This window comes from Carassius gibelio, chromosome B16 (genome assembly GCF_023724105.1).
Source record: "Carassius gibelio isolate Cgi1373 ecotype wild population from Czech Republic chromosome B16, carGib1.2-hapl.c, whole genome shotgun sequence".
NCBI classification, from domain to species: Eukaryota; Metazoa; Chordata; class Actinopteri; order Cypriniformes; family Cyprinidae; genus Carassius; species Carassius gibelio.
In genome coordinates, this window is record NC_068411.1 from 29,167,330 (window position 1) to 29,239,418 (window position 72,089).

Below are 72,089 nucleotides of genomic sequence, written 5' to 3' on the forward strand. Positions count from 1 at the left end.
CCTCCCGAGTCCACCTGAATCTGATTACACTCCTCGGCTGCGTTCAGAATGGAACGCTAGTGCACTGCCTACTCTCTTCTGTACACTGCATACTTTATACTGTCTAGTAATTTTTAATAGTGGCATGTTAAACGATATGCAACATCTTTGTGTTTCACGGAGGAAAGAAAAACGAGGTCGGAACAACCCGGGGGTAAATAAAAGATGACAAATAGCAGTATTGGTTGCACATTTTGACAAACGCAGTATGTCATCTGAACTCTTCATGCATGAAAAAATGTTTGCACAGTACATATAACACTGAAAAAAGCAGTTTGCATCTCATTTGCAGTTTTGGAGTATGTAACTCATGGCAGGTGAGCTGACAGATTCTGGCTACTGAGTAAGGTTTTGAGTCCAGCCTGCCTTTGCCCTCTTGCCTCTTCAGATGTCTGCTCAGAGGAGCTGCGCTAGCTTTGAATCTATCAGGCTGTTTGGACTGGATGGCTCTTCTGGTTTTATCAGGCCATCCAGCTGTGCTGAGAGCCACTGCTGTTCACTTGTTCAACACATCTCTCCTATTTACAACAGCAACACGTACAAACCAGGGCAGCTTTCTCTGAGGAGGCAAGAGATGTATTGCCTTCTCCAAAAAAAAAATATATATATATATATACCATACTGGCTGAAAAAATGGTGATTAGTGACAAAATGTTTCTCTTTTGATTTTTATCCACCATCTCTGTCTTTAGCTTAGCTAACATCCGTCCTGTGCACTTGACGCTCTCCACATCATGAGTAGACACGCCCCTTTCTATTGATTAGCTACAAGTTTGTTATGCTACTAGGCCCCAATCAGTTTTCTAAAGGGTTTTGGAAAATCACCTACCCCACCTCTAACAACTGATACTAAAAGATGGCAATTTCAGGTATTAAATAAATCCAACTATTAGTGATCATAACATGAAAAACATATAGATGTTTTTACGTGAATTTACATTCGAATTCAGATTCTGTTTTGACTAATCCAAAAGATCTTGGAAACATACAGCTTCAACATGGAAATAATTAAAAATCACAGAAAGTTTTTGATCAAATGAAATACTATACTAATTTTGGTAAAGTCAGGCATTGAATAGCTTGTTTTATTAGTCATAAAATGAAACACATAGAGATGTTTCAATTATTATAAGAGATATGTTTTTTTTTCCAGTGCTATCTTTGGTAAAGTCAAGAAATAATTCCAAAACGTCGCTAAAATTAGTTTAACAACGATGTTTCATGTAACTTTAACTAGCATAAGAGAGAACTCAGTAGACTTTAAATATAAGGGTAAACAAAAATACACATTATCCATAAGGTTGTTTCAAGAAGCCCTACATAAGGCAGTTTGCTGATTTCAGACTCTCTCAATGTCCCAGATTTTGAAAAAGAAAATGGAGCAATTTATAATAACTGTACATCATTTGAAGCATTACATCAATAACCCCTGAACATACAGCTGAATATGACAGGATGCATTTCTATCTGTCTTTTGAGATGTACTCTGGTCAGCTTGACATTCAGATGAAGCAATCACTGGATTTCATCTAGAAGTTTACAAGGTTAATGACATGAAATAAAACTCTGAATACATTTCAAAGATTTGTAGACAATCATGCAAGTATATTATAATGAATTCATTTTTGCCAGGCTATTATGGTAAACACTTATAGATCTCAGTAACACCAACAACGAATGATAATGACAAACGTCACCTATGCAGACACTTCTTTATACGAAAGAAAGAAAGAAAGAAAGAAAGAAAGAAAGAAAGAAAGAAAGAAAGCTGATCTATTTTTTTTTCTTGCTTCAGCCAATGCATGCTGTCACTCATGTCAGAAATGACTGCCTTATCACTGTAAATACAGTATGAACACTTCTTTAAGAGGTATCATAATCCCAGAATGCATTCAAGTCCTTATCAGATGGCTTAAAAGTGTAAATAGTTCTTCTTGTTTTCTCTCTAGCCTATCAGTTTGTAATATTGAAATAATTTGCATGAGTTTCCTGTGCATTTGAGTCATTTGTAGAATATGTCATATGTCTAATTTCACTTGATGCACTGAAATTCTTTAAAAAAAGACCAAAAACGTTCGTTAAGAAAGTACATGGGCAGCATGATCTCAATATTGAGCCCATATCACACCTAATGTGGCCTCTGTTTATAAAGAAAACCAACAGCTGGGAAGCTTGAGTTAGTGAAAGGAGACAGAGAACTTATTTTCACAGAGCAGTTCCATAAAGATCACATCATAATACCTTTATTAGTGTTTCTGCTGCATTTCCTGTTTGATTTACTGTGCAGTCCCAAAGGGCTGGTGGGGGAATGTTGCATACTCCCACTATGAGGCAAAACCTGCCATTATCATGTCAACCTGTTGAGTCTTCATTTATTCTCCAGGTAAAATACTGAGAAAAGAAAAGCATACTAATATATGTCTTTCTGCAGTATGTAGCATGTTTACTGTAGGCTACATATGCTAAATTCCTGCATGTGAATTCCAAGATGTCATCCACCACGTTAAACATCTGGATTGTCTAATTCAGGTGTTTTTTGTTGTTGTTGTTTTTTTTTTTTTTACATAATTGGAAAAATGGTTTGTGTGTCTTTTTTTATAATGTAATAATGATACAATAATAACAAACAGAGTATATTTTGTGTTGCATTCACACTTGTGACAGAAAATAAATATCACAATTATCTGAAAATAAAAATAATTAACTTAATAAATATATTATGGGTGTGAAACCCTATAAAAGAGAGTTTTTGTTAAGGTTTCTGAAATGAATTGTATTATGCAAATTTTTCTCTTTTTTTTTCAATATGCCCATATCAATTATATATATATATATATATATATATATATATATATATATATATATATATATATATATATATATATATTCATTTTATTTAATTTAGTACTTCAATTTGAACTAAATGAAAATGAGAAAATATACCTTGGCAATTAGCTTTATATATATATATATATAATTGTTTGATATAGTAGGAAATAGTAGTTTGTTTCAAAGATAATTATGCAGATTTGTTTTTGCTATTAATAAACATCTTAATGTGGTGTAATGTTCTGAAATCATAATTAATTTTTAGGGGTTGTAGTGAAAAGTGAGAAAAAAAATGGTCTATTAAGAACATTCAAGTGATCTCATCAGATTCATTTCACTGTGATGAAATTTTACGATCTACAATACAAACAGGAGAAGCTTGTCAGTCACTGGAACACATTTCAGTCAAGGGCCTCTATGGTGTAAGGAATTTTATTTAACATTTTCATGAAATTTGTTACCTGCTAGTGTACAGTACACATTGAAATATTTAACTTCACATACTTTAAAAGAAAAAAAAAGTTATTTCCCCCACTTGAAATAATAATGAACCGCTGTGAGTTCGACAACAAACGGTTGTGCTCAGTTTAGCAAACAACTCGCACAACTGCAAAATTGTGTATTTACCGTGTTTCATATATTACAGTTATGTACACACTCTCCTGACACATGTATATGCATATACAGAGTTTCTAAGAAAAGGAAAACAAAGTCATTTACTGTGCAGTACGTTGAATTGTTTTTAGAGCTATTTCCATTTAAACTTACCCTCCTCCTGGAGTCAAAAAAAAAACAAAGGAGGATATTTCTGCTTCCATAATTTCTAAAAATGCCTGCAAACACCACAGTGATGTTTTCAGACAACCCGTGATCACAGAGGTCACCGATGATTTACCTCCATATGGGCGAGCCAGATTTCCATACTGTCTCAGAGCTTCACCTGGAGTTCATAGGGACTCACAGCTTTACACCTTCAATCCCTGCAGATCAGCTCATTAACAGGGCCTTAACACCTGCCTCTATTTACCCTTAAACACGCTTCTAATATGACTTCATCCCGCCTTCCGCCCAGGAGTTTCCTCACAGTAGAAGCACTCGTCTGACTGGAATATTCTCGAAATGCACATTAACGCAAAGATTCGGAGTACAATACAAACAGTTTAATTGTGTCATTAACAATCAGTAACCACTCCTAGTTAGAACATTTCTGCATAAAGAAACCGAGAAACACTTATAAAACAGTCAGTCGTAACAAAATAACTGGTGTTCTCATTGCAATAAACTCATAAAAAAAAGAACAACTTTTTTATACATCATATTTATACAGGAATAGCTTTGAATTGGATCGTTAACCAAAGGAAGACACATTGCAAACATCGATTTCACACAAATTGCATATGTTTTTCTCTCTAAGGTGTTCTCTATAGGTTACCTAAGCTTATTTGCATGATAGTAAAAATTGCATACAAGATGAATCGTGAAGCTCGTAGCATGAGTTGCTTGACATACAGCACTTTTTTTTAGGCAACCGTTAAAGCACATTTTCCATTTAAAACGTTAAGACACTTCTGATTTTACTGCCCGTCAAAATTACAATTATAAATAGAAAAAGATAAGTAAAACAAAAAGCGCCGGGTAACGCAAACGTTCCCCAAACGTAATAACATCAGAACGCAAAATAGACAATGCAAGACGATGCTTGTGATTCACATTTGAAACTGTGGGAATCCAGGATTTTACAGTGACCAAAGTTTGCAAAATAATCTAACATCGGCAGTGCCATATAGTACAAGGCATTTGTTGGCATAGTTTCTTTAAGACTGTATACCTTTTTACAATTAATATATGTCTATATATATATATTTATATGTCTTCAAACCAAATAAGATTGAGCCGTTTTCCCTCGGTTTACCTGCAGGTCGTAGGGATCCAGAGACGGAGACATCTTTCTCTCTCTGTCTCTCAAAGAGAACTCATTAGCCAGCAGTGCTCGACTCAGTACCTCATCATTAAGGCCTTTGTCTACCTCTCTTCTCCAATGTCATGCATTAAAAAAATCCAGTTAACATCACATACGTAAACATCAAAGTCTATCAAACTCCATCGACTTTCCTTTTTTTTAAATCAGTAGCTCAAAATCAGTGTAAAAACAACAGACAACAAGTGCAGTCAGCAAATATCCACAGCAACATACTGTTTGCTTGAAGGAATGGTTCACACAAACAAGAAAATTCTGTCAGAAAGTGACTTCCGAAGAACAGCCTGGCCGCTCTTTTCTGTATAATGCAAGTGAATGAGAACTGGGGCCATCAACGCAGTTTGGATCACCAACTTGTGATATTTATACTCTTAACGTGGTAATAAAATTACTCATACCATGGTGTATTTGTTATGAATAGAAAATAATAATTTAAAATAAATAATAAAAAAGAAATAAGTGGAGAAAAAAAACAATGGAGAGAAGTGTGAGAAATAAAATACATATTTATAGTTGTATTTACTGCGAAAATAACCATTCATAAAAAGTTTAAGAAAATAAAATTAAATATTTAAGTTACAGAGATGAAAAATGATTTTCATCAAACTCATTTTATGATGTCTTTGTGCATTTCGGAGCTTGACAGCCCAAGTCGCCATTCACTTGAAAGGAAATAACATTTTCATTTAGGAGTCACCTACTCCTTTCATTTTTTTTTTCTTTTTACATTTTGTTTGGTTGTGCAGATTATTGAAACGCTGCACGAGTCTTTACGGTGAAATAATCCACGCTTTACAAAACTGTGAAAGTCAATCATCTCTGTATTATTCAGTCTCGTGTAAAAAGTCTTACAGTTTCGCTCATGGAAAACAGACAAGAGTGAACGAGATTAAAACCAGAAGCAAAAGAAAGCCGTCGGTTACTCTTTCGCCTCTTGCTCAGTTTGGGCCTGTCCCATGGCGTGTGTTTCGGGCGCCAGGTGCTCTTCCATTTTAATGGAGAACATGGTGCTGTTGGTCTGCACGCTCTCGTCCAGCTCGGTCAGCAGCTCGCCCTCCTTGAAGTCCGTCATACCCTCGTCCTTGTTGTTGTGGTTGGAGGGGAAGCCCAGGGGCGGCTCCTTCAGCTTGCCGGCGTGGTTGATGTAGAAGCGCTGGTTCTGGAAGAACTTGATGATGGTGTGTTTGGGCAGGTCCAGCTGTGCCGAGAGCGTGTGGATGGCCTCCTCGTCCGGATACAGGCCCACGTCCTGAATGAAGCTCTGGAGGATGCCCAGCGCCTCCATGGAGATGCGGTTGCCTTGGCGGCTCTTGCAGCGGCTCTCGTCCTCGGTCTCGGCGGGTGAAGCCGTGGAGGGCTGCCGTGGGGGCAGCCGTGGTCCCGTCTGATGCTGCTGATGCTGCAGGGGCTGCTGGGATAGAGGAGGCTGTGAGGGGTGCAGCAGGGGGAGTGGTGCTTGGAGCTGAGAGGAAGGTTGTTGATGAGTCTGAGAGGGGCGAGAGACAAAGACGCTACATGTCAAATACTTTCTCAATATCTAATCTAATCACAAATTACAAAAGTTCTGCATGTATCTGAACTCAAGCATCCATTAACAATATTTTTTGGAATGATGTGCATTTATTTATTTGTTTGGAATAATTTGATCTATTGTTTTAAGTCTATTATTTTAATTAAATAAATAAAATATTTTTTAGTGTCCAACCATATAACTTCTGAATGAATCTAACTTTAAAAACATTTTTAAGTTGTTTTTAGTTTTTAAGTGTTTAGACTTAATACTTTTTTTAGGCTTTATTTGTTATATTGGTTTGAGAAAAATAATTGAATAAACCTGCTACATGTCAAACTCAAGTTGTGCTTTTCATGAGTCTACTGAAAAAATAAAATTAATAAAATAAAATAAAATAAAACAAAAATAAGAAACATGCTAAATGTTAAACATTGGTTTTCCGTTTTAAAATTCGTTCACATTTCCAATTATAATGTTAGTTTTATTGTTGTCTTTTGTTATAAACTTTAATAATTGGAAGTTTTGGCAATAATATCAGGATTACTAATTTGTTAGTAATAAATTGATTAATTTTTTATATCTAATAATGTATTAGTCTTAATTCATTACAATTGTAAAATTAAATAGCTACAAGTTGTTTTTCCATCTTAAAATTATTTAATATCCATTTAAATAGCTAGCTGATTTACAAAAGTTTTAAACGAGTCTTACTCTTTCTGAATCAAAGTTGCACGCATCTAATGTTTTGAACTTGTGTTTCATCATTTGACAAGTTCCTGAAATAATAAATGAAATGAAATAAATTTCTAGCAAAAATAAATATATTGTGAAACATACCATTACCGTGCTATAAAATGACTCATTTTATGATATATGATTTTGGTTACGTCGTCCCCCTCTAGCAATCAGATGTGCGGATTTTATAGCTTTACCTGTTCATGTTAATGCTCGGCTGTTAACACGAATGCGAACTCTTTCATCAGAATATTCGCATAAAAAGTGCCGGTCTGTTGATTGCTTATCAAGCCCTATTCAAAAGCTGTTGCTTAACGTGGTAAATACAGCCTCAATATGTGGCAAGATCTCGTCGCGAGAGATGTGTGGTGTGCGAGCGCTATCAGTGTCTGTGTTTAGGCCACTTTCACGTCGGTGTAAACATATGACACATTTGCTCTGAAATGCGCCATTGTTCGCGAGTTTAGGCCATTGTAGCCGGCAGCTGCTGGTTTCCATTCACCATACAGACTGCTTTTCCTGGGACATTCCCAAGAGGAACGGGAACGCTTGATAACACTTTTTGTAAATATGCAAGTCTCCTGATAACATATCAATAACACTGGAATGCAATGAGCAGAAATAAATGGTACAGAAGGATTTCTGCACACCTGACATGCGTTAACTTGAAGGATTTCGTACTGATGCAGAAGTTTACCATAATGCTAAGGTGTTCCTTTGATATTGAGTTTCCTCATTCAATGAAAGTCTAAGGAATTAGCTAAATCAGTACTGTACGTAATATCATGTTTTATGGATTTATTATGCATGCATTTATTTAAATGCTTGATGTCACTCCAGTAAGGTCTTCTTGACATTAGTCAATTTATTAGTTAACACTAACCATATGTGCATATTAAAATTATTTTTCAGAGTTGCGTAACTAACAAAAAATATTATTGGCGTATAATTGACAAGAAAATACTACTTTAGTGTTTCAAGGTCAAAATGTAATGTTTAATTTAAAGTTTTTTTCCATACAGTGAAATTTATTTAGTGCTTTTTTTTGTTCTACATTAATTCTTTCAATGTACGTAGTAGTAAATGCTGAAATGAACATGAACTAACATGCTGTGGAAGTATGTTCATTTTTAACTACTGTAGTAAACTAATGCTAATTAATGTTACCGTTTTGTCAAGTGTAAGCACATGTTTTAGTAGAAATCTGATTTGCAAATCTGTAAACCTCCAGCAGCCACGCATGCATCTCGTCGCCTTAAGTGGTGAAAATGCAAGTGAATAAATGTTTTTCTTCGCCACATGCTATTTTCTTGGAATGACCATATGCTTGCGAGTAAACAAAATAATATCTGATCAAACACGCAGCTGTAACCACAAGAACTGTGGGATTTTTGTGATTAAATATGGATTCGGAATAGTGATGAATATATTAAAATAGCTAGCTGTCCTTAATATCTAAATGCACACAAATGATGTTGCTAATGACTGTTTTGCTTACACAGCAGCGGAGCGCAAAATTACCAGCGTTTGAAAAAGTTCTCCAGCACCTCCAAACTTCAAATGATCAAAACAGACTTAATTACACATGTTTTGGTAAAAATTACCATATGGTTACCATATGTAAACCATTTCAAGTTGAAATGGCAGGAAAAATAACTTGAATACTACACTCTAAGGAAAGAAAAGGGGTAAAAGCTGTCACATTTAGTAACTAATATGTACACCTGAGGTACTAACGTGTACATTTAAGGTACTATAATGCACTTTTTAGGTGTAAATAATGGACAAAGGTGTAGCTTTTGTGACACTGACCTGTAATGGGTCTGTGGGCATGTGCAGCAGGTGAGGAGGTCTGTCCGCATGGTGCTGCTGTCCTCCATTGCTCTCCTGCTCGTATATAGCATCACGCTCCACTTGAGACAAACTGAGGAACCGGCGGATCATGGACAGGTTCTCCCAGAGCGTGCGGTTCTCCGGAGATGGATCCTCTTTCCAACGCAGCAGTTCACAGAGCCAGCCCTGCAAGAGAACATGAACTCGAAATGAAACAAATTGAAGACAATTAATGTGTCATGTCATGTATTCTAGGTTGATAAGAAGTCTAATATCCTTACCAAAGCAGCATTTATTTGATTAAAAATGTTATGAAAATTATGAAATATTATTATGATTTAAAATAACTATAGTCTATGTGAATATATTTCAAAATTTAATTTATTCCTGTGATACAAAGCTGAATTTTCAGCATCAGTATCACATGATCCTTCAGAAATCATTCTGATGTGCAGCTCACGAAACATTTGCTGCATTCAGGATTCTTTCATGTTCAAAAAAAGTTAAAAAAAACAGCAAGTATTTAAAATAGAAATCTTTATTTGGTCTTAACTGTCACTTTTAATAAATGTAATGCTTCCTTGCTAAATAAAAGTATTAAAAGTCTTACTGGACCCAAACCTTTGAACTATTTTGTCCCAATTTTGTATTCACTGAATATTTTAATTTTTTCTTATATATCACCTAGCGTGGAAAAGTACATAACACACAAGAGTATAGTAACCATTTTAACATTACACCTTCCCTACCCTGCTGTTTAGGGGATAATATTACATTTTGAGTTTTACTAAGCATGGTTGCAATGCAAATACAAAACATTTACTGTAAACATAATCGCATTATTAATATTCATGAGTCAAACATACAAGTTTAATAACTTCCCACACAATACTTTCAGAACTAATGCAGTAAACAAACAAAAATATGTACTGTATATATGCTAAATATTGATTTTGTTTAGTTTGAGAGAGGAGTTTATGCCTGTAAAGTACTGGAAGAAACATTAATGGATTGGTTAAGGAACTGGAACCATTAACTTCCTTAAAATTCCCATTCCTAATATAAAGCGTGGTCAAATCCTACTTTTAGGAAAAGAAAAGAGGAAAAGGGAGCTCTAGTGTGTGTTCCAGCAGTCGAATCCTGGCACACTTACAAACGTGATGCCATAATCTCCAGGCCAGTGTGTGGCAGCACCTTTCATTTCCACAGGATTACCCAGCACACACACACACACACACACACACACGGAGCAGGAGCCAGAGCCACACCAGAGCACTGCATGGCACAGATAACTCAGCATTTCTGTTGTCCCATGTTCCTGCTCCTCCCAAAAGCCGTGTAAACCCCAGAGAGCGAGCGAGAGAGGCTCATCACAGCTCACCTTGTTCCTCTGCCACATTTATTGTCGCATTTTGTTTTATTTGCACGCGTGGGGATTTGAGTCTTGTTCCTGCTGTGATGCCTGTAGCCCGACGTGCTTCAAACACACACACACCTTATCGCAGCCATTAAGCGCACTATCGTAAAATAATCCTCAATCAAACATCTGCGGATAAAATGGCAAACAAATCCCACTGAGCCAAAGAACGAGCCACCAAAAAAAAAAACATGCAACCAAACCACAAGGTATTAGCATTAATGCTGTTGCATTATAGAACAAAAACACAACAATAAACACTTTGCATTGGGCAGCCACACTGACAGTGTTATGCTCTCTGTGCCTCGAAGACCTGAAAAACTGCTTGTATTTGTCCAATTGCATTGCTTCCACTGTCTTACCATAAACAGTGAGCGCTCGCACAGAGGAGAGCCAGCCTGGATACGGGAACGTTACTGGGATTTGGTTGGTCAAATCTGACAAACACTATAAAGATAATGTTTATTTTTGGAGAATATGGAGAACTAAAAACTAACATGGATTATAGCTTGGCTAGTGATGTAAAAATTGTTCAGAGGTTGCGCTTCATTAGTTCCCAGTTGCTTCATTAGGCACCAACTTTGTTTTAATGTTCCTTCTAAAATCATCATGAGAAATAAAAATGACTAATCAGTAAGAGTAAGGAGCTAAGGAAATGTGAAGTCAATTTAATGAGAAATGTCTGAGCTCATATTGAGATCTTCTGATTTTGGTACCTTGACAAAACTGAGCACAAATTGAGAAATACTTACAATCACCTTTAAAGCTTTTAGATGAGAAATATATAAGAAAATTGTTTGTTTTAATCCTATTTTTATAAGTACTGTGTGAATCTCCAATAAATAAATACATTTTTATTATAAAATCTTATATCTAAAATAAAATAGAAAATGTACGCCTAATTAAATTTAAGACAAATGTAGTCACATTAAAAAAAAAAAAAGTTATCATTTATAAAATAGTATATTTAAAATCTAATTAATTAACCAACATTTAAGGACAAGCTTCATAAAAAATATGTTTTATTTATTTATTTTAAATAAAATATTTGTAAACTTAATTACATAAGACAAATCTGATTTCTTTTTTCTTTTTCGTCATTATTATTTTCAGGTGAAACACGACCTTTTGTCTCTTTGATAGATTTTGTGTGAGCTTCACCCATTTACAGCTCAACTTTAAGATTATGTTACCCAAACGTCCATAAAGGCCGTGGACGGGTGGACAGGTCAAGTGGTACGTGAAGAGAGGGTCCAGGCAGCCCATTAGAGCCTCCATTGTGTTCGGGGTATAAATAGCAGTGGTACATTCTGATAAAAATATTTCTCTTCCGCACAATGGCTGAATTCATGCGTAAGATTCACTCAACTAAGCAGGATACGGTGTGTCTATGCGTGTGAGGGCTGAGCGGTCACAAGCTGCCAATGAGACAAGCACAGGACACTACTGTGAGAGAACAGCGTGGTGTTTATGCCCCTCGCCTGGACCCAGATGCCAGCGAACACATTAATAACCTTGGGATTGAGTTCAGGAGCCCCAGACAGTTGCGGTTTTCCACATCAGTCACATGGCACCATCAACACCTTTTTATTATCTCATTTGCTCCTTATCGTCCCCTCCGCTCACCCTGTTCTGCCAGGCCTCAGACTCCTGAGATGATACCCATCTCAAATCACTTGGATCTCGATGTCCCGAATCGGCCAACAGCTCCCCAGCATCAATGGGCCTCATCCCAGTTTGTATACTTCTACTATGCACTAAAAGTGTGTACTTGGTTACGCATTAAAACCATGTACTTGGTTAGCAATGATCGTCAAGCAAATACCTTAGAGAAAATTGTATTTGAGATAATTATTGGGCAATGTTAACCACTCTTAATGAAAAGTAGGAAGCTACTTTAAAGTTACAAACTAAAACAAAATTGAAGCGATTTAAGAGAATCACATTTTATCTGGTGCCAAAAATAATTTTGTACCTCTTGGTGAGGGTAATAGCATTAAACAGTACTGAAGCAGATCAGTTTACACTAAATTTACACTAAATACCACCAATAAAAATATAATTTATATATATATATATATATATATATATATATATATATATATATATATAAATAACATAAAATTTGTAAGTTATATTTTTAAACAAATAAATATATATAAATTTTGATATTTTATATAATTTATAAAAATATAAATAACATAACATTTTTAAGTTATTTTTTTAAACAAAAAATAATAATACAAAAAACTATATAAGTAATTAAGACGTATTTCATTTAAATGATTTAATTTACATTTTTCTTAAATAAGATTTTTATTTTATTTTTTATTTTAATTGTATAAATTTAAAACACACACAGTGCACACAGCTGACAATTTTTGTTGTTTTGATATTCTAATTACATTTAAATAAATAATTAAATTATTTATATGTAATTTTAGATTTTATACTTCCTGTATATGGCAAATATACAGTATACAAGTGTCCACAGCTGACGAACAGTACACCTCCAGTCACCAATTCTAATTTCGCTTACTATAAAGTACAGAACTATATGAATTATGATGTCAGATCAGCTGGTCATGGTTCGCTTATCAGTCATCACATCGTTGGCTGACGTTCTCAAACATGTCAGCAAGTTTCGGTGGCGATACGGCCCCTATAGACCTGAGGGCGTACCCAGGCTCCTCTATTAAACAAACACACAAACTCACGCGGATGTCTGTCAAAAACTGCAATCTGGGGGCAGATGTTAAAGAACTATTCTAGCTTTTTCGCTCTTTTCCATTGTTTTTAAATAAAGATGCTAATCCATTGTTATGGCTTCAGTCTCGAGCGCGTTGAAGCTAAAACAAAAGCGAGAAACAAACATCTTGATGTCAGGCAGAGGGCTGCAGTGTTCAGCAGACAAAGCATTATTGTTTCCTGCTCTACCGCCCCTCCTGAATCTGGCACCGACTCAGCTTTGGCAGACAGTGTCATGCAGATCAATTCAAAAGATAATACAGTATGTTCAAACCTGTTTTCTAAGAGCGAATGTGTGTGGGGTTTGCGGATGTATGAGCGAAGGAATCGGACCCGCCGCATGCGCGTCAAGTCCATCTGTTGGCTGAAATATATAAATGCGCTCGCGAAGCATATGTGAATCTTCTGCAACAATAAGCAAAAAAAAAAAAAAACGGGCCAAAAATAGGCAGAGGACGGACTGCCTTTTTGGATATCTTACTATGCAAATAGATCTGCTCCCAGTATTTATTCAAATGGTCTTGGCATGGAGGAAAAGAAAATGAGGCCAGTGCCCCAGATGAACCCTAAACACACAGAAACACATCCGTTCTCCACAGATATGGTCAAGCAAACACACTACGGCCTTCATCCTTGGGCTACAAATATATTTAAGAAGGGAATGCATTGCAAACACTGACACACCTCCGAACTCAAGGGGGCGATAGAGAGAGTTTCCTTTTAAGCAATAAACAGCAAATATTCTCTTCAAACTGGTGCCATTGCCGTATTTAACCAAAACGAATTGAAGATCAAACCTTCTCAAGTAAGATGCTATTCAGGGTATTTACTGTGTAGCACGTTCATATTTCTCACCACGTATTTAATGCTATAGAGCGACGTGTTCTGTCTTGTCTTGTTTGATTGCAACATGTAAATGTATAGCGCCGTTTTTATGACAAATTCCCCTCAGGGATCAATAATGCCTGTCTGTTTGTCTATCTATCTATCTATCTGAGATCTCTAAGCAGAGACAAAAGGGTTGTTACAGTTTGTGCTGAAAACCTGCTTAACGACATCCATGACGCCGTTAATACGTTTCTTGTGAGCTTTCTAGACGTTATGATACACTTTGGCCCAAAAAAGTATTTGGATGCTTGAGCAGAATTTCAGAAGTAAAACATTAGAAATGCTTTTTAGCAGATGATTATAAGATAGTGAACAAAAAAATAACTAAAAAGATTTAGCTGTATTTGATAGCAAATAAATAAAAAAAATAACAGAAGGTCTGGAATTCATGGCAGCTTTCATTGTCCAAGGCCCGCCCATGAGGCCGTTTTACCGACATGTCAAACAACCAATCACAGTTCGATCCGTTCAGCGTCACGTTTTGGTGTGTGGAAATGTCGCCACATTGACAGACCATTGAGTAAAACTCTCGGACGTATTTTAAAGATTCTATGCTGCAAACTTTAAATATTTCAAATACATTTGAAAACGCAGTGTTTAGTTGATCCTGATAAACTCACGTCATCACAGATGTAAACACTACGGCTTTCTTCTTTCACGACGGTGTTCGGCGGGGCGTCATCTTTGTTTACAGGAGTTATGTTAAAGAACGCGACACACATGTCTCCCGGAAATCCTGTATAATTCAACAAATCTGATGACTACTTCGACACTCCTGAAGTGTTTCCACTTTTGTGTCCTATATGCATCAGATGTTTAGCAAACGGTCCGTGGGCATGACGTCTGAGGCTGAGACTAACGTAAGCTTAACTCATAAAACAACTGCCTAAAAACAACTATAAATACTTGCACCTTAATACAATGTCAACAACTTTTTCTTCAAAATTCTGCGAGGATAAAGCAGATCTGGTGGCCTGTAACTAGGTTAACTTTTTCAAGAGGCCTGGAGGAAAACAAAAAACAACCCCAACACAAAGTGTAAGTAGGTTGATCGCAACATAATTCAAACAAAGAGCCTGCAAGGAGCCCTCGACACACAAGCAACCTATGAGAAAACGCTAGTCCATCAATTATAAGCGTGTGATTGAGATTTAATTCAAAGCTGGAGTTTAATTGCTAATATCAGAGAGTAATTAAGCAGATAAATCATGCCTGATCTTATTGAATTATAGATTAAAACGGCATAAAACCTGCAAATTGTACATGTCAGCTCCAACAGCACTCTTAATTAACACAAGTTTGCTTTAAAACGACAAAAATATATCAAGTCGTTAACTTTTATAACAGAGGCTTTTGCAGCGTTTGAGGATGTTTGATTAATTGTTTTATTGCGTGGGGCCAGAGTGTAATTTTTTGGTAGTATACAATATTGATTATGCAAGTATATCTATAAATATATCTTTAATATAATATATATGAACTTTTTAAAAAGAAAACAAAATAGAATACTCTACTTCAGAATATTCTGAAGTACAACTTCTGATAATTTCATTATATTTATTTTTTTACTTTTTCTAATATATACAAAAGAAAGGCCTGTATGTCCTTCAAAACTACACCTTTTGTTTTGCATGCTTGCACGAAAGTCATGCAGAACGACGTGAGGGTGAGTAAAAGAAACAAAGTGTTCAGAAGCATTGGTCAAAAATGGAACTAATGGATAGATATGAACCAATTTATCTGGTCACTAATGTCCAAAAAGTTGCCAAAAAACAGAAGGAAGAGAGGAAAGAAGGCAAAGTGCAGAGTAGGTCCGGTCCACATCCGTACGCCGTGGGCGTCTGCCACAGCCATTGGCTGCAGTTAAATTGAAATATTTCGCAGCGTGTGTCAGAAGCATGCAGAATGGTAATTATGACAGATCTGATTAAGCGGGCGAGTCGGGGGCCGGGCGAGGCGGCTCCGGGCTGCAGGTGCGACCTTGTGCATTCCTGCGTGTGTAAATAAAATTAATTACAAGCATGGGGGCGAGCGGCGCGTGACATCGCTACGTGCGGGGAGTCCCACGGGGGGGACCCTAATGGAATATTTTCCCGGAGTCTAATAATACAGTTGGTATTGACTTGAGGTAATTAGGGGGATCATTAAAGCCGCTTTTCCCGGCGTATTTGCCTGCCTGATCAGATTAGCGAGAATGGGCCTCAGAACAAGCCCTGTGTGGTCTGACAGAGGAGAGCGCGAGAAACCGGGCCACCTCTAACACTACCTTGCATGCAGTGAAGAGAGAGAGAGTGCAGACAGATGGAGAACAAGCCGGAGAACCAGAAGACGGTCAACAAACGCATTAAACGACAAGGAAAAAGCTTCGTTTGGAGGCGCGTGCTGCGATAAATCATACGCGGAATTAATTTCCCAGACATCTGGGTCTCTGGTTCACGAATATTGTGTCTTTAATAATACAGGGGAACTGCAGCTGTTTCCCAGGCAACCTAATAACCAGGCAGCCAGATAAATAAATAAATCAATTAATAAACAGTCATGGCCCTATTTCCGCTCTCACAGGCCCGCCGCTCCCATCTGCCTCGCACACGCCCCTGGGAGGCAGCGAATTCATAACTGGAAACAAACAACTCTTCAAAATGAAGCATGATAATGAAAAATATATATTCTCTGTGAAATTATAGGGGCCGTCGGAACTACCATATAGAAGCGTAATTTCATTTGCATCCGGCTTTGGCTTCTCGTGCTTTAATGAAAGTAAATGCAGACACACGGCTGCAGACGATGCGTCTAGACCTGCCCTGGAAATACAGGCCACATAAATGTGACTTAGGCCCCGCCCACAGGAACAGCTCAAACATAACCGATGAAATGAATAGCCACTAGACTGAAGTTTATATCACAGCCTACTTGCTAGTCAGATGCATGTGTTATCAGGGCAAGGGAAGGACTCAATCTCCATTTTACTAAACAAAAATCTGCACGACACCCCTAAGTGCAAGGTGATGTCATCAGTACTGCTGGTCTGTTTTCCTGGAAGAGAAAGACTGACACTGTTGTTCAGACTGCAGGTGCTGCAAAATGCATTATACAAATAAGCAATTAAAAAATACGTATTTTACACTATATTTGAAAACGGAAAATTGTAAAACATTACCTGTGTGAATGATAGACTAGGTCAATGTATAGTGGTTAATTACAAGTGTAAATGTTTGAATGAACAAAAATGTAATTACATTTTTCCGGAAAGTTTGATTTTTTTACATTTCCGGAAAAACTGCATAAAACAAAACAAAAAAACAACAACAAAAATCTCAATCAATTAAAATTTCTTAAAATATTTGAAGAAAATATAGGAAATGCTATGATTAGAATGTTTACTAAATGCTGGGTTTATTATGTTGACAAGGCAATGAAAGACAAACCAAAACTGTTAAATCAACCACAAAACCACTCACAAGAAGCAATTTGTTTTTAACTTGAGATTTATACATCATCTGAAAAATGAATAAATACGCTTTCAATTGAAGTATAGTTTGTTAGGATAGGACAATATTTGTCTGAGATACAACTATTTTTGATTGATTTGCAGTAGGAAATTTACTAAATATTTTCACGGAACATGATCTTTACTTAATATCCTAATGATTTTGGCATAAAAAACTTTATCGGTCAACCACCAGTTTTGTATTGATGTACAGTCTATCCTGCACAGTTTTAAATATCTCTCTCTCTCTCTCTCACTCACTTTTTGCCGACCCACTGTTCCCCCCTAGAGAGCAGCGAGCCAGGCGCTCAGTGACAGATGGCACAGCCTCCTCTACCCCCCTTCATACACACACCGGCCTATCGCCTGCCCCCCTGTACTGCGGCAGATCACTGACATTCTGTCTCATTAGAGCCCTGCTAATTACCACAGTCTCTTCCAGGAGCGAGAGAGAGACATACAGACACACAGAGAGAGAGAGAGAGAGAGAGAGACAGGTCACTCTGAGGGAATGGCTCTGGGTTCTAAAGGGCTTGTCTTCTGACAACAGGAGCCATGATTGTATTCACCATCAGAGGGTGTCAGCACAACTCCCATAATGCCCCTCTTCTCTCTATTCTCCCAGCCCCGGCAGAGCTCTGTGAATGCCAGTTCGGCGCTGTCATGTCTGTATTAGTGGTGTTTGCTCAGTCATACGTCACTTTCACTATTGCTCATATTCAAAATAAGGGAATTTAACAAACCTCTAAATCTACTCAACATGAAATCAAAACTGAATCTTTTTATGTAATATTACATGTTCCTGTATTATTGTGAATGATTCATCAGTGAATGTTATTCCAAAATATTTGTATGCATTTGATCATTTTTAATCTTTAGATTACACTGTAAAACTATAAACATTCTCTATTTCATCCTTTATTTATTTTTTCACTGTTCCCTCCGTATCCCCGTTTCTATTCTTTTATTATTAAAATTCCTAATTTATTTACTAACAATTATATACAAACATCTTTAATTCTAATATATTATTAGAATTGAAAATGATCTATTTAACATTTCACTTGATAAACATTAATATTCCAAAGTTTGCAGTCAGTAAGATATTTTTTAAATCAGAATTATTAGTTTTATTCAGCAGTGACACAGTAATTTAAATCAAAAGTGACAGTAAAGCCATTTATTATGTTACCAAATTTTTCAAATGTTTATATTCATCAATAAATCCTAAAAAAATTATAATAAATGGTTTCAACAAAAATATTAAGCTGATTTCAACATTGGTAATAATAATTATAATAATAATAATAGGAAGAAATGTTTCTCGAGCAGCAAATCAGCATATTAGAATGATTTCTGAAGGATCATGTGACACTGAAGACTGGAGTAATGATGCTGAAAATTCAGTAAATAAATTATATTTTAAAACATATTCTAATAGAAAGCAGCTATTTTAAACTGAAATATTATTTCACAATATTAGTGTATTTTTTAGGTAAAGGAATGCAATCTTATCTTCACTCCTTAATAAATCACTAGATTATGTAAGAAAATCAGTTGTGAATAGCACTTCACGTTAACCTTAAATAGTACCATATGACAGATACTTCGAAATAAAACAAAACAAAAATATAATGCACTGAAGGAGAGAAGGAAGGCAATTCACCACTAAGAACCTCGACAGCTTGCGTTTCACCTCCAAAATGTCACGATTTCACGAACTCTGCTCTGGACGGCAATGAGAGTGTACAAATAAACATTTTATATGTTTCTTTTTCAGTTAACAAGCTGCAGAAACGCTGGTTTTTCTGTGGTGCAGGAGGAGAAATTAATTGAAATGCTACTCGGAATATGAAAGTGCCACCAAATAGATAAAGCCTGGCACTCACGTCCTGTATGGATGTGTGCCCAGAGAGGGGGACGGCATGGCTCCGATCCAGTGCCCATCCCCCAATAAACAGCACACACACACACTCATTTACACCACAGCCGTACACACAGCCACATGAGTAAGCAGGTACACACGCTCACACACACACATGCAACGGTTCTCTTTAACCCCCTCGAACTAGTGTTTATGGCTTTGAAAGCCCAGGGGGCGAGCGCTGCGCCTCCCATCTCCATGGCTCTTGTTGAGGGCAGAGCTGGGCCGAGCCTGGAGCCCTGTGGCTGCGGAAGCCAAACCCGTGGCCTGTGCCAGATCTCTAGCTTGTGCTGCAGCCAGTGCTTCTGCAGTCTACCTCGGCTACTGACGAGGATTCCTGCACTGATGGACGCGCCAATTAATCCGACACGCCACGGAAGATAACCATACGGCAAAACGCCTCCCACCACACGCCGTCTAGGACCCCGAGGTCCTTCAGTCAGGCAGGGGGCAAGAGGGACAGACACAAACACAGCTTGTGGGTACATTTTGCAAAAAGAGTCCATTTGCGAACATTAGTTAACTATATTTAACTATAAAATAATTTAAAAGCTTTTATCAATCTTAAAATCAAAAGTTGTCTCTGTAAATATTATTTAATGTGCATAAGCTAACATTAGGGTCCTATAAAATCTATTCAGTTTTGTTTGTTTATTTATTTACTATTATATTATATTATATTATATTATATTATATTATATTATATTATATTATATTATATTATATTATATTATATTATATTATTGTCTTTAAACATGTAAACCAAATGCAATTATCATTCAAATGAAATTATGATTTTTTTTTCCTAAACTCTTTGTTTTCGGTTTACATTTTTGATCTGATTTAATACATATTTATTATTTAAAACTGTAATAATTAAATGCATACAACTTTAAAAATTGAAGTGATATTTTAAACGTTATCAAGTGACGTTATGAAAAGTTTTTTCCCGCAAATTCAATTGTATTTTTTCCCAAATTCTGTTTTCAGTTTTATTTATTTTTTTCTGAATTCTGTTATATGATTTAATACAAATTCAAATAAAACAAAAACGGTGATAATCACATGAATTTATAAACCTTACAAATCAAATAACATTTTCTATGATTATGTGATATTCTTCAACAAATCATGCTTTAATAGCTATATTATTGTTGTTTTTAATTTTAGAAGTAAGTTCTACAGTACAATACATCTCTGTCATAATTTCTTCAAATTAAGCCAAACTTTTATTTTGGCATATTGTAGTAAAACTTTGAATTTTAGTTAACAGGAACTTACTGTAAAGTGCTACACAGTTTGTAATTCAACTTAGGTCAGAAATCATAAATTGTACTTCATTTTATGATTTGAATTTAATTAGGATAATGAATTTCCTAATTTTTTTCTTTGCCATTTTACATTCTTAAAAGACAAGTGTTAAGAACCTGTTATAAACTACATATAAAAATAGTATCATTATTAAAAAGTTTTACAAGAAATTAATTAAACAATGATGCTAATGCTACAAAAATGTATTATTTCAAATAAATGCCATTCTTTAGAATTTTCTATTCATCAAGGAATTAAAAGATTGTGTTATGGTGTCCACAAAAATTTAAAACTGTTTTCAACAGAAATGTTGCTTCTAGAATGACTAACTGTGTATATTCAGAAAAGAATGATCACTATTCTTCGTTCTGAGCACCCAAAATGTGACCAAACTGAACGATCACAGTCTAAACGTACAGTAATCGCCAGTTGACTTCCCTCTAAGAATCTTCAATCGTAACGCCTCAACTGGAAAAGAGTTTCCCCACCACTAATTACGACACCGCAGCGGCCGTTTCGTAACTACGATCTCTCTGCGGCGGCACCAGCTCCACCAGGCGCTCGGCACCGGCCGGACATTCAGCCAGCGGCCCCGTGGGCCCCGCGGGCCCCGCGGAGGGGGCTGGAAACGGGAAGGAGGGGGTACCAGCTGCCCGGGGAGCACACATTACGAGATGGAGCTGGAGATAAGTGCTCTCCCAGGCCCCTTTTTCAGCTGCGTAATTAGCACAGTTCTTATCTGCTGCTCAATTCACATTCACACCAGCCATGAATGGAGCACACGGGCTCAGGCAGAGAGGGGCTCTTTTCTCTCAAACCGTCATTTTATACGAGAATCTTAACGTGAATAAATGCCCCGGTTTGTCTTTTCTCTCCTCCACCCTTCTCGGCTTTGAACTCCCTTCGACAAAAACAGTGGTTTGTGCATCAAACTGTAATTTGGTGAAACAAAAGTATCTGGCACCGTAATCAGTGCAATCAGCAAAAACCTACTGATATTTCTAGATAATTTAGGGCTTTTATTCGCGTCCCCCCCCCCCCCATCAGATGTAATTGTGAAAATCTTTAAGTGTGCACATAGATATGTGAAACCTTTAATAATGGGGCTCGCCTTGCGTTTCTTTAATTAGTTTTAATAGGCTAAAACAGACGGTAATGTCTCTCACAGAGGCCTGTATTCAGCAGAAGGCTGTTCGCTATGTGAGATAACGGTGTGAATTATATAAACACATTTGTTTTATGTTGCAACACTGTCTGCTGTTCGCAAACCCACAATAAAGTGGCGCAAGTCATTACGGCGCTGCGCTACCTGTGAAGCTTAACAGAGCTCTCCTTTCACACTTTTATCTCAGCTTTCTGTAGACTGTACACAGAAATGTTTGACAATGTTTTGTCAACCGGATGAGCGCTTTGAGTGTGACAGGCTAGTGAAAGTCGAAGTCGGAGCGGGCCGTACCTGGCTCTTTGAGGCGGCGACCTTGGCGAACATGGCCTGGGACACTTTGGCCCTCTTCATCTCCTGCTGGATCTCGTCGTAGATGGAGGAGTTGATGTTTAACACACAGTTCTCCGATTTCCCGTTCCACTCTGAGGACAGAGGGCTGGGCTTCACCTGAGCAAAGAGAAAGAAAAAAGTTAGGCAGATGGATATACTTTTACATTTTTAATGCACACTTCAAACAACTGAATAAATAAACATATTTTTTAAATAATTATATTATTATTTCATATACTTTTGTTCAGAAACTTGGAGGCAGTAAGATAGATTTATTAATTCATGAATGAATGAAAGAAATGAATATGTTTTTTTCAGCAAGGATGCATTAAAAGGATCAAAAGTGAAAGTAAAGATCTTTATTTAGTCACAAAGATTTCCGTTTCAAATAAACGCTTCAATGACTCATCAAAGAATCCCCCCAAAATATTTATTGCAGTTCCCATAAAAATATGAAGCAACACAACTGTTTTCAACACTGATAAGAAATAATCAGAAATGTTTCTTGAGCAGCAAATCAGCATTTTAGAATGATTTCTGAAGATCATGTGACACTGAAGACTGCAGTAATGATGCTGAAAATACAGCTTTGATCACAGGAATAAATTACATAAAAGTTATTTTATATAAAAATCAGCCTTAGTGAGCAAAATAGACTGCATTGAAAAACTTTTGAACAACACATACTGTATATGAGATGATAATAATAAAACAACAACTATAATTTTTATATTAAGTTATTCATATTATTATTACTATTATTATGCATTCCCATTAATTGTATTATTATTTTAGATCATTTTAAAATAATAGATATGTACATAGGTATATAATCAAGGACAAAATCATGCATCACTTTCTGCATAAACAATGTACCATATGTGCACTCACAGGAGAGATGCCCACTGGAATTCTGGGATTCCAGTCTTCTGGTCTCACATTGTTACACTCCTCTCTTCTGGGCTGTGAACACAAATATGTAAAACAACTGGTTAAAATAACATTTCATCAAATCTGATCAGAATACTCCAGTAACACATGATCAGATTTCTATTCTATTTCTGCAGCAAAACGACTTGCAAACATGGCTATAACTTTTTTTTTTATAACATGAAGGGGCTCCAAACTGCCAGTGCAGGACCGTTGAAGAGGCTGTCTACAGCAGTCATTTACATGTGAAGCATCAGTGTCTAGGCTGAGTTATTTTGCGACCGTATCTAATTATAAAGGGATGAGCGTGCACAAACTTGCACACACTGTCTGACGATCCATTAACGTATGTGGGAAACATACCTTCGCATCTGTTTTTATGGGCGTCATAAAAGCCTTGCAGCGCTGCAAGACGTGCCACCCTGCTGATTTACAGCAGAAAATATCCTGCAAACATCTCACTCATATCTGTCAGCATCAAGCTGACATGCATCCAAAGACTTCCCTCTACCTGAAACTGCTTTATCGCATTTATTTTTATGCAAAAAGGCCATTGACGGACAAAGCATTATCTTTGTTAAGCTAATCTAAACCTACATATAAACGCAAATAAGTATTTGTAACAATATATATATGTAGAATGTTCCAAAGCAGTAACTCCATCTCAGTTAGGATGCAGCAAGGAAGCACACTATGTTTTGGACCACAGCCATTATATGTGTCAAGCAGTGCATCGATATGCCCTTTGATTCAAAATTTCATCAATTTATACAAATATCATCAGATAATGGAGACTTTTGCAGAGCTCTGTACGAGACTGATGAATTAGGTGCAGTTGCTGAATAATCAGGTTACAGAACCATCTGATAATGGGATCTGAACAGGAAAGCAGCATCTGGTTTGCACACACACACACACACACACACACTAGCACATGATGCACGCAAGCGCACACACAAATGCGTGCACACTTGAGTGAACACTGATGACATTTCGGTCTTTACACATTCTGTGTGTGAGGGAGTTTTTCTCCTGTATAAAAGAGCCTCCTCAGTCCATCACACACAGGAAGGCTTTGTGTCCGAGCCACTAAGACACACTCAACTACATTTGAAGGAGGCTCTGCATACCTTTCCGGCCCTGCTTCAAGAGTTCGGAGTGAAAGAAACGCTTCCTGGGATCTTTCCTGCACTAAACGTTTCCTCCAAAGTACAGATGCATTGATGTACCGACACTCTTGCACTAGTAATCGACAATAACTGTACAGAATTTTAATAATAACGACGGTGCATGTAATATTTGAGTAAAAGCACCTGCTAAATGCATAACATTTACAATGCATAAATGTATTACTTCAAGCTACTGCTAAAACTACTATTGATAACAAACCATTCACATATTTGTATAACAAGTCTTCTTAAATGTAAATATGCAAAAGAGGCATTATATAATAAAATATGCATTCATTGGCATAAGATTATATAACAGAAATCTGAACATTAGATAAAGCCAGTTTAAATTTTTTTATTTAATTTGTTGACATAAAGGGGACATGAGAGTTAAAGATTTATGCAGATGGGATTTTTGATATTTAATTTTATCACTAAAAATATTGCAACAAAATACCAAAAAAAATACTGGCAACATCCAGAAAAAAAAAAAAAAGAATAATAATAATGATTTTCACCCTGTTTCTAAGCATACAGTTTTATATGTGTAAATTTTATGCTTATAAATATAAATAAGAATATAACTGTAAAGTGGAGATTTCTGGCTCATTTTGAGAAAACAGCCTTTAAAGACATGTCACTAAAATTTACAGCCACAAATAGTTTCAATTTAATAAATAAAAACATTTAAAAAGTATATTTTTTTTTATGTCTTCTTTTAACAAACATAGACAAATAAACAAATCTCAAAATTGACTAGTGCCTGAAAACAGACATAAAAAGGTCTTGGCAGTAGTGTTTACCTCTGGATCAATGCATCTGTACCTGACTGCATGTCAGTCATGATTTGTAAACACACAGTTCAAGTTGTGAGGTTGTAATGTTGTCCTTGTGGTTGTGTGTTTGTATGAATCATCATGTGAGCTCCTGACAAACACATTACTATAATGCACTCTCATTTAAAGCCACAGAACATCATTTCTGAATATAATGTAAAATAGAAAAAATTGATAATGGCCTTTACCGAACAGGTTTCCTCAGTCTTCCATTGTTAGTACAATCTTAAACTCTTTTCTTGTGAGTAAAGCTGCTGTGAGTACTTACTGAGGATAAATTATAAAGTTATTCCCCCCCAAAAAATGTAATCAGTATTTTTGCTTTGCCTTCCAGAAAAAAATAAACATCCTTAAATCAACACACATTTTCTTGAGAAAATTTGACAAATTTAAAGAAGACAGAAATAAGAGAGATCCTATTTAAGTCTGTCAGATTGATGCATAAAGTAGGGTTGTGATGGAGAGAAAATGTTTCCACTGGTTAATCGACGTGTGACAACACCAGTAATACCGGTATCACAGCAGGGGCGAGGGCGTTCCCTCTTTTCCTCGCATTTTACTTTCACTTTCAAATAGCGGCAATTAGGCATAAAGCAATTGTTCGTTTTTAGTTTGTTTGAATTCTCCCTCTTTCCCTCGCTTTACTTCACTTTACGGTGAACAGCTTAAAAGTGCCGTGCACATTTTACTTTCACTGTTGAATTAGCAGCAGTTCAGCGTCAATTGCTTGAATGCAGCAACAAAATACAACGTCAAACTCACTTACTCTAACAAACTCATGTTATAGGGCAGACTATGCCTGATATAAAATAACAAATAACTTACATAAGGTTTAAATAGGTACAAAACTGGAAATAGACTAAAGTAAACATGTATAATATATAACCAAATAAATAAGAACGTAGAACGTTTATTAGCAAAACGAGCAAGAAAGCTTTGAGGGACGGCATACACCTTGATGTCAAATTAAATAAATAAAAGACACAAAGTAAATAAATCTGATTAATTCAAGATATATTCTCTCTGTCTTTTATTACTGTAGTAAAATGTATCCCAATACATTTATTTTATTTTAAGGATGTATTTTATATTTATTTTTAGTATATTTTACATTTTCATATTTTAAATTAGACTTTATTTTAATATTTTCTGTTTTAATTGGAGTTTTACATTTTTTGTGTGTGTCAAAAAAAATTTTATATATAAAAAAATAATTTTGCAGAAAAAAAAAAAAAAAAATATATATATATATATATATTTTTATTTTTAACCCTAAAGCACACATTTTACTCTACAAAGTACAAAAAAGTTGATCTTTCAGCGCCCATTCAGGTGTGATTGTGAGCGTGTTACCTGCACGGGACGTGTGGGAGGGGTGCTGATGAGGGGCGCGGGGCCCATAGCAGAGGCCGCGGTCAAGCTGCGCTCCCTCTCATCCTGGTAGATGCGATCGCGCTCCGCTTCCGGTAACTGCAGGAAATTCTGCATGGCTCGCAGGTTGACCAGGAGCGACTGAGACGCTGTCTTGGGGTCTTCCTCTTTTCTGAGGATCTCAGACAGAAGTCCCTGTGAGAGACACAAAAATACATGCATCTTCCTCTTAGCAAAGAGCAATCAGTACAAGTGCAACAATTAAAACATTATCTCCACTCCATCTGTGACCTGAACATCCCATAGGAATTATCTGGATATTTCTGTTAAAAGTGCTTTCGGGAAAATATGCTCATGTAGTGCTAATAATGTAATGGATATCATAAAATTACAAAGCCTTTCTTTAAAAAGAAGTTCAATTATACTGCAGTGTCATTAAAACATTATTTGTGGTAAAATCAGAAATGCTTCTTAAAGCAGGCAGATGTCTACTGTAGGGCCCAATGATTTCCGCGATGCAGAAAACGCGGAGGGAATTGCGGAATCCAGTCATAAAAACGGAATTTACAGTTTAACGCGGAATGTCACGGAATTTGTCAAATTTTGAATTAATTAATCAAAAGTAAGTCTTCGTTTATTACACACACTGAAGCGCGCGTGACGCTCGCGGTGATTTCAGCGTCTTTCCTCTCACTAAATAAAGACGTGAACACATGAGGAACATCTCCAGAACTGCTCTGAGAGTCACTTCATGAGCATCTGACCGTTTGATTTGAGTAAAACTAGCGTCATATCACATCATAGACTGTAGTATCACATACACAGAACTGTAAAGGTAAACCCGTCAAAATAAAAGTATTTGCTAGAAAATCTATTTCTATTGTTCAGCAGAATGTACGTAGCCTATTACTACTACTACTACTAAAGTGAAACGAACATAATTTAAGGAATAATCACACAACATTTCTTCCATGTTTTATTTTTAATAGTAAATCCCCTTTGTTTACCAAAAAATTAAGTTTGCTTAATTTTCAATAATTAAAAGATAAATTAAATGAATGTTTTATGCCTTCATTTGATAACCAGAAAAATGTAAATACACAGAATTTCAGAAGGGGAAAAAACATTTCACATAAGGCTATTTTAAGAATTAAATTCAACAAATTAAGTTGTTTTATGCATTTTAATAATTACACATGCTAAAACACAGAATTAGGTAACAATAAAACATATGGTGAAAAAAAAAATGTCATAGGGCCCTAAACATGTTTTTGCAGTAGTTTTGGGGGGTTATTTTTCCTGTAAAGATATCGAGATATATATCGTATATAGAGATATAGCAAAATATATTGAGATATAATTTTTTGCTCCATATTGCCCAGCCCTATTACAGATCCAAACCTTTGATCAGTAGTGTAGTTGGCAACAGTTGCTAAGCTAGAATGAGTCAGTTACACTTTCAGTCATATACTATCAAACACCATCAATGGTTGATGCACTTTGCATTATAAACTCTAAAAATGGGCCACCAAACCCATAAACGGCATGCCATCACAAGCAGCCATCATTCCACTTGTGGGGAAGTATGTACAATAAATATTTAAGAGTTCTGTGGAAACAAACAAATGCAGGTTGCAAATTCCCAGTGCAACTAAATGCCAATTTGTGCAAACACGCATGTCATGACGCGGTCCCTGATTCCTATAGATTCCTATCACTCTAACACAACATCATAGTCACTTCCTGCCAAGCGGGGGTTTTCTGCAGAACGTCGCGAGACATAATGTTCCTGCTATCTCCAGCAACAGTCGCTCATGCGTCCGCGGCCGAGCCAGCCCCCACCCCCCGCCGCTGGCACACGGCCAGGTACGTCTCTCTTTGTCTCACCTGATGATGGCAGACAGTTGTCAAGGCGGGACTGTACTAATAACAACTAGTGAAAAATCCCCACAGCTTTCCCTGTATTTTCTAGGGTTTTTGGATGCTCTCATGAATTGATACAGGGAAAGAGTATTGTGATATTTTACTTAATTTTTCTGTTTATTTTACATTTTATTTTATCATTTTATGTAGTTTTTTTTTCAGATTTTTCTGTTTTAATATTAAATTTAATTTACTTTTTTGTGTATTTTTTTTCATTTTCATTTATTTTTAATAGCATTTTTAAGTTTTAAGCTTTAGTCTTAGTTATTTTAGTATTTTAATTTTAATTAAATGAAAATGAGAAATGCTGCCTCGGCAACTAGCCAAAATAAAATAAGTAATGAAATCTTTCTATCTAGGGTTTTGGTTTTAGGTAACAATAATAATAACCCTAGTTTGTGCAATAAAATTGTGAGGAAAAAGTACAGTGACAGTAAACGCATTTACATTGTAGAAAAAAAGTTATATTTCAAATAAGCACTGCTTTTAACTTTCTATTCATGAAAGAATAAATGCATAAATAGAAAACAGTAATTTTAAATTGTAATTTCCATAGTATTTTTGCTAAAAAAATAAAAGCATGAATATTAGAGAGGTCTTTCCAATAATAAAAAAAGAAAAAAATCTGACCCTAATTGTATGACATTTTTTTTTAGAACTAAAAAGTAACTAAACAAGAAAAGCATCGTAATATTAACCTATCATGAAACAGATATTGATAAATTATCTCTGACGATTTCCACTAGCAGTAGTACACTCATATATTCATCAGGCAATAATTCTGCACTCATTTTACCTAGCATCAGTTTTCAAATAATATATAGTGAATACTCAAATAGTTTCAAAAGCGTATTTTGTCTCTTGAGTGAAGAAATGTGCACACCTCACTCAAATGTGCACAATTTGCTGTATCATCCATGCACAATAACAGGAAAGGCAGTGAGAAATGAGTTTTTGGTTGGAAAATGTAATAATTTGAATGAGCAATAATAATAGTGATGTCTGCCTTATCTCACACCACTAATAAGTGTCCTGTCCCAGCTCAACGCTGACAACAGATTGCGTGCAGTGACTAAACAAGGTCAAAACCATGGGTGTACAAACTCAAAGACGGGAGTCACTGATCAGTTACTCCAGCCGGGACGTTTCTGATTGAACATCTGTGATAAAAGTGCTCACTCATCTTTGTCCTGACATTTACAGGCCGATTGGGTTCTTTGTGTTGATCCCTAAATAAAAGCAGATAAAGCATCTTACTGTGAGTGTTCTGTTGTCACTATATTAGCGAGGCATGGTTGAATTTTAATGATGTACAGAGCGTGTAGTGGCAAGCATCACACAGACATGTCACAGCTGATGCATGGGGCTGGGGTGGTGGAGCTGGGGATATGATTCAGCATTTATAATCGACAACAAAATAATCTACAAAAACAATATTCTTAATGGCTCTGCTCCAAAACCAAGCAAGCTGCCTTACTGGACACCACCTACATAGACAGCTGAACCAAACATCAAATATGGCCTATGATAACTTAAGTGTAAAGACTATGGGCCCAATTTTAGCGATCTAAGTGCATGGTCTAAAGCACATGGCGCAGGTGCACTCAGGGCGTCTCTGAATCCACTTTTGCTAGTTTAACGATGGGAAGACGGTCAGCGCGCCCAGGCACATGGTCTAAATGGGTAGTCCCTATTCTCTTAATGAGTAATGGGTGTTTTTCTTCGTAACGTTCAATAAACCAATCAGAGTCTCATCTCCCATTCCCTTTACAAGCCAGTTGCACTTGCGCAATGGCGAGTTCGTTATTTATAAGGCGGAATGTAATTTTTCACTATTAAAAATGTTTGTGTGCTGCAGTGCATCCCTGTGTGTGTAATAAGCAAAGTGTACATGCGTTGTGCACCAGCCTATAGGCGAATATTACTAACGCGCTCTTTGAATAACAAAGAAAAAATTCCAGACTTAAGACCAGGTTTGAGTTGGTCTATTTTCAGTTTCCCAAAATAGCAACACACCAGCAAATGCGCCTTAACACACCTCTTTTTTTGCATTTGGTATTTAAACGATGTGGCGCAGTACAGAAAACATGAGAGCTGCATGGGGCTGAAACTAGCAAAAACAATTGCGCTCCAACTCTTTTAACTCTTTAACTACACACTTTAACTATACATCTGACACATTTGATTCGGTTGTTAAAATACACGTTCACGTGCTTTTTCAAAATTCTTCAGGTTGGTTTTCTCTCGAAAATCTATTTTTAAAAATATTATTGCAATCAGTTCTTCTTATTTCAGACTAGAATGGATTATTTTTTTAATCAATATTTGACAGTATTTAAGACTTTTGTCCAGCATTTTGGATTGATATCTTCGACTCTGCTTATTGCAGTGAATTATGGGATTGTCCAAGAGATGATATCTTAGAAATCAGCATGACCTATGTATAAGACTTTTTCATATATATACATGCAAATATTTGTACCTGAGTCCTGTTGAAGGCCACACGGGCGAACACGGCCTGGGAGATTCCCGCCCTCTTCAGCTCGTCTCTGACCCACTGGTAGATCTCTGATGAGACTTCGGCGTTGGTGGACACCTGTGCGTCCAGCGGTTTGTTGAGCGCGCGGCTGACGGGCGGGTGGTTGAGGTACTGCTGGCTCAGGGACTGCTGGGCCAGGAGACGGTTGACAGCGTACTGCTGGTTGAGGATCTGAGCCATGACGATCTGCTGATTCACCAGCTGAGGGCTGATGGGAGTGGACACCAGGCCGGGGTGCAGGCTGGGGAGCTGGGCACGGCTGGGGGCCTGACTGCTGTGGGACAGGGGCACCGGGGACGGGGACTGCTCGGCCGTGCTGCCCGGGATGGGCTGCTGGCTGAAGCTGAGGTGGTTGGTTCCGGGTGGAGAAAGATCAGACAGACTGTCCATCTCAGCTTCAGGTGGACACAAAGAAGACGAAGCATGTCAATAAACACGGTTTGGCTTGGCTAGACTCAGTAAAAGCTGCTGATGATGTTAGTCTAATAAAGACCTCAGTTTTCAATATATACAGTATATATAGATAAAATAAGTAACTGATCACAAATCTATCTATTTGTATCTATTAATATCTGTGGTATTTCATGATTTTACATGCTAATTTCAGTACCACAGCATCTAATATGCTACTGAATCCACCCCTTCAATACAGAAAGTGAAATGTTAATATAAATATGAACAAATTAAATTAGTGGCATGTAGTGCAAGCATTTCTCAATTAAGTAAATATTGTTTCAAGTAGTTATTCAAGTAAACAGTCATTAATAGAGAACACGGTGAGTGCTTTTCTCTTTTTCTTGTCAATATTGTGTTGTCATAAAGCGACAAAATAGACAGTGGTAGGTCTATTAAGTCTAATGCGGAGAGACTTAATGTTTTTTATCTTTCCTGTTTACACTGACTTTAAGATGAAGTGACAGAGTTTACATTACAATCCAATGCAATTCAAAATTGTATTACGTGTTAACATTTTTTTTTTTTTTTTATGTAAGTATCAATTGGGTAACAAAAATACTTTTGCCATTACTAAATCATAAAAAGGTTAGAATTGAATTAGAAAGCAAATAAGAAAATAAATATATACCTAACTGGACAAATGTGCATGTTAATATTCTCCAAATGAGCGATTAATTGCCACTATTGTGTCACTTAACTTGTCACTATTCTATGATGAAAAGAAGTCATCCCAAAACGCATCAATATCAAAAAGCAAATACTAACAAGCTGGACATGACCTGAAGTCAAAAAGCAAAAGATTTAAGCTAAAAACACTAAATCAAGCCCGTTCCAGCCTGCCATTACTACAGTAACCCAGTACAACCTCTCTAATATAATGGGTCACATTGTGTGACCTGTATCTGCATAAATTGGCAGCACCAGAAATTAGTTTATAATGTCCATGGCCAAATCATGTGAGCAATAACAACACGGCAGTGTGGGCTCTGTGCTAAAGCAGCGAGCAGGACGTCTTCACATGGACCGAGCCAGAGAGCCCTACACTTGAATCGTCCTTTATGCTCTTAATTATAAAACAAGGTACACAAGCTGGCTAATATGAAATTTTGGGAAAGTCTAAATATAACCGTGTTGCGCTTGAAGCCCAAAGCACGGCCTTTAAAACAGGCCAGACTGAGTGTATTGAAAATATGGCAATTATTTGATGCCATTTGAGGCTATAAATGATTTAGATTCTTTTAAATCCATGAGTTTAGTGTTTAGCGGCTAACAGTTTGAAAATCTGAAAATTAAAATGTTTTTATGACTGCATTAAATAATTCTAATCCCATAATCTGTCACTTTTCTGCAAGATGGGCTACTTTTAGTGTGCTTTTTTCATAGCTTCTTGACAGATGTGGTCACTGTGAATATCGAATAGTGCTGGATGAAGATTTATTAAAATTACTATTTTTGTGTTGCATGTAACAAATAACAGCATACGGATTTGGAACAACGTAAAGGTGAGTAAATATAGCAAACCAATCCTTAAAAGGACTAAAGTGTTGTGCTTTCTTGAAACGCAGTTATTCAGTTGAAAGATATTACATTAAAAAAAGAGAGAAATACAATGCCCATCACCTACTAGCGAACCCGCTGTATAACTCCATCACAATCTTACGGATTTTATGGAGCGCAAGAAAAGCATTATGGCAAATCATCAAAATATAAATATTTCAACAAGAAGATAAAAACCAGATTAAGAGCATGGAAACTCTCCAGAGATACGCACAATAAGCACAAGGACGCAAACATGTGTCTTAACTGACAGCGAGCACAAAGCCGCGGCTGTTCTTTTCAATATCAGCAGAAAGTCAGAGGGAAAGAAAAAAACAAACACAAAAATTGGGTAATAATCAAAGCTCTCCCATAATCCCCCTCATTCCTGTGCTCTGATGTTACGGTGTGCCTCTCAGTTGTCTTTTTGGTGTTGAAAATTGCTGGGGGGCACACGCTTTTCCATGCAAATTGAAAAGGTTGGAAGAAAGTGTTCACAGGCCCTGTTTGCAGCGGCAGCGGCGGCGACACAGACAGAGAACCCGAGTCCCTCCTGTGGAATTCACCACAAAGCAGGCTGGGATTAGGAGCACAATGGGAGAGAGAATGTGGGCTGAGGGGAGGGAGGTAAAACCCCACGGCATGGCGGGCGCTCGCTCTCCAGCCCGGCTGCGTTTCAATAGGAGCGCTGCTGCGCTAGAGACGGCTCGCCACACTCCGCAAGATGTTGCGAGACCGGCCTCTCACTGACCACTTGTGAAACGCAACTCATTGCGCACCAGTTACAATAGGGAGTGCATTCAAGACATGCACTATATCATTCACAGCATTCTCTGGGAGTTAAACCCATAACCCTGGCATAACTACACCGTAGCTCTGCATTCCTGCAGTTTAGACAATAATGCAATGCCAAGGTCATGGGTTCAATTCCCAGGGAATGCATGAACTGATTAAACGTATAACCTGAATGCAATATAAGTCGCTTCGGAGAAAAGTCAAGTCACATTTATTTATGTAGCGATTCATACAGTACACACTGTTTCAAAACAGCATCACAGTAATAAACAGGGATAGTTCACCCCCCAAAAAAATAATTAACTCACCCTCATGTTGTGTTTTTCTGTTGAGCACAAAATATGATATTTTAAATAATATTAGCAACCAAACAGTTACAAGTAGCCATTAACTTCCATAGTAGTCAGTGGCTACCAGCAACTGTTTGGTTACCAACATTCTTCAGAATGTTTTCTTTTGTGTTCAACAGAAAAAGGAAACTCGTACAGGTTTGGAACAACATGTTTTCCTTTTTGGGTGAACTATGGATTCTTTAATAATGCAAAATTCCTCAATTTCAGTTATGAAGCCGTGTAATTACACATAATAATCTCATTTGTTTAAAATACTGCTGCGCATCATTTTATATTAAACATCAAATATGTTCTGATTGGCTGAGATTTTAAAAAAAGAATTATTTGCATTCAGTGTGGACAGATATATTTCTTATAGCTAGAAACTTGCTTGCTTGTTTAAAAAACAAAAAAAATTTAGGCAATTTGCAATTGCAAGTATATATGAAAAACGTGCAGTTTTATGCACCTGGACACATACAGTACAGACACTTAAAGAGTTCTATCACTATATAACAAAAGCTTGTTCATCACACAGCGTTATATAAAAGCTTGCATATGTACTAAATTTCGGCTGTATGATTGTTTATATAATCACAAAATTAACTATATTATTGCCTATATATATGTAAATACATAAAGTTATCAAAGTAGCAGATGTATGTCAAAATAAGTCTCAGCTGCTTATATCATTCCAAAATGTAAACTATGTTATCGCCCCGCTCAAATCTGCTAAAGCGACTATAAAGCATGAAGCCATTTAGATATTCTAAACATTCATGTGATTTTCTGTAAAAGCTGCTTTGAACAATGTGTATTGTAAAAAGTGCTATACAAACAATTTGACTTGACTTGGCAGACGTTTAGTGTTATAACAAAAGACCGAATTGTTTGTTGGTTTTGTGCATTGTGTGTATGTTTTTATCGTGGCAGACTGCATCATCTGACGCTAATCATCTCACTCATGCGGCTCTCGGCCTGCCATGAGTTTTTAACACAGTCGCTGGCATCAGAATGTGAGCACATTCGCTCGTGAATAACAAGGTGGGGAGGGTTGCGGTGCGTCACGTGACCTACCTAACGTGGTGGCACGTGGACTGTCATGGAGGACACACGTCCCCAGGTAGCCCTCCAGCTGGGAGGGCTGGCGCACGACTGCGCAGACCAACACACAAACACGCAACACACGCATTCACAGGTGTGGAGAGAGAAAGAGAGAGTGTTAGTTGGGGTAAAAGTGAACGTGTGAACAGGAAACAAGAGGCAGATGTCAAGAGCTGCAGTATAACAACCTGATTGACTGACAGGTGCGTGTCTGAACACTAGAAAAGCTCAAAATCACAGTGCTGTTGATTATTACTCGCATGGCAAAGACGCAATCAAGTCAAAAAGGCTATTTGTCTTAAACATACAGTAGATCTATATTTGACAGGTTTTGTTAGATTTGCAATTTAACTCAATCTAAAGAATAAACAGATGAGGCACTTTAAAAATAAGAAGACACTGAAAAGACTAGATAGACAGTAAAGAGGATATACTCAGACATATAAAGAGAGTTAGACAGGCAAACAAAATGTCAATAGATACAGAGAAATAGAATGGACAGACAGATCGATCAACAGAGAGATAAATAGTCAAATTAACAGTCAGTGAAGCAAAAATAGGTAGACAAAGACATAGACAGACAGGGAGCTACAGATGGATAGATAGATAGACAGACAGACAGACAGACAGACAGATAGATAGATAGATAGATAGATAGATAGATAGATAGATAGATAGAGCATTTAGTATTCTGCTTACCTATCATGTCTTTTGTCTTCTTGAAATGTTTATACCAGCGTCCGAATTCTTGACACTTCGCCGCAGACACATTTGCATAGTAAGTGCTGTTAACAATCGAAGAAATCATACTCTGCAAGACAAAATTGTATGCGCTTTTTTTAAATGTATGTTTACTCACAGTAAAGTAACAGTGAAGAAATCCTGTACTACGCACAACTCAGCATTATATGTATCAGTGTCATATCTTGATCCAAAACAATTTTCATGCACATTCTTTTCTGCAGTAATATCAACTTTAAAAAAGACATGTCCCTTTAACAAATGCCACAGAGTATGAAAGCGGATGCATCCAGGAGGCACTGTGAGGCAGACAGCAAAGCAGATGATGCTTTGGGGATTTCTGCCCTATATGAATGCAACTCATATTGGCAATCTGTTTTCACAGCCGGAGTTGCATGTTGAGACCACACAATGAGTTCACGTCTCCTCGCTGCCCTAACAGCAAGCTTCCTACTCATCTCCTCTGCTTTTTTTCTTCTTCTATTTTAATACATTCCACTCCAAAAAAAAAAAAAAGAAAAAAAGAAGCTGAGATTCTTTTTCATTAAACCTAACACTTAACACCTAAATAGCCCTGGGCTACATAACGCAGAAATTGTTTTGATTGTTATAAATATTCAAAAGATGAAACCATCTGTTTTTAAATTACAGGTACGGCAGCTTTATCATATTTATAACATGAGCACTTGGGGACTCGGAGGTGGGGAGGAGGGGGGCTTTGCGCCTTACAATAGAGTTTGAGTTTATGGATAACTTCAGCATTCCTGTTTCCAAATGCTCCGATGCATCTTGAAGACCTAGAGATGCACTCTCAGAATGAAGGCTCCTCATCTCTTAATTTTCCCTCTGAAGGGTTTTTGATATGACTATGAGCTTCTTTGGAGATTTCTTTTTGATGTCAGATTATAGGTTTTTTACTTTCTTCAAAGTCATATATGTTCTCTATGAAATGGACTTCTTTATTATATGTAGTTTAAAACGTTCTCTTGTGACACTATATGTATGGACTATAAAAAGGCTCTTCTATAACATGTAGAATATGATATTCATTTATCATCAATGATTTGAAGTATGGTATTTAAAAAAAGTATCCTATGAAATAATAACACATTTAAAATACCTTTTCTATGACATCATATGAAAGCATTTGCTTATTGCATAACATGGAAATTTAAACTTCTGTTCTCCCATACATAAAGAGTTAAAAAAAAAGAGTTCTCCTATGACATCAAACATAATTTTAAAAGGCTCTTCTATGACATCATATGAATCACAAAAAATATATGAAAATTTAAATAGTTCAGTTATATCTTATGGAGTTTAAAGTTCTCCTGTGAAATCACATGAAATTTACAAAGGCTTTTTCTACAGTAAAAATGTTCTTACGGAATAATATGGAAATTGTTCTATGATTTCATATGGAAAAAAAAGACTCTTCTATGACATCATATGGAACTTACTCTTACCATGTAAATGTTCTTACTGACACTGAATTTAAATAGTTCGTCTGTGATTTCATACAGAGTTTAAATGTTAAATTGTTCTCCTATGACATTGTTTGGAATGTAATTTTAAATAGTTATTCCATGATATGGAGCATAATGTTCTATATGGCATCATACAGAAATACGTCTAAAAATGCTCTTCTATGACATCATATGGAACATTTGCTTATTGCATAATATGGAAAATTAAACAGTTCACATGGAGATTGAAAAAGTTCTCCTACGACATCATAAGGAATTTAAAAATGCTCTTCTATGACATCATATGGACTTCTAAATTGTTCTAAAATCACCGAATTTTCTTCTATGGTACACAACTTGATGAAAACTGAGCCATTTTAAGTTTCATATAATGCTTTTGGAGAACAAAGTTACTACATGGATATTTTAAAAGGTCCTCCAACAGCATCAGGCAGAACAATTCTTTTGGAACCTTTTCCAACAGGTGCACAGTTCAGCAGGACCAGCCAGACAAGGGTTAACCACTCACCGAAATACACATCTCTGTGTACGCTTGAGAAGGACTATTAACCTTTACTGCCAAAGCTTGTGCTGCCGGAGAAATGAAAAGTGTACAACGGCATCGAAGCCGAGCAGAAGACACTTTCCAAAAGCAAGGGCGGAATATGAAACCACAGCGCCATGCTGATAGGAGGCCAGGTTCAAGCCGCACATCTGAAGGCCAACTGGCGTTTTAAAATGTCACGGCTTCTTTTATAGCTGATCTCAAACAACGGGCAGGATGCAAGGGAGCTTACAAACAAAACCGTCAACTAACAACAGAAGAGAAATGAGATGACCAAGATTTCATGAGTCATCAAAGATCTGTTTGAGATCTGATGTGAGTCAGACGCTCATATTGGGTACAGTTGACACAGATGTTGTGAAAAGCTCAATTCGTTAATCGCTCGTCTCAAACTCCTGAGACCCATCCACCACGCGGATAAACACCTCAGCGTTCCGAACGCCAGGAGCCATCAACAGGTAATGGGACAAGCCTCTTTAAAAGATAACCATCGTGAGGCTTATCGGTGCGCCCAGGAAGTCTGTCACGCTGTTATCGACCTGAACCATCTATTTGGCTTTCCGTCACGGGAGAGTCTCATGAAAACGCTCCATATCTAGCCAGGCGCGCACTGTCTGTACTTCCTTCTTGCGTGCCATCTTTTAGTCTCCCTGCGGAGAGACTGTTCGCATTTCGTTGAAGAGAGGTGGGTTCATTCCCCCTCCTTTTCAGTTTTTTTTATTTAAAAATGTCTTAATTACAGCTTCTTTTTCGTCCATTGCATGAGGAAGGGGGGAAAGCCCATGTCAAACCCGAGCAAAGATGGCATTTGACGGCTATTTGCTGCTATGCAACTACACAGCTGCTCTTTCAGGGCCACAGGGTGAGCGGGGAGCTCTATTGTTGCGGTCGTCTGAGGGGACACAGGGGTTAAGTTTGATCACAGGGAAACATACGTGTGCTGAAAGACGGCTGATGAGCGGGAGGGGACCCACACAAACCTGAACAAGCAATTTACTTTTCTCCTTTCTCTAGAAATGCAAAAAAAAAAAACTGACAACAGGGAAAAGATATTCTGCTGAAAACAATACCCAAGAACTAGGAATGGGTCAGCTGGTCAATTATTGAGGTCAACTGGTTTATTTATAAAACGTTTTATTATTTCACTATTTTTATTATATATATATATATATATATATATATATATATACATACACACCAAAATGCTAATGTATTTATCAATATCAGATATAAAAATGATAATATTATGATATTTTAAAAAGCTTTAAAATTGCTTTTTTTATTTTTGTTTTATGACTATTTTACTTTATTTTATGTTAAGCCCTTTGAATTACCATTGTGTACGAAATGTGCTATATAAATAAACTTGCCTTGCCTTATATAATTATATTATCCGTGTCATGTAATATTAGCATATATATTATGAGTACTGCAAAATATCATAACAAATTTAAAATTAAAAGGTTTAACTTGAATAGTGCCTTTCCAGAGCTCACTCTTTTTTGTCAGTAATGACACAATAATATCTAGAAAATGTATAGTCATGGGAAAGCACATGCATGCATTCATAACATCCGTGCATTTCGTTTTTTTTTTTTTTTGGCCATTTGGACATTGTGTCAGCTTCTTGCATAATGAGTCAAATAAAAGCTACTTCAACTTTGAACAACATATTAAGACCCCTAATTCAGTTGAAGTCTGTCTCACTTGGTGGTTTTACTAAGAATAATGTCTGGTTGGTGTAAGACAGTCCATCTAATCATCATAATTACACAAGGCTTCCTTTAAGAATGACTAGCCAACTACTCATACACAAAGTTCACCAACTACAGTAATAAGAACGGCTCCAGTTAGCATATAAACTTAAACATGCAACGTAGCTCTCACAATCTCCATCCATTCTGGTCTAATTCTTCTTCCGGTTCTCCATTCATTAGCCTTTTCAAGAGCAGGGATTACGGTTCGGAGTATGAAGACGTCGCTAATCCTATAATAGCTGGCGTTCGTTCTTAAATCTGCCTGATCTCTCCAACTCTTCCTGTTCAACAGCAAGACTATTCACCTAAACAAAAAGGTCACCTCTACTAGGTTACCCATCAAAGACAATCCTAAAATAGACAAGGCATCCTGTTCTAACTGAGAAGTAATGACTAAAATTAGTCAAAGACACTCCTCGTTCACGCCAGCGAGAGAAATCAGAAACAACAAAAGCAGAAAACTCCCCCCTCCCCCGAAGATTGCAGCACACGCGTGCGGGCCGCCCAGCCTACAGCAAGAGAGCTGTGAGCGGACTCTAATTCAGTGTAAGTACTGGGCCGCCGCTCGGTGGGAATAGCTCACATATGGACTGTAAACAGAGTGATTAGAGAGATGTGGAGCGGCCCAGCCCCTGCGCTGCCTGAACAGCACCCTGGGACTCTTTACATCACCACACACACACACACACACACCTGCAGGTAAAGAACGGGCTTCCCTGAGACCAAATAGACTGCGACTGCGCCAACACACAAGCTGAAACACTCGCCTATCCTTAAAATACATTGTGGTTTTAAGGGTGAATCTCATGGAAGCATGCCCAGATCACATTTCACTGCAAAATCGAATGGGATAAATCATCAAAAGAAATTCAATTGTAGGACAATTAAAAAATGTTATGCATTATTTTCAATACTATTAAGCAGATTTTTATCCCTCAAATTCTCATTGATGTAATAATCAGGATGTTTCGTAATTCACTTTCTTCCTGATTATTCTCAAAGGTAATTCTGGTGAGATTTTTATTACAGTAATACAGTTTTTTTATATATATATATAAAACTTTTTATATCAGCATAAATAAAAAAAAAATAAAAAACATGGCAAAACGAGTACTATCATGCTTTTTAAATACTTTATTTAAAAATAATCTTTTAGTTTTAAAATCAAAAGTTAATTCACATTCAAAATTAAGCCTATTTTAAGGACCAATATTTTTTTGGTTTGTTGGTTTTAGCGGATTTCCCCCCTCCAATTCTCATGACATCGCACTTTTATTGCACTTTTTAAAATCAACATAATTCAATAAAATAAAATAAAAACATGATAGTGACTCCAAAACAACACTTTCATGCTGTATCAATATATTATTTTAATATTAAATTCACAAAACTAAATGCTTGCATTATTTAAACTACAATTAAGCTGCCCCCCCAAAAAAAATATTCCCCTTCACTGTAACAGTCTGGATGTTTTATTATTTTTAAAATCTTAAGTATTAAACACTAGCATGATGTATAAATACATTTAAAAATGTATTAAAAATAAATATAAATATATATATATATATATATATATATATATATATATATATATATATATATATATATATATATATATATATATATATATATATATAAAAAATAACATTTATTTTTTTCATTATGGTAATAAGAACATGAGCTCTTACCGACATAAATATATAGTAAAAACAATTATTTTTGCATAAGCAACTATAATTCTTTCCGCAGATTCTAAGGTTAAAGCACGACATGTTGACAGGTTTCGTGAGATTCACCCATAACAGTTCACAGCTTGTAATGCATTATCAAGATCATTGTGGTTCGCCCATTGTTTACCCAACAATACTCACATTCACAGCGGCTAGCACTGCTGCAACAGCATCAGAATAAAGTGCATTAATCTACAGGGATGACAATGGCTATTGATTTGGATTTCTATGGCAATTCTGTCCATTTCCACTCTGTCAAACTCTGGGCATTTGAAAAAGGGACACTTGCAATCTTGGCAACTAGACGTGGAAGGCTCCAGCACCTGTGATAAGGGACATTCTTTTGCCAGAGAGCTCTGGTTCATGTCTTTGAGTAACTCCTTGAGCGCATTTCTTACTGTAGAGTGGGTCCACTGCTCTGGAGGAAGGTCTTCCAGTTTAGGACAACTGCAGGGAGGGATAGAACAAGAGACAGATGAAAAAGGGAAACAAAAGAGATATAGAGGGGGAGAGAGAGAGAGGACGGTGAGCACTGGGCTTTGGTTTGCTGCTGCAAGCGTCCCTCTAAGACAGACAGATTTCATTTGGCGCATGAAGCAGATGCATCTGGAGTCTCTCCTCTCTCTCTCTCTCTCTCCTGATTGTTCTGATTAGTTAATTACTTTATACAACACATCTGCTGTATTGATGCATGAATTATACATCAGCTGCATGTGGCGACTATTATTTCACGTTACTTCTACCTTCCTGCCTTGATGTGCTTGCTAAAACAATTTAAGGTGTTTCCATCTAGATTTCGATGCTAGATGCATTAAAAAGGACCAGCATCCACTATCATCTAAAGAATTTATTTTAAAAGAAGAAAAAATACAGTATTTAGAACATTTATGCATGTGTCGGGGAAAAAAACCCACCAACGAATCAACGGAGAAAACACAGCTGCATTCAGGGTTTCATTAATGAACGCTTGTTCAATAGGATGCAATAAATGGCAAGCTGCCAAGAAAATATCGCAACACTCCATGCAAAAAAAAAAAACACCATTCAGAGATGTTCAAATGGCCAATGGCAGATAGGGAAACCTGTTTGGTAACAATGAAGGAACACCAAACTCAACTTATCACAATATAGATACAGTATAATCATTATTATTGTTTTGGATGTGCGTGTACATACATTAATTTTAAAAATGAAACATGAACTAAAAATATGAATAGAAATATGTGCAAAACAAAAATAGCTAAATCACTTATTTGTATTGTATGATTCATACTTCAATGTAAATGAATGCTTTATTTTTGGTCAAAAGCTGACGCTGCAAGTAAAAATGACAGTCTAAGTCTTAAATTTTGTTCTAAAAAAGGCTTCCCGGGTTAATAATTAAATATTGATGGTTTCATAGTTCTTCAAAACACTGGAGTGATTGGATGAGTGGTAGTACTGCTGTAATGTGCAATTAACATCCATGTTTGCACACACACACACACACACAAAGAAAAGGAGAGACTGGATCCGGCACACCTTAAAGTGTGAGACAGCCACACAGCCTCTGGAGACAACACAGAGACACAGACAGACAGATGTACATGGATGTCTACAGAAAAAGGAAGAGGTGTGTCTGTGTGTGCCCACACCAGTGGCTTGTGGGAAAAACAGTACTGTATGTGGCGGCACTGTGGGTACAGTACATGGGAAACACTGACCTGTGTAGCTGGATTTTCAGCGTGACCACATGGTACACATCCTGTAACATGTCCGCTACTGTGGCGTCGGGTGCATCCGTCACGTAGGAAAGAGGCACGGGGTTCCACTTGCCCACCTGAATCAGACCTGCGGTGAGACGACACCATTTACCACAGACAGACACACATACGAGAGCACACGGTCATGAAGGACTGCACATTTCTATTAGCTCTTCACAAAAAAGCCAGCAACCATACTTTTATAAGCACTATTTGATAACCATATTCTTGCACCATGCTTCTAAATATTCATTTGTATAGTAGCATACTTCAAAGAATAGCATGGTTTAACCATCACAGTGATTTCACTCAAAATCTAGTGAACTGCCTACATTTATAGCAGGCAGCAACACATGCATGTTTTTTGGACAACGCAGTCTCATAATGCATTGCGACAGGGTTCATTAAAAAGAGTATCCAAGCGAAATGAGAGAAATGTTGGTTATAAATACACTTAAGGCCAAAATATAATTAAGACTGACAATTTTAACTAATACTTTTATTTTTTAAATACTGGTAAGTGTTTTAATGCTTTAGAAATAGGTTTCTTAAGCTTACCAAGACTGCATTTATTTAATCAAAATTACAGTAAAATCTGAAATATTGTGAAATATTATTTTAATAAATAAAAAAAATTCTGTGACACAATACTGAATTTTTTTGCATCATTACTCCAGTCTTTAGAGTCACATGATCTTTCAGAAATCATTCTTATATGCCCATATGCAGCTCAATAAATATTTTATATCATATTCAGTGTTGTCCTGCTTCCTATTGTCGTTGAAACTGATACTTTTTGTCAAGACTGATGACTAGGAAGTTTAAAAGAACAGCATTTTTTTTTGGAACTAGTAATCTTTTGTAACATTATACATGTCTTTACTGTCACTTTTCATCAACTTAATGCATCCTTGCTAAATAACGGCATTCATTTCTCAACATTTCTGCAGTACTGATTTATGAATATCATATTTATTTAATCACACATTACATTGCCAAACAAGTCTTTTCTGGATACTAACTATATTTGTATTAAGTGTGTATGCTGCCCAGAAGGTTTTAAAACACAGTCATGGTCCTTAAGTTTATTTTTATGGTTATACCATTTTTTTTTTCTATACAGGGTTGCAAAACAGCATTCTTAAAAAAAAAAAATATTGCTCCACCATATGTTGTCTGTCAACTGGCACTAAATGGGTAACAGAAAAAATAAGAATCCAGAAGATCCAAAGAAAAAATAAATTATGATGGACAGCCTGCAATAAATTACAGGCTGAAGGCTACGGCTCTTAAAATAGCCCCCAACTCCATAAAGCGAGCAATTAGAAACCGCAGGCCCACCTCCACACTCGTTCCCATTGAGAGAAGTGTGATTACAGGGAGCAGGAGGTGCACCTGTGTGTTCCTGCCTCTACCCACAACCCCCCTGACCTCGGCATCAGGTCAGCCCGAGCAGAAGCATGCATGCACTACCAGAACACAGCCAACAAATCACTCCAAAAATATCTCTGTTTAGCCTCCAAAAATATCAGAGCATCTGCCCGGCATTTTATGACTCATGATTCTGATCTGACGGCAAAAAAAAAAAAACTAAAAACACACACATTCTGGATGAATAGGTATTGCCGTGCACAATGTGTCTGTATGCCTTGCTTAGGATGATAAAAACGCGCCGTACCTTTAGCCTGTGCAGCCGAACTGTGTGAGTAGCCCAGGGAGAGCAGGGCCATCTCGATTAGCTGGTTGAAGAGCATGTCCTTCCTGACCAGAACGAACTCAGCATGTTCCTCTTTGCTGTCAAACTCGATGGGGCTCTCGTAGTGCTCCACCACACAAAACACTGGCAGCATGTTACCTAGCAGAAACAAGACAGCAGGCTTCACACCGCTGCATAGAGAGCATGCAACACAACAGAGAGATGCTAAAATGCCACACACTTTAAAGAACAGTGTTATTTTTGTTGCATATTCATGCAAATGCAACTAATACTTTAAAAAAAGAATTAAGTTGTTTTTAATGATAGCTTATTGCTATGTGGCTGACAATTTTGAAAACCCCTGAATCCTAAGCATATATGGCAATAGGGTTAATAATGACATTTGCCTTTGCATGCAACCTCCAATAACACCACCACACTGATTCCAAAAATAGTGCCTGTTTTTCTCCATCACATCATATTATTCTTACAAAATTATGCATTTTGTAGCATTTTTGCTTTTGACACGCATTTGTAGGGTGAAGAAGTCTTGTTTTGTGCCTTTATTCAGAAGAAAAGCCACTGCAAAAACATGATTCCTGTGTTCATTCAGATCATTTACATCTATTGGTTCCATTATCAGCCGATTTTCACGTGTGATATTATTGTATATGCCTAATCCTGTTTTCAAGGTTAGAATTATGAAAATGCAAACTTGAGCCAGTTCTACAATCGAAACAGTGACAGAAGATGACAGATTTTGTGAAAAGCTTAATTATTCATTAAAATATGAAATGGAGCATTTAAAATATTTTTCACTCATTTGCAGATTTTGAGTTATTTTCATAGATGCTTCTGTAATTTCTAAATAGAATTTAATTGAAATAGAATCCTTTGTAACATTATACATTTATTAACTGTAATTTAAGGCATCCTTGCTGAATAAAGGTAAAAATAAACATTAAAAAAATTACAAAACAACAGTATCAAAGAAATATACAAGTACTAATAAGGACTTTATGAGTGCTTTGACATTGAATTTTTTTAGCATATTTTTCATATATATATTATACATTTTAAATGCTACATTTTGTCAATGAAACCAAAACTTGACATTTGATTTATTTTGAAAACTGCATTATAGTTGATCCTCTGAAAAAACATTGTCATTGTTATTTCTTTAAAAAAAGTATTTCATTGTATATCTTTAAAAAAAAGTTTTTATTAATCAAATTAGTTTTTTTTTTTTTTTGCCAATCAGCTGAAATATTTTTTTTCCATGCAAGGCTGTTATCAATTGGTTATCATCCACTGTAATGGTGCTGCAATAAAGCAGCATTGTAACATGCATAATTAGATCAGAACGCAGAACAAGCGAAGACGGCGTCAACGAAACAGCTCTGCTATTTAAATGTGTTAGCACACTAAAAGGTTAGAGCTCATCGCGGCTTTAGCGCTTTATTTATTGTTAAGGTGCTCAAATCACATTAGAATACTTCTTCAGGCAGATCCCGGTACCCTTCCCATGATGCTGTGCAGTGGCTCCCAATGCACCGTATAGCCTTGAGGTTTACGAGTCTGTGTAAACAGCATGCCGCTATCAGAAAAAAAAAAGAAAAGAAAAAAAACGAAGAATCTCCATCCAAAGCTGTCATGTGTTCGGGTTTACTGTGCAAATATCACATAATACCAGCCAGCTGCAACACTGCGATGAGGAAATTTCAGGAACTTCATGATCACTTGGACCCAGGATCTTTATTTTTACAGGGTTTAATAGAGGCTGGGGGTAATATCAACGCCATCTATCCGGGGCAATCGTAATAAATCATATTTCTGCTCCACGCGGTCGCAGTTTCCTAAGAATGCAACTGTTTTCTGGAAAACAATCAATAAATAGGGTAATCATAAGCAGATGCCAGGGAATGTGCTGAATCGAAGCTTTTCCATTTTTAATAGATAAAGATCTAACAATAAAGACTGCTGTGTCGGTTCATTTCAGGATCAATACACGCTTTGTTTCCAGAGAGCTGAGAAAAGCCCATGGTAAATATTATTCAGCTGAAACAATGAATACAGTAGCTTCCAAAGTTCAGCAAGCACTCAGCAAAAGTTCACTTTTTCCCTTAAATAATAATAACGGTAACCCAGAGAGCTATTAATGTGGTCGGGGAACATGAACAACTGACGCTAGCTGTTGCAACTAAAACGTTTTTCTTATTAGTGATCTTTTTCTTCAAATAATTCCACAGGAAAAATATGCTAAAATAAATAGCAGTGCTCTAAAATGTAAAATCAGCAACCAATAAAATAATCAGGGTCCATTTCCTAAGAATTTTGATTTGAAAAGTTTGTGTCATCTCAAAGCAGCAGATAAACTACTACACTAACTGTTTTTTTATTAAAACAACACAAATGTGCTTACAATAACTATTACACGCACTCTTAGAAATCCTGCTGGTGGCATAGTTATGCAACAAATACATAAAATGAGTAAACTACTTTGCATGTTTACATCATAATTTAACCAGATGCAGATTAAAAGGGTCCTAACCGTCCATGGCCACAAAATAAAATGGAACATTTTGTCGGTCACTTGGGTTTCTGAGTGATTAAATATCTGGTAGCCGCCCCCATTGTGAAATATCCTTGGTCTGAATTTGAATGGACAGACCAATTGCTTCTCACTAAAATCAATTGCATCCTAGTTAGGACACATACTCTTAGAAATAAAGATTCCATAGGGTTTTTTCTAGTGATGCAGTAAAACATTTTTGCTTCCACAAAGAACCTTTCAATGAACCTTTTCCACTATAAAATACCTTCTGTGGAATGGTGGGATTTTAGGAAGTTCACTTTTGTAAGGTTTTTTACTAGCACTGATGGTTCCGTGAAGAGCCATGAAGAGCATCCATGGAAACTTTCAAATGCACCAAAAGTTGTTTAAAGTGAAAACAGGTTCTTCAGATATTATAAATCTTCTTCACACTTTAAAAATGGTTCTATTAAGAACCGTTCACTGAAAGGTTCTCTGGGGAAGAAATAAAGGTTCTTCTGTTGCATCACAGTTAAAACCCCTTTTGGAACCTTTATTTTTGAAGTGGTAAGAAGTAGTAAGAAAAGGCAAACTCACCCCTCTTGTGGCAGGCCTTCAGATGATGTCCAGGGGGTTTGAAGTGCACTCCGGAGAGTTTGGCTCCAGTGCTACCTAGACGAGACCTGCCCAGCGGGCTTCCGTTCTGTTCCAGGCGGGCCATTTTAGCCGGAGGGGCCTTGGTGTCATTCAGGTTGTTGACCATCTCACAGTTCTCCATCCCCTGGCATGTTTCGCTGAGATGCTCCATGGTTCTCAGCACCACTGCTCACTGTCACCTGAAGGGAAAAATAACAGGAAAAGCAGCGGCGTCAGGGCGGATGGATGATCAAGTGCCATGAAATAAACATCATAAACTTTTTCCTCCCTATTATAAAGATTACTGAACCTAAAAGACAATGAAATTGCAACATAAACTCTGTCCCTTCCATGTAGACTGAAATGTCAAATCAAGCCTAATGTTACATGGCATTTACAATGTTTCATGCAATGATCACATTCCCATTTCTAAAAGCATGTATTATGCACATCTAACCCACTGCAGAGTCCCATGTGGAGAGCAAACAAGCTAGTTTTTGTACAGTCGCATTAATGTTCAGGAGTCCACTTCAGTGATCAGCGCACCGTACAACGAACCTTTCCTTACGAGAGAGACAGGAAGTGAAATATTTAGTGGATCAGATCTCTTTGTACAAAACTAAAAAAGACCATGAATTTAGGTTGAGACATTCGTGTAAAACACAGTCAAACTGTTTGTATTGAATGACACCCAAAAAAAGTTTCCCTAGAATGCCAAAACAAAAGAAAGGCGTTGGATTATCTAAGATTACTGGAAAAGGGACGTGCACCTTGTCTCAACATTGCATTCGCAGCGATAAAGGAACATTGCTCCAGACACCATGACAGACGGGGTTAGATTTCATCAAACAGGCCAAACAAGACATCAGACATGCAACAATGAATTCCACGTCGATGAACTTACTGTATGTGACACGATCATTTAAAAACCAATAAAACAGGTATAGAGGATATAGATATAGAAAAAAAGGAACTCAAATAATACTTCTATATGAATGGGAACAAACTTATAGTAAAAAGTGTTATCTTAAAAACATATATATTCCAACTTCCCCAGACCCTTAAAATTCATTGCTGTAACCTAAAGCAAGTTGATTCAGGCATATAACACATATATAACTAGATACGTTACATTTTAGATCCATATCATAGAAATCAATTGTTAAAAATGTTTAGTGTGCATACAGAAAAATATTTATTTTTAATAAAAAATATACAAGAATAAAAGTATAGTGGTAAAAATTTATAAATTTTATATATATATATATATATATATATATATATATATATATATATATATATATATATATATATATATATATGAAAACATTTACAAATAATTTAAATCATTCAGTAAAACAAAGAAATAAGAAAAATAACAAGCTTGAACTCACCACTTTAACAAGAACATATAAAGGAGCTGTGGATGAACAAGTTTTGGCAGGAGGAGCACAAACTTCACTCGAAAATCTGTTTTATGTCAGCTATTCTATTCTGAGACATAGAAAACTTCCAGATCGTCTACACCAAAAACCTAATATCAAACGCTAAGCCATGAATTACGGCGCATAATACACGTAGAACCACACATACGAAGCGTAAAGTAGTTTAAAATGTGATGAGAGCTAAAGACTGTAGTCGGATGCAATCAAGCCGAAATGCAACGATCCCCGGCGAGTCTAGAGTTCAATAGAGTTTATGATCACATCCACCGTCCGTTCTGTGCGCAGAATAACGCTTAAAAATAAAAGTAACCCCCAGCGTTCCCCACACATCCCATTGAGCTTGAACAACACGAGTCTATAGGAGCAGAAGCGCTCGTGAATCGCCTCTCATCTGGCCAAACAACAGCACGAAGCCCCGGCGACCTGCCGTCTCATCTCGAGCCGATCCGCGGATCCGAAGCAGCTTTAAAAGTGCGCGAGACACTTTCGAACGTCGAATGAAACGTCAAAGCATCCGAACATTCCTGACGCACGTCAGCGCTACATTGTATCTTCCGCTTGTTACATTTGTAACATTCGCGCTCGGTCCTTTTCTTTCTGTTTCCCTTCTGCCTCTCTCTCTCTCTCTCTCTCTCCGTCTCTCTCTCTCTCTGTCCCCATTAAATTATGAGTTGCATCGGCTCATCCCTCCCTCTCCGCGCTGCCTGCCGCTTCTCCTCATCTCTAAACCTCGTAAACGACGCGATTGACGCGGAATTCTGATCCTCTCGCGTCTGTCGCTGTCCTGGAGAAGGATGGACGCGAAAATAAAGTAAAAGTGCCGGAGAACGAGGAGGATGATGATGATGGTGGTGGTGGATTTCCGCCTGCTCGCGCGCAGGAATTTTTAATCAGCTTGATTAGAGTGAGGCGGTTCTGCATTTATTACTGAATCTACACACACATCCTGTACACACACATACAAGGACGCATATGCACCGAACAGAACAATATTTTTTTTTTTTTTTTTTTTTTTTTTTTACAAAATAAACCATCTTTATTCGTGAGCGCGTGCATTTTGATCCCGATGGTGTGTGTTGAGATGTTAATAATGAGTTGATCAGCATAACCAGGGGAAGCAAGCAAACGCGAATGATCGTACGAACGAGTGTGGTGATATTATAGTGGGGGTTTTGGCGCGGTTCTGTTTTAAAAAGTTGAAAAAGAGCCTCAAGTGTACAATATTTCTTATAGCAAAAGGACACGCCATCTGTCAGTGATGCTGGTGCATGACACACACACACACACACACACACACACATATGTGCAGGTGACAGCAAACGACCAACACACACACACACACACACACAGAGAGAGATCTAATTTATGCAAATATGATAGAAGAATAAATTAACGCACACAATTTTTACAATGTGATTACTTATGAGAAAATGCAGTGAAAAGTAAAAACGTGTATTTTATAAAATAGTATAAATAAAACAAAGACATACATGCATAGATTACTTAAACTCTTAATTATTTTGACATCAAAACAGGAATGAAATCATTCCAAACTTTATTTGATTTTAAAAAGATGCCAAATACACTAAAATAATCAAATTATTACACCAGCGTTACACGTTATCTACTCTGGAATGTATATTATAAATAAAAACACAATGACATAAAGACAACAGTTATGCAGATATATGTGCAGGGGTCAAATTTAATCACTCATGGTAGTTTGGAAGTAACACCACATCCTGACTGGTTAAAACGACTTTCAAAATCTGAATTCACTAACATACTCTGTTTACGATTTCAACATTGTTTTGAATATACTGAATGTATCATTATGTATATGTAAATAAATAATAGTATACCGGTAATATACACATACACACACACACACACACACACACATACATTTTTTGACTCAAAAGTCTAAGAACCAGGATGCTTTGTTTCTGCTACTGTATGTTATTATAATGTCAAGTGAAAATGAAATATATTGTTTATTTATTCTAAAAAAGAAGATGAATTTTAAAGGTAACCAAGCACATGCCCATGTCAGAATCAACAATTATAATGACTAATGGCCCAATCATTAATTATAGTGAAAAGAGTTAAATGTGTTTTTAAAAGCAGGAGTGTGTAACATGCATAGACATGAAACTGAAGGTGATAAAGCTAGATGAAGTCAGCAGAGGTGCTGAACTAGAACACTAAGTATCACTGCTGTTAAAAACAGGAAATGTGAGAGAAGAGCCATTACCAAAAAAGGTGGATGCATTATAAGGGGTCGTGAAATACGCTCATCGATTCGACACAGGTAAATGATTGTTTTTGTTTCCTTGTTGTTGTTTTTTTATGTCAGGTATGAATGCAACATATGCGATATGCCATTCGTAAAATGCAAAACACGTTTCCGGCACTGATGTGAATTTGCACTGAGCTTGTTTTTGCTGTCTTGAGATGCTAGTCCATGTGCAACACATTGGGTGGCGCAGCAGCGACAGCGACGCTCTAGATTAGGCCAAAACTAATATAGCCAACTTTATATCAAAAACAATGGCTCTTTTAAACAAGACCCATCAGTGTTTCAGTGCAACATGTCAAAATATGTAGCTAAGACTCATCAATCTTAGTAAATAATATGACAAAGCACAGTTTTATCTGGTGCGTTTTTGCTCCTAAAATCCATCATTGGCTCTAAATTTCAAAATCATAAACGGATTGTGTAGTTGCATCGGTCCACTCTTATTTCCACAGTAAAATGGAAACGCGGGCCGGGAGCAGTGGTAAGCGGAGCGTGGCCGCCATGTTGACGTGCTGTGGCTGCAGTCTCCTCTGCACTCGTACAAGAGCATCACACAATTTCTGCCGGCCTTGCCAGGAGGGTCCTGATGCTGCCAACAGGTGCAGACACTGCCAAGAGCCCTGGCACACACACACACACACACACACACCGCCCAACAACACTAACTCTGACATACAGAAGGGCATGCAGATTCACAGAGCAGAAATGATTTGATCAACTGTGGTTATAATTCAGCTCTCGCCCATTTAAAGAAGAGTAAACACAGTTGAAGAGTTGAAAATGCCAATATTTGTAGCACGCTCAGAGAAAACAATAATGAATGCGAATATGCTAGTGCTTCAAAAAATAATAATAAATACACAAATGTATAATACAGAACAAAAGCAATACACAAACAACACTGTTAATATGTACTGTACTGCCTCCTCTGACACTTTTATTGGTGACCATTTTATTTAGCCATACTAATATAAATAAAATAGATTATCTAAGAATTTTGGGGTATCCAAACTTGAGAGACTGATGTCTCTTTATACTGATGTCAGATTAAATATTTAGTCATAATTAAATCACAGATTTTTTTGGGGGGGGAAATAAGGAAGACCGAAAATGATGCATTTAACAAAATCCCATTTTAATTTTGACTACATTAGATTTTTTTTATTAATGAAAAAAGAAAATGCAAAAAAAAAAAACATAAATAAAATGTCTTGCAAAAACTTAGATTTATAAATTTAATTTACATTTGCATGTTTATTTAGCCTTATTCCATTTATCCTAGAATGTCTGAGAATTTGATGTCAATTTATATTGACATGAAATATTTTTGTAAAATTGTAATCAAATAACTTAACAGGGTTTTTCAGCAAAAAAAAGAAACATTAACAAAACATTTTTTTAATTAATTCATAATTCTTAAAATAAAAAAATGTAACATTAAAAAAAGTGAATCAAAAAAATTGTTAATCATTTCTTCAACACTTCTAACACTTAAAACAAAGAGGTCTTTAACACCTTTTTTTTCTATTTTACAGCATCCTAGGATGTTGCATTGCTTATTTAGCCTTTTTTCGAGATCATCCGGTTTCCCCCGGAATAGTGACACAATATGTGTAAGTGTACATCCAAAGTTAGAAACCCCTATGACAAGAAGACAGTACAGTCTTCCTCTTCTTAGCTGCACTGGAGGCAGTTTATCACTCGGCACAATTCACCAGTGCTATTCTGACTGCTCGCACGCGTAGGTGTTGTTTAGTCTATGTGCTTGCCACTTCCGCAATGTTAAATGTGCATTAACAAGATTATTTGAGGTAGTGTTATAAATCAGAGCCAAGAGCATCTCGGCAGTTTGATAACACAAACAGCATGGGGTAGAGTCATCAGTGCCCACCACATACCGAACAGAGACACTGAATCAATGCGGAGGCAAATGGGCAGTATACAAATCTCCATTAGAGGCATTCAAAACAAACATTTCCTGGAAACACGAAAACGTGGAACTCATTACAGTCTCTAAATATTGGTGGCTGGCATATTTTTAGACAGAATAGAGGAGCTGTGTTACTCGAGCACATTAATACAGTAGTTTGCAGTTGACTGTGCATGACTCACATGACTTGTAAGTGTATTAAATAATAAAAATAACCTGCAGTAATAGACTTATGTGCGTGAGGGGAGTCAAACTCCATCACTTTATATGTGCTGGCTAATTATTTAATGCATGCAGTGACATAAAGCGATGCAGCACAGTGAACAGTCATTTCTGTCTAGTGCACACTGTGTAGTTGAACCTCTAGTGTGCACTGTAAAAGTCCCCCTGTGGCTTGCTCGCATCTGAACACCTGCCAAATAAAGTGTGCGAGGCTTTTAAATCAGTGAAAGCCTGCGAGAGCTGAAGTCCGGCTGCACACAAGCGCACGACAACAAAAAGATCCTGCTCTTTGTATCTCCCTCAGGAATCTGTATTAATTATTTAAAAACAATTACTCCCTCCGAGCGCACGAAAGAGGCTCTTTATCGGCTTGTTTATTCCCCTCTTTTATCGAATTATAAAACAAATCCGTCATCTAACGATCAAGCGAGATCAGTTTCAAGGCCCGGGAAATTACTTTTCTGTCACTGCAGTGGGGCAGCATCACATGATCGAATAATTAGCCCTCTAATTTCTGCCTCGTGGATTGCGACGCATCAACAATTAATAGAGTTAAAGCGACAGGGAGAGAAAACCGCTGTGAAGCTCTTTTTGTCCGAGCTTTGCTGAGATGCAACGCGTGGGCCCACGCAGATGCTGTGCCCGCAGAAGTTTTAGCAGAATTGCAACGCCCGTCATTCACAAAGTTTTACGCGTCGCCACATTTTGGCTCATTTTATTATGCTTTCAAAATGAGTGCAGTACTCTCACTTGCAACATTTAACACACAGTTCTAAAGATATTCCCGCAAAATGAATACAGGAAATGCAATCAAGTATGATAGCGAGTATGCTTGTCTTTTTTTCCGCAGTGAAGCATGTACTCTTGAAAATTCCATTGCACAAAAACACCTTGCCAGAACCTTTATTTTGAAAAATGCACGGCACCAAGTCTAAGGTCAACGGGTTCAAATCATACAGGGAGCACGCACATGCATATACACTGAGAAAATGTACCTTTTAAGTTATGCATAAAAGCATATGGAAGTATAAAATTCAAACTTGAACTATCCTGTGAACAGCATCCTGAGGCCTGCTGACAATAGGAAGGATTTGCAGTTTTATCAATATACTTCTTCCTTCTCTGTTATATATGTGTGTGTGCGCACAAGAAATCAAAAGCAACAAATGAAAGCTCTTGCTTCTTTTCAGTTGACTACACTGCAAAGGCAAAGATTTGTATGGCGTTAATCTGCGTCCCTCCAAATCTCTACAAGTGCATGTGTGTGCTTTTGCACTGTAAAAGAGAGTATCTTCTTTAATTGTTTGTTGCAAGTATGTGGGTGGGTATTAAAACCCTGATCTTTTGCAGTATGTGCATTCCTCTGATACATACTGCTTTCTTTGTGTCGCCTTACCAGAACAAAGGATTCGAGAAAACCTACACAGATCGGATAACGACAAGCATAGAAATAGGAGACAATAATGTGAGATCAAAACATATGGAGAGTCTAAATTTAGGGTATGTGAAATTTTAAAAGGTTTGAGTGCGTACTTCAAATTGTATTAGTGATGGTGCTGTGGAAAATGATTATATTGCTCTTCTGATTTTACACAAATGTCATTTAGCCTAAGCATGACCAAATCGTCATGACGCTTTGTCCTCTGAAAAGATCCGGCGCCGATTCTCAAAACCAGATAAAAGCAGGCAAACGCGTAAAAATATTAAAAAAGGAGAGAGAGATAGCGCTTGAGGAATCAAACGCGAGATGAGATGCGGATTTTAACACGAGCGTCAAATCGCTGCTGATATATGCAAATCGTCTCGGGAAAAAAGTTGGAAAACGTTGCTAAATTATTCTCGAGTTGCATGTGATCGTCTGCCGTTTTACATGCTTGACTCAGAGCCCAAGTATGCACAAACAATCCTTGATTTTCCTTTCTTCTTTTTTTTTTCCCAAACTGGTTTGAGCTTGTCATCAAAAGTCTCTGATTCATTGTTACCTTTCCTAACTATCAGAAATCATAACAGCTCTTTCCAAACAGGGTGGAATCTCCAAGCAGCCACATATTAAAAAACGAGACAGACCTCTTATTTGCTGGCGACAGTCTAATACATGCATACTCTGGCAGCTAAACAGGTATTTACCGTGCTCTAACCACAAGTATAATTCTTCTCTTTGCTGAGCTGTTATTTCAGCCTAGCGTTCATTACCGCCGTGGTAAAGACGATTAATGGTTTTACCCCAGAAATCACTCTTGACTCCGCTTTACATGAATCAGACACAGACCAACCAAGAAGTTCTTCATCTTCCTTTCATGCACCTCGATTGCTGTCACTTACAACAGGACAAATCATGCGAGACGGAGTGGAAATAATTCATCAAGGACGAGTTGCCTTGATTATACTCTCAGGTGCACGCTGGAAATAAGCGATGCACCGCGTCGGATAATTGGTCTCAAAGGGTCGGGAGGGCGACCAGGGATGATATTTCTCCCTGACAAAGATGCAACTTCGTCTTTCTTGATTTTAAGAGGCGAGAAGTTGCATTATTAAGGGTTTGGAGAGCAGTTTGACCTTTCTGACCCCCAAATTGAAGGCCACTTGCAGTACAAAGAGCTAAACAGTATCACCTTCTCTCTCAGAAGCTACTCTGACTTCCTGTTGTTATTTGCTGCTCGAGGATGTGCTACGCATTTAGGGCCTAACTGACAGCATTGATCATAGCAGACGTATATTCGCCTATAGTCTTAACACACGTCTGTATGCCATAGCGTCTTCGTTATTCATGGTCCATCTGAGCGTGCCAGACTATGCCACTGTGCTGAGATTTGGGACAGCGATATCATCGCAGATGATGATTCAGGCTCGGTTATCATATCAGGGTGAGTATCTGAACAACAACAACCAGCCGTGGAAATGGGGTTAGGTGATGCCAATACAAAAAAAAAATGGTTAACAACTTTCAAGTCGAGATCAAGGGGACCCACACGGTTTCACATCAGCAGACTGTACATTAACACAACACCGTGGAGAAGATGTCAGAATGAAACAAGTGTAGAAAACTTGCATAAAAGTAGTGACTTTGATGTCAAACAGCACTTACAAGAAGCAAACCTGACGCTGGCAGGAAGAGCTCTGTTCACAAGCTCTATTCTGAGAAACACTGACCAGATCAACCGCACTAATTCTACCCCCGATAACTAGTAATCTCAAGAAGAATAACCTCGTTTTTACCACATTGACCTGTTAATGAGGAATCAGATATACTGTGCACTGCAAATGAGATTGCAAAAAGGGTGTCAACCACATTCAGAAATAATATTCCTCAGTCCTCGACTGAATTCCATACGATCAAAATTATCACCGATTAATTCATTACATTTTCACAAATATCATTTGTGGACAGCATCTTGCCCACGAGTGATGAACATCATGCACTTCCTACAACTGTTCTCTGCTCTTCATCAGCGTAACAAAGTGAAACATAATAATAGTAATGTACGGTCGCTACTCATAACCATAACAGTAATGTACATAAATCTAAATGTAACATTTAATGAACCACTTTGTAATATAATTTATTCTATCACACCCCATATAATTGCCAATTTAGAGCGGTAGATATGAATTAAAAGCGCAGAGGTGCATATATATATATATATATATATGTTTTTTTATTATTTGTTCAGAGTTTTGTTCAGAGCCTAAATGCATGCATTTCCGATCAAAAATGTGGAAGTGTATTTATCTCAGCTGGGAATGATTATTTGTAAATGCTGAGCTGCTGAACACACACTGATTAGTAGTACTCTCCCTAAAGCAAATGTACTGACAGTCTGATTTAAAGAAATTTAAATGAGTGCAAAAAGAATAGATATTCTGACTAACGTGCATTTCCCTAAATATTATTTTTCATGTGTGTCTGCATCTTAACTCCCTAAAGTCAGATCTGTAGCCTTTTTTTTTTTCTTGCACGTAAATGCTTATGAACCTTTCTCATGTTTACAAGCGCAAATGTCACACTCAGTTGCATGGGGTCCTGAGCATTACATCCTCCTATTAAAACTGAGACGTAAACTTTTACATCACAGCAGAAAAAGAAAACAGTGTGGTGTGATTCACTGCAGGCTGACAGTCAGGTTTATTTAGAATCATTTAGTCATATTAGTCATTTCATCTTATTTAGGAGCATGTCTGCCTCTTGACTCCATAAAATTGGATTATTATTTTTTTTCTACTTAAATGCAATAGGTTTGTACTTTTATATCCTGAACATGCATGGTTATAAATAATCGCATTTGTCAGGTCACTATCTAATATGAACTTTTGCCACTTAAAAAAATAAAAAAATAAAAATCTGCATTTAGAGATTTACAACCAATATCCAGTGCATAAAATACCTGGATATATAAAAGACGAATAGAAGAAAATCAGTTGCAACTGAACGCATGCACGAACGATTTCCCCCCCTCGTTGTCAATTGTTTATCTATCGACAAGACAGGACAGCAAACAGATCTGACTGGTCGTTAAATATACAGCAGCTTTGCGTTCGGAGCAGATGCTCAGAGACATCCGAGAAAGGAAAGAATACGACGATACCTTAGAAGAGTTAGCAATCTCCGAGAAAGCGCTCGTTTTCCATCCAAAAGTTGAGAAGCTCGTTTAACTTCGTCCCCGCGTTGAGAGATCCAAAGCCGGCACGCGTCCGCAGCTCTGCTCGCTGATGGAGATGGAGATGTCCCTGCGCGTACCGCTGAAGTTGGGAGCGCACGGACTGCGCGCAACGTGGGCTGCGATGCGGGATAGAAGCGCAAGAGAAGGGGGAGGGTTCGAGCTCGATGAGAGGGGTGTCAGGTAAACGAACCGCCCCTCCCCGTCGACATAAGACGATCTGCCAGCTGTGGCGCACCGCGTCTTCTTGCCCCACTTTGATTTTTGGAGCGGCGCGTCTCCATGCGCGCTCTCCAGGGACTCATCCACTTTCACACTCAGCCATTCTCATATTTACGCACCACATGTTAAAAAATGTCAGGAAAGGAGGACTGTATAAAATTATTTAAAACTTGCCATCCGCAGCCACGGTGTGTTTACACTTCTACTCATTTGATTTCATGTGCGACTTCACACACACTCGCGGATCTTAATCCTAGAAAACATTTGATTTTTAAAGCTCGTTTATAGATCAATAAGTTTTCAATTACGCGCGTGTGAGATTAAAAACCAAATGAATATAGAGAGGAACACAATCTTGTGAAGAAGTAAACACGCATTTGAAGCGGATGTTAGCTAATATATTCCAAACCCTATATTATTTCATAATAGCCTAATGATCATATAATCATTTTCTGTCACTTCCGAGTAGGTTAATTTTTAAAGTTTGCATAATAGAATTATATCTCAGTTCTGTCCGAGTGTTGATTTAGGAGTTGTAGATTACTTTCCATTTTAATCGTTAATTTAGATACACACTAAAGCGGATATTTATGCCATGAAGTTGTAATTCGCAGCACAATATTAAATATGTTTTATTACAATTTTCTCTCATTAAAAATGATTTCAATATTTTATCCTGTTCTCCAGCTACTAAAAGTCGCAGATATTGATTCAAAACATCCATCTCGCGATAAAAACATAAAGATCTACCCTATGGATTTTTATTTTAATATGCAATGCGGAAAAAGAAACTATTCAAACTGTGGCTCTGCAGGAGTTTTGCACCAGATATGATGATGCGAATGAATCCTTTCAAATGTGAGTCATCCGACCCGAAGCTCACGTTATTAGAAAGCTTTTACACCATAGTTCATTTGACATTTGTTCGACATAAACATACATCAGATAGCATCATCTCCGATGCAGATTTCCAGTAGTGCTTCAGAATTTCCTCTCTTTGATGAAGGGGAAATAAGTAACGCTGCACACTGTTTTGATTCTAAAGACGAAGTGTTACATTTTTTTTTAAATAAAAACAATTCTGATTAGATATTGTGATCTGAAAGAATTCGAATTTGTATATCCTACTCATCTGGACTGGGTGTGAAAATCCTTTCTGGCTGTTACTTTGCATCTACAGACACAGAATAATGTCAGAATGCTTATTCATTACTGGAATACAAACATGCATTGTTACCATATAGAAATTACAAAGATGATGCTACGTGAGGAAACCTTAAATGAATAGAGCAGAGCAGAAAGTGTTGTAACATCATCATACATGACCACCAGCCTCCTGAAGTGACAGAATCTGTGTTCAGATAACATTTTAAGGTAGCTTATTTGATGTGTGGATGTTAAATGACAGAACTAGTGCCATTCATTTGATGCAGACATCAGTGTGATTCTATTTGGCCCACAAAAGAAACACTAAACAGGCCTATATTTTATTACAAGACATGTCTGCTATATTTCCACAGATTGCAATTTAAAACTACATTTTAAATGAATTGATTAAAAAAAATGCATGTAAAAGACGTAAAAGATGTTTTAGTAAGCACTGGGGTCAGCTGTAACAACAGCACTGTGCTCGACACTAATTTACACGTTTTTAAGATGAGCTGTGGATTTCAAAGCAACTTTATTTACTAGTAGACACATGTGGGAATATTATTAGTCTGAGGGTGCAGCGTAAAAAAAAAACAAAAGCAAAAAAACACTGAGCAAAATGTGTTCCAACGCTCTCCGTTCTCACCTACACAACCTTTCAGAAAGGACTTGGCAAGCATCACCTGTTGCTACAGCACGAGCTCAAAGGTGTCTGTCCAAATATGTTTGTGCATTTGTGTGTTTGTTGCGGTATTATTGTCGTATGAACGGAAAGGCGGCTGCTACAGTGTGCTATGTTTAACCTCACATCACGGAAACAAGCATCTGTAAATTTCCAAAAACAATGACACCTCGGACTTGATAACTAGGCCAAAATTTACATAATTGCACAGAAAATCTGTCTGCGTCTGCGACCACATATTTCTGTTTTACAAAACGGAAGTGAATTCATTTGAAGGGAACCGATTCAGAGTTATTATTTGCCATATTAGCCAAATATTTATTCAAATAACCGCCGTTATCGTTACAGCCGTTTCTTGTCACCATCACATTGTAACTGCTTCTCAGAAAACTCGCCCAAATAGTGGCTTCGGGACTCCACAAAAGCCAAGATGGTTTCATTTATCAGTGGCATTCATAATTTTCAGGTTCTCTGTATGAATCACCGTCACACTTCAGTTTCGAGCTGGAGAGATCGGGGGGAAACTTCTTGAGTGTGAGAGAGTGATACAGTATGAAGAGCACAGAGAATATCTGACACTGCAGGACTGCCTTTGGATTCTGCTCACCATCATGGATTGAGAGAGAACACGGCACAAGACTTTCATGCGCTGTTCCCAGAGTGACCACAAGAGGGCTTCATGTGTGCTGGTGGAGAGAAACATTGATCAGCTTTGATTTACACACATTAATGCTGGCAAATCCTAAAACAAGCCTTTTAAAACAGACAGTCCTGGGTGATGCCTGGATAATGCAGAACTGCAGCCGTGCTAAAGTTCACAGTACATTAGCAGCTGCGATGTGAAACATCATTAACAATGTGTACATCACTGACTGCACAGAATCTATACTAAACTAATATTAACATAACATTAAATGCTACACAAATTGTAAATTATTGTATTATAAACTGTACATGTGTATGTGTGTGTGTGTGTGTGTGTGGTTTTATTTGTTATTTTTCTTAAATAAATTTGTTATTTCTTAAAAATAATTTGTTATTAAATAAATAAAATTGCTACACATATAACATGCATTATTATATTATTTATATAAATGTATTTACTCACACAAAATAATGCATATATACTGTGTGTGTATTTATATTTTATTTAATTATTTTGTAAGTAAATGAAAAAAGGACAATTAAAACAAATGCATAAATGTTATATCTGTATCTATCTATATGTGTGTAATTATTTATTTAAAAGTATATAAAAAAGGGAAATAAAAACATAATAATAATATTAATAATAATTATAAATAAATGTATAAATGCTACATATAAAGTATATATCATATAACTTTTTTATTATTCTTATTTAATGAATAATTGTCAAATACACTACTCAAAATCTGGAAGAGTTTTTTTTATTTTATTTTATTTTTTTATTGAATTACTTTTATAATTTTTTTGATGAACTATGGAGAAATATACTAGAATACACCGGGTAAATACCCAAACAGATTCACGTGGCTAAAGGTAAAGGCTTGAAAACAAGAAAGCGTTTGACGTCAATCGAAATGGAAAGTGATTTCATGGGGGGGGGGTCAAATCATTACGTGCCTATTATTTTTAGTTTTTTTTGTGGTATAACATGCACCAGACACACTTATTAGGAAATGAATTGGGTTAATTTCGATGTCATGTTGACTTTAAAACAAAATAGTTCACGCCGTCTGCCACGACTGCCATAACAGCAGAGATCGTGTTGGAGAAGTCGCTAACAGAGCAGTATTAGCGGTGCTGGGGTACATCCGCGCACTGACAGTGGGTGTTAAAACGGCGGCGTGGGTGTCTGACACAGGAAGTCAGCTTAATTGTGTTGACAGAGTCTTATTTTTTTCTGCCAGCCAAGTCTAATGGCGAGTAAAAGGGAAACGCAAGATTGAAAATGAACTCAGCAGTTCAGAAACAGAAATAAATCAAACTCAGAACACCAGGTCCAAACACAAGACCCCAAGCCTTCCCTCTCACCCCGAACAACACCCTGAAATGAATGTTTACAACTCACAGCCAGCCTAAAGAAGACGCAAGACTGCTGTTGTTTTCATCCAGTGGGTACATTTTAATTACAGGCTATATTTACTATGTTACAAAATATGCCTAGGGCAAAATATCAGAGGTCTCGTCTGATTTTAGAATGGTTTATTATTTTGTTGTTCTTGCTGAACAATTTACAGTTTTTAGAGTATGTGAAATGCACAGTTATCATCGTTATTTCAACTCTTGAAAATCCGTGTTCCTGGTCAAAAATGAGCAGAAGTGCTTGTAAATCTTTTGGCATGCTGCATTATCACCAAATCTTGGATTTAATCTCGTTTTCTTTAAATTATCACAGGGTTTGTATTTCTGTTTTATCTGGTTGATTGTGCGGCGCACTGATTTGACCTCATGCACCTCGGTATTTGAGTGAAAAAGCATTATTTGTGGATCATTTTGGCAATGTTTACTTAAAAGCTGAGGTGCATGTGCTCAAATTAACAAGGCCTATGATCAATCAATCCTAAAGAAATACAAAATCTGAGCTAACTGAAAGAAAAGAAGTTAAGAAGCCAATGTTTGGTCAAAATATAGCATGGGAAATTTTTAACATTCTTTTTTTTTTTTTTTTTTTTTGTAACACAAAATCCCCACAAAAGCACAATTATCAAAACAGTTTCAGGAAGTTGTTCAACCCTGTGTGCACAAAGTCACTAAGTCTTAGTTCAATCCAATAACATTAACTAGCATTTTCAGAAAAAAAGAAAATCCTCTCTGGGTCAAAATGAGTGGAACACAACACAAGGTTTAACTCACAAATGGAACTCACACATTCTGCTGTCATGAGACTGAATTGTTGGCATTTGTTTTTTTTGTTTTTTTTTATTATAACAGACCTGTCACCCACTTTTTGGGTCATGACCTACAAGTTGACACCTGCTCCTTCTTACATAAATACAATAACAACAACAAAAAAAAAAAAACTATATTGCCATGCAAAATACATAGACTTTTCAACTTCAAAAGAAAGTTCAAAATCTGGCACACATTAATTCATCACTTAGTATAAATGAGGTTAAATGGACAGGTTGTGTGACATGACATTTAATGTGGGTCCTCAGTCTCATCTAAAGCGCATGCAGTATGCTCACAGCAGCTGAATTCCTCCATTCAGAAAATCATGTTGAGCCAGCAGCTGTCAGATCAGCAGAGTTCTGATCATGGCTGGATTTCTGCTGTGGTTCAACACGCTTTCTACTCCCCAGACATGAAAGCAGAAGGGTTTCAGACGCTGATCGCCCGGTTCTCAGAGCTACCACCCATGACAGGCTCTGACAGGATGTTGATTTAAAGATCTCTTTAGATAAGAAAAGGTTTCTACAGTGTGAAACTGATGAACGAGCAAATTCAATAACAAAAAATAAATAAAAAAATGCATCACTTGTACAGTGCAAGATATAGTGAAAAAAAGGTCAACTGTAACCATTTGCTAATTTAAAAAAAAAAAAAAAAAAAAAAATGAACAGCTGTCAATCAAAATGACATGATATGGCAGTTCATTATTCAAATTAATCAATGCATACCAAAAAAATAAACATTATTTTGCTGGACAAAGCCTTATAGTACATTTTGACATCCGAGTGTCTCAGGCTTTTAGAGACGGACTCCATGTGCAATATGTTTAAGCTATTGCTCAATATACACTTGCAGACTGACATTTCTGGCCAATACAACACATGCTGCTCTGCGTTTAAGAGTTTGGCACAATTTTTAATACTTATTTTATAACTTTTTCAAAAAATATATATTTAATCTTTTTATGGCTGTATTAGCCTATCAGCATTTTACTATTAAATATTAATTTAATATACGGAATACACCTTTTTTTTGTTGCCAAAATTAATATTGTTTCTGGTTGGTATTAAAATAAAATTTGTAACTTTATGCAAAATACAACATTCGCAGAGTTATTAGGTCATGTTTTCTCCCATTTTTCCCGAACAGCAACGAACGACAGTCTCCTTTTTTAGCGATATATCCGCTCAACCAATCACAGTGCACCATTCCACGCACTCTAGACAGTAACATCCAATCACAACGCACCATTCCATAGCAGCGCTTTGAATACACTCTGCATCTTAGTTTTATTCCTCTACTTTGTACTTTGTGATCAACAAACAAGGGCTGCACGATAAATGGCATGTGATTGTCATGCGCATCTCTTCAGTAAAGCCGGTTCTGTGATTAATATTACTGGTAAATCTCCAACATGGGCTTTCAAATGGAGTGACATTTAATACACAGAGCCGTAGATCAGTGACAATGCTATATCGCATTCATTAGATGAATCAGATTCGATTATGAACATGATATTGCGTAGCTTGCCAGTGTTAGTGTTTTTATTAATGCCATTTATGTTTTAGTTAATACAGAACATAGCACTAGTCTGCTAAATGAATGAAACATGGAAGAGATTAATGCACTTTTGGAAGATGAATGTAAGGGAAATATCATTTTGGAATTTCTGTGGTCTAATGTGATGTTGTTTATGTTCTTGTTCATGATGAAATTTCCTTTTATTGCTGTAATTAATTTATAGAATTAACAAGATGACTGGTTGAATGCATTTTGGAAGTCCAGTGCCATAAGTATTGATTATTATATAATATAATTAGTATTGACCAAGTTCAGAGGCTATTACTGTATTTGTGGACTTGAACTTACTATGCTGTGTATTTTCAATAATTTCAGTATGAAAAATGACTTTCACATTGATTCAATGCATTTACTGCATTTTGAGAAGAAATAATAAATAAATAAATATATGAAAATCTAAATCTTTTTTTTTTTTATGTTATCATAACCTAAAGGTATTTGAAAGTTTGAATAGAAAATAGTGGTTTTCATCATGCCACTTTCTTGTTTAAAAAAAACAAGTTGTATATATATATTGTAATTTATTTATTTAACATTTAACATAGCATATGGCGTTAAATTTCATATTTTATATTTCTATTTCATTTTATTATACATATATATTTTACATTACATTTTATATTGCATTTATTTTATTTTGTTGTGGTTTTTTTGTACATTTTTGTATTAGCATATGGGTGACATGATTGCATATGTAAATGTTTGTATTATTATTTAAAAAAATAAAAAATTATATGTATGTGTGTGTGTGTGTATACATACATACATACATACATACAAACATTGTTTTAATAAATTGTGCTAGATTTACTGTCCTTTCTGATGTTACAAAATTACAAAATTCAGAGATTGCATGAAACAGCATGCCCTAAAAGTGCAAACGCTGCATGTGATTCTATCACTATAGTTAAGATACATATCTTCAAATGTGAAAAAAGTGTGAAAGAAAAAGTGTGAGAAAAACTGTACAGTTAAATCTTCATCCTCTTCAGTTCTCTACCAAATTACTGACATGCATTTGATGAGGATGTTTGAGTCCCAGCAGGACACGCGAGCTGCAGAGAGTCCATTACTCCTGCTTAATTAAACCACACACACTTCTGAACTCACAGAAGCACAGCTCAGATAAAGAAGCCTGCATGAGAACAGCCTGGACATTATTAGCCGGCATATTAAAAAAACAAGCATAAGAATGTATCTCCATCAGGATTATTACTGTTAAAAATAATAATAATAATTTTTAAAAAATTACTTGAAATAAGATAATCTTTAACTAAAATAAAATGTTTTAAAAACCCTTAAACTTACTTCATTATGACTTCAAAATTTCTATATAATTTAACTTAAATAAAATAATAATAAAAACTTTATAGACATAACAAAAAATTATTACAAATAATTACAAAAAACACAAAAAAGTGTAAACTTAAGTCAAATTTAAATTAAAAAAAAGAAAGTATAAAATAAAAAATATTAATAAAATCTACAACAGTATCTTAACAAATTTTTTATAACACTTATAGACACTGACTGAAATAAACGGATACTATGAAAATAATATAATAAATTATCTATAAGTTTTAAGCTTTGCCTTGTGATATTCAGTGTTGAAATTCAGACCAAAGAAAGTTTCCAATTTGTTCAGGGAGGGTTTTTCCTGCCACTTCTTCGTTTCGTGTGTTTTCATCAGATTTATGACCTGTTTCAAGCATTGGGCTTAAGATAAATGTGACTTTATTACAGTAATTTGAAGAGACAAACCACATACTGATTCCTAAAATTCCACAGAGTTTGAAGTCGGGAGCTCACAAACAAACCCAGCGATTGCCTGCCATTAAAAACACTCCACTGACAAGCAGCAACACATCACTTGGCGAAAGCTTTTATGAGGAGAATATCGGCGACTACGGTACATTTTACCTGTTGTTAATTTGCAGAGGAGTGAAGTTCATCTATTATGCTTAATTGCATGAGCTGGAAAACAGGATGTAACCATGGCAACATCTGTAGGCATCAAAGCACACCTGTGCTCCGTTCAATCATGAGCGCATCGGGCAGCGGCGCAGGACGCATCGGATTCATTACGTCCATCAAACACATTCCAGACACAATTCTATTAACATTCATCTGAGAAAAGACAGTTTATGACATCTCTTTAATTCTTCTCCAGAAAGTCCCCTATGTATTACATCAATAAGACTACAGTGGCAAAGATTAAAGCAGCGACGTGATGTTTAGCGCATACAATACATTAAGCAAACATGTATATTTTTCCATTTTCTCTTTAATAAATGTGCAGATGTGTGGTTGACAAATAACATGGCTTTTAAAGTTTTTAAATAGATTAGGGAAAGGTATATTTTTACATGCTCTTTTGTTTTAAAGAAACAGGTCAAGTAAAATAAAATGTCTGTCTTAATTTATTTGCTCCTATGTATGCAATTATTTTTTTTTCTGTGAGATTTTTCTGTGAGATCTCCAGAGATGCACTAGACTTTCAAGGAAAACAAAGGTACAAAAGCATTTTTCAAAAAGTACACATTTGTACCTTATTTTCCCCTAAAGGATGCATTTTAGTAATTTAGAGGAACATATTTGTCACTGGGGCAGTACCCCTTTGCACATAAATTAGAAGTATATATTAGTGCCTAATATTAGATCCTTCAGAAGTTATTCTAATTCAAGAAAACATTTTGTTTTGTTCCCAATGTTGAAAACAGTTGCTGCTTCATAATTTTTGTAGAAACTATGATACATTTATTTTTCAGGACTCTTTTAGGAATAGAAAGTTCAAAAGAACAGAATTTGAGAAATATAAACATTTTTGTAAGATCACAAATGTTTTGACTGTCAACTGTTTAATTAATTTACTGCATCCTTGCAAAAAAAAAAAAAAATATATATATATATATATATATATATATATATATATATATATATATATATATATATATATATATATATATATATATATATATTCTTTCAAAAACAACATTTAAATTTTTTTACTTTTTTGAGTGGTAGTATATAAAAAAATAGAACAATGCAGATGCAAAATGTTTCAATCAGAATTAAACATATACACCACAAAATAACTTGCCCGATATCAACCAATAGAAACAACTGAGCAGAGCGCTGCTTTGATTACATCAGAATGAAATGAGTTTCAATTACGCTCTCTTGACAGAGACTTTCCACTTCTTTTCTCCGACCAATTAATCCTTCCATATTCCATGTTGCTTTTGACAAGCTCTCTACATCACTCCATTCAAAGCAATGGGGGATCCCTCAACCAAAGGGAACGCTTCTCCCAAACCTCGTTGCCCCCGGTGATAGTGACAGAAGTCAGTAATTGCCACTGCCTCAGACGACTTCATTAAGACGAGGATTGTCTGCGCGGCTGATCTCAGAACAGCTGAAACACGATTACGCTTTAGCTGTGACATGTGGGCCGGCGTCCTCTGTGTCTACAGGCGCTAGCGTTACTGGGACCGGGCAAATATCCACATCATCCGTCAACCTGCTGTCATTAGCTGGTAATGATTTGATTATTTTGCAGATGAATTGTGATATAAATCTCTTTCACAAGCACTTCCTGTGTAAATTAATCAAAACCGTTTGGGTAGAGCTGACAGAGAAAAGAAGGGAAATGATGTCTGAATTAAGAATTACAGTCTGTCGATTTGAATGTAATACTTGTGCAAAAACAGTGCAGTAAATGTATAATTCCTTTTTCTTTTTTTCTTTTTTTCTTAAGGTCCACTTATAGTTTGACCAAAGGAATTTTTAATGCCATAAATAATCATTATTTATTTTTATGTCTATTTACTTTTTTTATGGTTTCGGTACACATTTAGGCTGAAAAAACGTATTCTCAGTTATAAATTGACATTTCACAAAAAAATAAAAACATTTATATTAGTGCTGTCAATCGATTAAAAAAAATTAACTAATTAATCGCACAATTTTTTAAAATTAATCGCGATTAATCGCGATTAATCGCAATTAAAAGACTGAAACTTTTTGGATATGTAAATGTAAAATGTAAATAATTAATGTAAACTCAAGACAAAGAAACTATTTAAATTCAAAATATGATTGTTTATTGGAATTTTTGTTTAACTTGTAACACAGATTTTCTCATGTACCTACAACATACCTGCAATAAACCATCAATATCCTCCAAATTAACTGTTGGCTTGAAAGCCATATTTATTACAGAAATAAAAACACAGGCATGTAATTATCATTTGAATTTCAAAACAATCAATGCCAATAAAAAACAAAAATGATTTCCATGTTGAATTCTAAGTGGACTGCAAAAAAATTCCAAAGTATAGTCATTGCCAGTGCTTTAAGTGGGCCAGTATGCACGGTACTCAGTACCGCCACTTCCAAATATAGCTCTTGAGCGTACCGCCACCTCTCCGTGCGCCCAGAACGTGCTTGTAGCGTACCGGTACGCTCATTTGGACATCTGTTTTAATAAAGGTTTTAATCTTTTACCTGCACTGCCGATTTTCAGAGCGCCCTTCACAATGCAAGCTTCCTAATTCATCCCACCCAGAGCAGAAACTACATTACCCATTCACCCTTAAGTTATACAAGTGAATAGCGCATGTGTCGCTTTTCCCACTGTTAAGTGTCAACAACTCAACGTGGCCGGAGAAGGTGTGTGAAACTCGTTGTGAGTTATACTAAAGCAAAATCTTGAGTATTTATTGTCTGATAAACATTAAAAACTGTCTGCGGAGGTTGAGTCGTCCTGCAGCCCCCGCTGGCTGTTCATTGGCTGCAGCATCTTTTTTCTAAGTTCTAAAAAAATACCGTAGACGGAAAGGCACAAATTTAGATATTCATTTATCTAATTAATCTATAGCCTATGCACAAAGACAATATGATCTTTTTGTCCCCTTTTTGTTTTAAAGCTTGACGAAGAGAGAGAGCGCAAGTTGCTGCAGCTGCGAGGAGGACAGTGATGCACGCGTACAGGAGTGATTGACAGTTCGCTGCACTGTGTACAAAAAATACTCCGCTACACAATTATTTCGTTATTTTCGCTTAAGCTTATTAACGTTAGCGTTACAGAAAGGTCTGATTCACGCACTGTTACAGTCATTGTTTTTTTTTTTTTTTTTTTTTTTAACAATGATATTTGAGTTCATGATTTTAATGTTGCTGTTTCTTGTGGCAGACTAAATGAAGAGTAATGTTTCTTGTGGCAGACTGAAGAGTAATCCGGCAGAGTTTTATACTGAAACTTTCCGTCTAAAAGTCCTCCCTTGGTCTTATCCATATTTCTTTGCACGTTGAACACACATAGGCCACAACTGGAAATAAAAAAAAAACTGCAACCGCGTTAATTGCGTTATTTTTTTTTAACGCGTTAAATATTTCAAATTAATCGAATGCGTTAACGCGCTAATTTTGACAGCACTAATTTATATATATAATATATAATATATATAATAGTTTATTTTCTGTCCTAAAAAAGCAAGTCACGCAGGTTTAGAATACCATGAGAGTGAGTAAATAATGACACAAAGTTCATTTTAGTGTGAACTATCCCTTTAAGACCCATATGTTAATGCTTTTCCAATATACAGCTCTGTCCTTTCAATATCACTATAAATTCCTCACCCTTCACTAACAGCATTTTTGCAGGACACATTATAAACAATTTGTGCTGAAATGTGACGCTCAAGCAGGACAATCATTACACTCTCAGAAAAAAATGGTACAAATTAAACCTTGTGGCTTGTGACGATACATTGATGTGTAAAGAAAAAAAAACAGGTCTGTACAAGAAACTGAACAGTATTTATATTGTTTTTTCTTTATCTCTGATTCACGTAATGTCCGAACTGTTCGAACTGTCCTGAGCGCATTCTCAAGTAGGTGCGTGAGGTGTCTTCTTCTTCTTGCTTTATGGTGGATCGCAGACTTATAAGTGCATTACTGCCACCTATCTCTCACAGTCTCATTTCTACAGTCTCATTTAGGAGAGTTGAGGTGTGTCCAGCTCAGGAGGAGTTGCTCAGGACAGTTCGAACGGTTTGGACATTGCGTGAATCAGAGGTAAAAAAAACCGATATAAATACCGTTCCGTTTCTTGCACAGACCGATGGTTTTGTGTCTTTTTAAATCAATGTATCGACACGAGCCACAGGGCTTAATTTGGTTTTTTTTGTATATGTTTTTTTTTTTTTTTTTATGTTTTAGCTGTGATTCCCATTCACCTCTATTATAAGACTGACAGATTGCAAGGTTAGTGTAAAAAAAAATCTTAGTTTTTTTGTCAACTGAATAAATAAAGTCACCTACATGGGTAAGCAGATAAACATAAAATTTTCATTTTTGGCTGAACTATCCCTTTAACAGTAAATAGGCCTTTAGTACCTAAATGATACATACTATTAGTCCCTATTGAAAGGGTACCACCCCCAGTGAAAGCTTTTGGACCTTTTTTGCATGGGCATATTTCTTATGAGGAGTAACTGCAGCATATATAGCACCTTGTCTAAGCTGACAAGAAAGCTACATTTCTATAAACAGTTTTTGTGGTCAAAAATTATGCCTATTCAGATGTGTTGACTTCTGAAAGCTGTTTTCATCAAAAGATCAATTTGATTTCTCATGATATGAGCACTTTAAGACATGAGCACATAAGATATGAGCACTTGATTTTTTTAAACCTGGCCAAACACATACTGTACAATCCAATGAGATCAGCAATGTCTTCAAATGCCAAAGTTAAAAGTAAAACTTGACATTTCTTCCCACACCCTGCATGACTAATACCAACAAGTGACAACCAAGTCCAGGAGGATCTTCTCAGCCGAGTGCAACCCATTCAATACCTTAACAGCCACTAATGAATCTTTCTGGGAAAATAGCAAACGGGTTCAACTTTGCTTGTGTTACAGGCATGAGACTAAAACGTACAGTAGCTATGGTTACCACTATGTAAACA

The 72,089-nt window shown here is 36.6% G+C and overlaps 1 protein-coding gene across 6 annotated transcripts; it reads right to left on the reverse strand.

The window, feature by feature from the left end:
- Positions 1-3,284: 3,284 nt before the first annotated feature.
- Positions 3,285-58,759, reverse strand: LOC127974770 (DNA-binding protein SATB1). 6 transcript variants are annotated; one of them, XM_052578268.1, is made up of 13 exons: positions 58,534-58,759; positions 48,016-48,254; positions 44,868-45,044; positions 43,151-43,277; positions 41,846-41,894; positions 35,888-35,999; positions 35,162-35,239; positions 30,909-31,360; positions 26,486-26,698; positions 23,089-23,160; positions 22,159-22,314; positions 8,907-9,113; positions 3,285-6,332 (listed from the first exon to the last, which is right to left on the reverse strand). In XM_052578268.1, exons 2-13 carry the CDS (start codon positions 48,224-48,226, stop codon positions 5,766-5,768), a joined length of 2,421 nt encoding a protein of 806 aa, XP_052434228.1. In that variant the 5' UTR covers positions 48,227-48,254; positions 58,534-58,759; the 3' UTR covers positions 3,285-5,765. The 6 variants fall into 6 exon arrangements, with proteins under 6 accessions (XP_052434228.1, XP_052434226.1, XP_052434230.1 ...); XM_052578266.1 differs by having other exon boundaries at positions 41,771-41,894; XM_052578270.1 differs by lacking the exon at positions 58,534-58,759 and adding an exon at positions 49,449-50,345.
- Between the last annotated feature and the right edge of the window lie 13,330 nt (positions 58,760-72,089).

Bases quoted from the DNA above. Each gene is read 5' to 3' on its own strand.
- LOC127974770 (XM_052578266.1), bottom strand. From the start codon at position 48,226: ATGGAGCATCTCAGCGAAACATGCCAGGGGATGGAGAACTGTGAGATG. The intron at 36,000-41,770 runs GTGCTGGAGCCT...TTTGTCTTGCAG, and splicing joins AAGAATGTCCCTTATCACAG to AGTATGATTTCTTCGATTGT. The intron at 22,315-23,088 runs GTGAGTGCACAT...CTCTTTGCTCAG, and splicing joins TTCCAGTGGGCATCTCTCCT to GTGAAGCCCAGCCCTCTGTC.